The following is a 72,089-nucleotide window of genomic DNA, read 5'->3' on the forward strand; positions in this document are numbered from 1 at the left end:
TGCCCCACACATCCAAGCCATCCTGCCACTCTCCCCCCCGAACATTTCCTGATCCCTTTGTCCTTTTTTCCCTACAGCTAAAACTATCACTTAAGCCTTCATCTTAATTGTTTTGACTTGCTGCTCTCTGACCCCCTTGGTGCCGACTGTGCCGGGTTCAGTCACAGAGACCCCCTTGGGGCTGTCACCTGATGTTCTGAAATTACCTCTGAGCCTGTTTTCCCTGCCAGTTTGGGATTTCCAGAACCCTGTCTTTTTGAGCCAGACATGCTAGCCTGCTGCAACACAGACCCAGGGTCTGGTCTATGCCCCCAAAGCTGCAGATTTAACTGAATATGGCTCAGCAAGTTACCTGCCTCCAGCACCCAGCTCCCAATGGGACCCAAACCCCAAATAAATCCATTTTACTCTGTATAAAGCTTATGCAAGGTAAATTCATAAATTGTCTGCCCTCTATAACACTGATAGAGAGATATGCACAGCTATTTGCTCCCCCAGGTATTAATCACTTACTCTGGGTTCATTAATAAACAAAAGTGATTTTATTAAGTATAAAAATAGGATTTAAGTGGTTTCAAGTAATAACAGACAGAACAATGTAAGTCACCAAGCAAAATAAAGCAAAAGCACGCAATCAAAGTCTAATACATTAAGAAACTGATTACAGGTAATAGCTCATCCTCAGAGATGTTCCAATAAGCTTCTTTCACAGACTAGACTCCTTCCTAGTCTGGCCCCAATCCTGTCCCCTGGTACAGTCCTTGTTAGTTTCAGCAGACATCTCAGGTGGTAAGCAGGGGCTTTCTCATGACTGGCTCCCTTTGTCCTATTCCACCCCCTTTTTATAGCTTTGGCACAAGGTGGGAATGTTTTGTCTCTCTAGGTCTCCACCTCTCCTTCTAAATGGAAAAGTACAAGATTTAAGATGGATTTCAGTATCAGGTGACATGGTCACATGTCCCTGTGAGACCTCATTCTTCATGACCCACGGGCTGGCCCAAGCGTACACAGGAAGGTTTGCAGGTAAATAAACCATTTACAACCAACGGTCCTAGTCAATGGGAGCCACCAAGATTCTAAACCACCATTAATGGCCCACACTTTGCATAATTACAATAGGACCTCAGAGTTATACTTCATATTTCTAGCTTCAGATACAAGAATTATACATGTATACAAATAGGAGGAATATATTCAGTAGGTTATAACCTTTTTTATGATACCTTATGAGACCTTTTTGCATAAAGCATATTCCTGTTACATCATATTCACACTCACGAGCATATTTCCATAAAATATATTGAGTGCAACGTCACACCGACATTGGCCCATCCAGTCCCTACAGGCTGCTGCCCACCAGATCATGTTCCTTGCCCATATCACCTTCCTCTTTGAATTTCTCCATTGGTTCATCATCCTTTGTAGCATCAAGTTGAAGTTTTGGTTCCTTGCCTTCAATGCCCGGTATAAATCTGTCCCTCACTAATTAGCTGTCCTCTTTTTTGCATTTCCTCATGAGTCCTCTGCTGCTTTAGTGATACTAGCCTTTAGTATACTAGTATACTAGTATACTAGTCTTTATTTTCTCCTTTTCTAAGTTGTTTTCTGCCTACTTGTAGGCAGTCTTCTAGAAGTATAATACATTTCTTGAGCTGATCTGCTGCTGGATGACCAACTCCTGATGAATGGCCAAGAAACAGTTAACCAGATGATTTTGGCAAAATTGTGTGTACTTAGGGGGAATAGTAACTAAAATATATTTCACACATACAAAACCAAACCACCAGCAATAAAAATAATTGTGTTAGCAAAACATTGTATTATTAACATATGGCCAATAAAGATCTTGGCTGCTTCTGGTGTTGCACTCATTCCTTCTGCATTTAGAACCAGATCCACAAAGAGACTTATAATGCTAAGCACTGCAATGCCTAACACCTAACTCCTAGGTACCCTGCCACAAGGGGAATTGAGAGTCAAGTGCCCAGGCTTCCTATACAGGCACCTAAGAAAGGCATCCTCAGAAGCTGGCAAGCTGACAGGGGAGCTACCTGCACCAGGAGTGAAATGCAAAGGAAAGGGGTGAAGTTTAAGGACTTAGGTGCCTAACTCTCATTGATCTGGGGCTTAGGCATCCGACTGTTAGGCACCTTCTTCTGGCCCATCTCTGTTCAGGATTCTCATATGTGAAGCTTCTCCCGGAGTTCGGAGTGCAAGCCAGATCACCTGTTTTTTCACCCCACCCTAATTATACCAGGTTGGGCCACCTATCTGGGATATGGGAGACCTAAATTTAAATTGCTGCCTTGCCTGATTTGGAGTAGGGAGCTGAATGCTGATCTCTCCTGTGAGTGCCCTAACCACTGGACTGTTGGGTAACCTGGAGTAGGCATCTCTCAGTATCTCCTGTTGGAGCTGTTCCACTTTGTATAAATAATTGAATATTTATTTGAGCAGGGACTTGAACTTGACTCTCCTACTTCAGAGGTGAGTGCCCTAACCACTAGGATGCCAAGTCAACCTCTCTTTTTCTAGCTCCTACTCTAGTTAATATTTAATTATTTATACAACGTGGAACAGCTTCAACAGGAGAGATTGAGAGACACAGTTCAGAAAACTCTATAACCTGGTTGTTAGGGTACTTAAGTGGGTTCAAGTCCCTGCTCTGCATAGGACAGATGAGAAGTCTGAACTTGGGTCTCACACACCTCAGTTAACCCCAGATATGTATATGCACTCTTTGTCTTTCCTTTGTCCCAACCTGTAAGGCTTGGGCTAATAGGTATGCTCCGTGAACACATACCAGACTGTACCCTGCTGTGGGAGAGAAGCAGAGGAAAGCCTAGTTTAAGAATGCTGTCAGGGGTCAGCTCTGAGTAAGGTTCCAAATAGCTCCTTAGCTTTGTGGTGGCCTCAGGACTTCAGAGGCTTTGTGCATGTCTCTAGCAGAAACTTAGGAGCCTACACAGTTCATTGGCAGCTGAGCAGTGGTTTCAATGGTGTCTAAATGATGGATTTAGGCACCTAGAGAGGCAGTTAAAAGTCTAAGTGCCTTTTTGGAACTAGCCCATAGTCTGTTTGTCTTTTAGCTTGTGAGTTCTTTGAGGTAAGGACCTTGCCTTCTTTTATGCTTGGAAAATGGCTAAGCACATTGTGGGTGCTACTGGAAACACCTAGTAAATAACAAGTCAAAATGGCCTCTGCTTATGGTCCTGAGCTTGTGGAACAGGCTCAAACAAACAGAGAACATGAAGAAATACCACAAGACTTCAACCTTGTGGTTAGTCCCAGTCCACCTAGCTCAGTACATGAACATGCACCGTGGAAATCTGCATTCTATTTTTTTCAGCATACAGATGTGGGGAAAAAATATTGTGCATAATTTTGATAATATTTTTGTTAATGCAAACATTTTACAGGAAATGCTACATTTTCACAGAAGCTTCATAAACTCTAAAAAAGGGAAAATTTCATATATTTTTTTATTTAAATTGAATATTGTGCATAATGGATCTAGTTTTAAATTCCAGCCCAGAGTGATAATTTATAACCAACTTAAAATTTCTAAAACTAGGTTTGACAGAGCATTAACTACAGCAGGAACAAATATTATATACCGGTTAACCACTGATTATCTTTAGATGAAAAGAAAAGGCAGAGATTAATCAGCCATCACACAATGACAATTAAACAGAGCTAAACTTGGAAAGCTCTGTGGAAGGGAAACGTTGAAGGGTAAAAATAGAACAAAATTTTAAAGCTAATTTGTGGAAATTTTATTCATTTAGAGGGGAAAGACCATAAATAAATGTAGCAGGAATGAAAACAATGATAAAACAATCATTTGTTTGTGCTGATAATTTGTTTGCCTTTAGCTGTTTTTTTCCCTTCAGATTTATGGGCCTGCATCTTTGCACTTCAGCGACATGTAGATTCATTATGATCATTAGTTTCCCATGGAGGTGTTATATCAGGTACATTTTCATCAGTACTGCTGCTAGCATCATCAACTGTAATGTGAAGATTAAAATGAACAGGCGATTTTCCCCCTTATATAGCTAATTCGAGTCTTCATTTCGCTAAAGATTAAAAGCCAAATTCAGAGAGATGCTGAGCACCCACAACTCCCACTTAGTCTTTAGATTCTCAACACTTCTTAGGATTTGGCCCTATGGCACTAATGTCACTAAATTGCTATTTGATATTAACATACTATGTTAGTGATCTCCATTCATCAGCAAAGTTTACTTCAGTTTTTGTGAATTTACCTGTTATCCTTTCACTTCATTAAGGAGTTAGGCACTCCATTTTCTAGTATATTTCCTCTTTGTCTGCTATCTCTTCATTTTACATTTAAAGAAATAGTTACTGATTCACTATTATCATTGACATTTCTTCTGCTTTCATTTGTTTCTGTACCACTAACTGGTGTCTCAATTTCATTATTATCAAACAGCTCTTCAGTGATAGACTGCTGTTCCTCATCTTCATATTGATAATTTTATTTTCACATGCATCATCCTGATTTTCAACATCTCCAGTGAAGTCTTCAGAAGATGAGTCATTTGCAAGAGACTGATTTTCATTACTGGAGTCATCTTCAGAGTCAGAATGTGTTGGTCTATTTTCAGCGATATTGTTTGCTCCTGTGTGCCTTTCATTATCTCCAGGAAGGGATGTGCCTGATGTACTTGCTTGGTCATTATCCAAATAATTAAAATCAAATGTACTTATTTTGTAGATTAAACAAGAACATTTTTTATTATGATTGTTTGTCTTTGGCTTGAAAAACTTTTAGCATAAATGTTGAGTTTAATATTGCTGGCTATTTAAATTAAACAATTAGTGTCAGAAATATTTCCATTGGATATGTAAAACAGGGTGTTAATACCTTTGCTTAATGAAAATATATGTAGACATAGTATCATTTTGTAAAAGGTGCAACAAGATTACCTGAAAGTTCAGTTGATGGCAGCCTCCATTCAGAGACAGCAGTATGCACATAATACACAAGTTAATAATAGAGTCCAGAAACTTGATTCTAAGGAATTTCAGTGAGTTCATCCTCAAGGACCTCATCCTGTGTGCTTTACCTAGATCACATTGGGAATAGGAGGAAGGCATAGAGGAACAGGCACAGGTATCATAAGTTACAGATGGTAAAGGTTTATTAGGCTAGGCCAGGGTTTCTCAAACAGGGGTCGCCGCTTGTGTATGTAAAGCCCCTGGCGGGCCAGGCCGGTGCGTTTACCTGCCCCGTCCGCAGGTCCAGCCGATCGCGGCTCCCACTGGCCACAGATCGCTGCTCCTGGCCAATGGGAGCTGTTGGAAGTGGCGCAGGTCGAGGGACTTACTGGCCGCCACTTCCAGCAGCTCCCATTGGGCTGGAGCAGTGAACCGCAGCCAGTGGGAGCTGCAGTCAGCCGGACCTGTGGACGGAGCAGGTAAACAAACTGGCCTGGCCCGCCAGGAGCTTTCCCTACACAAGCAGCGACCCCTGTTTGAGAAACCCTGGGCTAGGCCATACTCTCGCTAAGTCAGAATTGTTCCTTGCACTTTGAGCCCAGCCTTGCTCCAACTTAATGCAAAGGAAGTTTTGTCATTCATGCATGGGAACAGGCTTGGGCATTAAGGATTAGATTACTTTATTTGCATAGGTCACTCCGAGCTTCTTCTTACAGCAAGATACCTTTTTCTTTGGCCTTTCTTTCAGTTCTCTTACTTTTAAGTATCTCTGTGACTTTAGATATTCATTGGACATGTATTGCCAAGTGTTTACCTTTTTTATGAGGATTTATTTTAAAAACTTTTCAAGTATTATAAATAAACAATTCATTAGCTATGATATTAGTTTCCTACAGGTGCATTTCATTCTGACTTAGAAATATTTTTGTTTATATATTTGAAATAGTGAACCTCTGTGAGATGCTAGAATGTGTAGTAAACTTACCAATGCTGTCTTATTGCAATGACAATTTTTATATATATATATATGCCAAATCCTACCATGTTAAGAGCCAAACTAGGGATATTTTATTAGAACATATATCACTTATTACAAGCAACTTTTCTTACCTTAATCAATCATCATTTCTAGCGTGCCTATCATTTTAGGATAGAGACACCAAATACCAGCAATTAATCAATTAAGAAGAATCATTTACTATGTGGTAGTGAATAAGGATAACTTTCATATTATCTGCAATTGCTTCTGTTGTATTTTTGCTACAGCAGCTTTTTTCTGAATGTTTCTGAAATTTGGGTAGGAGATTTAACCTATATTGTTGAATTCAAATCGATATTCCCTATGTCATACTGCGTTCCCATCAACGCCAACTTTCCTAAAATCACAATGTTTGCATTGTTTTTTCTAGTACACATTGTATCTTTCTGACTTCATTTAAAATCCTCTAATGCTCTTAGCACTAGATGTTCTTTAGCTGAAACCTTACTGTGTTCTTTTTCTTTGCATATGCGCAATGTGGCTCAGGTGGCATGTGACCAGGATTCTTCACCAAATTTGGTCCCTCAGTTGGATCATTAGCATCCCTGGCTCAGGCTGGGGGAAGTGTGACCTGAACGCTGATCCATGCCCCCTCCTTTACTGTGTTAATCATGCTTAACTCACTTCCTAGAATTTGATCCAGAATAACCTCATTTTGCATTAAGACTACCCCTCCCCCCCTTTGAAGAATCCTAGCATTAAGGAGGGAGGGATTTTTCATGTTAAAGAATGTTTTCTTGAAAAGGCCAGTCCTGTTTAATACATTTTATATAAATTAGGCAGTGGATTAGTCCCTTACAAAGTTTCAATTAATTAAGGGGGATTAATAGGTTGCTGAGTTTTCCTTGTTATAATTGCCATGTTGCTGTTATTTCTTAGGGATGTTTCATTTTGTCATTTTGAGTTGTCTTCAGCATGTTTATGAAATGCCCTTGCTGCAGTTTTATTAACCCTCTTGGAAATCTAAAAGAGCTCTGTAGTTTGAGGTAAAAAGGTTATCTTGAGGTTGTCTGATATTTTCTCCTGATAATGTTCCATTTAGAACTTTTAACAATGTAATCCATATTTGGATGCGTGTAGCTTTCTGTTAAATAGAATATCCTAACCCCAGTAGCATATTGTCCTTAACAGTGTAAGTGCAAAGAACAACTGGAACTTGTATCAAACATTGCTAATATTATCACACGTCTCTTATATGAAAGCTCACTACTAAATCATGCCTCAAGGCAGTGTGGTCTGCAGAGGCTTAGAAATCAGTAAATTTGGATCTGGTTATGATTCTCTCTGGCCTTTGTTTACACATATAACATTTCTGCCTCCGTTTCCCATCCATGATGCAGGGCTAACACCACTTCATAAGGTGAGTTGTTGTGAACTGACTGATTTGTTTCTTTTGAAGTCCTCTGAAGAGGTGCTAACTATTATTAATTTTATTGCTTGTTTCCTTTCATCTTGGGTATTATTTGTCTTTCTTTTCTCCTTAAAAGTACTGCATTCATTCAAGGAAAAGTACACATAGATAAAGGAGGTAAATGGTAACATTTTAGTCATATAGGATTGTCTGTTTTCTGTGAAAGAGAAGTCTATGTTCCTGAGAAGTGTTCATGGCTATGTTCATGGTTAGAGATGGCATGGCATAATAGTCAGGAAATGGAGCCAGGAAGCAGTTAATATGCCAGGAAGTTTCCAATTTGTGCACACAGTTACGATGATTATAGTTCAAATGACTATTTAGAAGCATAACTGGTCATTTCTATGCTCAAATACCAAGTTTTGGTACATAACTGTGACAACTGCTCACGTGTTTTTACATTCATGTGTATACAGGCCTGCTTTATTGAAAGTCATGCCATTAATTTTTTCCATCTCAATTTTCACATCTGCAAAGTGATTATAATATGTGTCTTCCTGAGATTTGTTGAAGATATAAAGCAGGGGTCGGCAACCTCTGGCATGCGGCTCGCCAGGGTAAGTACCCCGGCGGGCTGGGCCAGTTTGTTTACCTGCTGTTGTTGGCAGGTTCGGCGGACTGCGGCTCCCACTGGCTGTGGTTCAACATCCCAGGCCAATGAGGGTGGTGGGAAGGGTGCTTACCCTGGCGAGCCACATGCCAGAGGTTGCCGATCCCTGATGTAAAGACTGTGTGATGAAAATATTAACATACAGAACTCAAGCCTTAGAATAGAACTTAGCATTGAAGCTAAATGACAATTATCAACAGGACTTCTGCTTTCAATGTTTTTGGCAGTTGTCGCTGTCAAGTAATGTAGCTAATGCCCTATTCAAATATGAGAATACAATTAAGAAATAGGGCATGTTCACATCTTTGGGGATGGGTAATGGATACTGTCAAGAATACAGTAATGGATAAGGCCCAAGCTGGCAATGATTACAAGCTGTTTTCATATGACAGTTGACTGAGGTCCAGTATCAGCTAAAGGTCTCAGTCCAAATAAGCAGGTATTTACAACCCCAAACCACGGTGAGCATTGGTACTAATCCAAACCTAGTTTCAGCAATAGTGAATGAATGGGAAGACTGAACTCATCCTTAAGAGATCCTTCCAGAACAAGCCGAAGGCATTTTGACAGCGCAGTGTGAAGAAAGCTGTACTATCATGACCCATACTATGCCTGTTCTGCAAATATAGGACTTCATTCTGCAGTGCTTTCCATTTTACAACCTTCATGAGTGCTAAGGTGACTTAAAGAAAAAGAAAATAGATTTGCCAGAAGGAGTGGTGTGCTGGGAGAAGAAGAGGAAGTGTGCCAATGGAAATTACGGGGAGGGAGGGAGAACTTGTGGTTGAAGGAGGAACCCTGGATTCTGCCAGAGTTTTTCTGTGTGACCTTTAGGAAGCCACTTAATATTTTTGTTCCTCAGTTCCCTCATCTGTAAATTGGTGATAAGAATACCTACTACCTCTACCCCGATATAACGCTGTCCCCGGGAGCCTTATAGGTGAAACCGCGTTATATCGAACTTGCTTTGATCTGTTGGAGTGCGCAGCCCTGCCCCCCTGGAGCACTGCTTTACTGCGTTATATCCGAATTCATGTTATATCTGGTCGCGTTATATCGGGGTAGAGGTGTACATTGAGTAAGGGATGTCTACACTGCACAGAAAAATCTGTGGCGCTGAGTCTCAGCCCACGTCAACTGACTTGGGCTCATGGGGCTTGTGCTGCGGGGCTAAAAATAGCAGTGTCTTGGAACCTGGGCTCCAGTCTGAGCCTCCAACCATGTACACTGCTCTTTTTAGCCCTGAAGCTCAAACCCCTCAAGTCCCAGTCAATTGAACTGGCTCTGAGACTGACTGCTGTGGCTTTTTCTTTGCAGTGTAGACATATCCAAAGTATATAGGTTTTTGGCACCCCTGCTATGGAAGCCAAAACCCCTGCTGCACTCTGTCTTAGAGGGGTCCCTATGAGGAGAGCTCGTTGAACCAGCTGTTGGCCTGAAATTTGGCCATTGCCACCTGGAAATTAATTAATGACTGCTGGACACATTTAGGAGTTAAATGTAGAGGTATTGGCAGAGAGGAGAGAGAGTAAAGGCTTCCCTTGACCACAAACTAAGGGAACACTGAGAAAACTTAAACTGTCCTGTGGGGTTTTCACTCTTTGGTTTATATTTTTGCATTTTACTGCATGGTAAACTTCAGAGAGAGACTCTAGCTAGAGACTTTAGCCAATTAATGTCAGTTTGTATTAACCCACAAGAAACCCTACCTGGAGGGTGATTTTGTGTTCAGAACCAGAGCCTTTGGTGAATTTTCTTATTCTGTCATTCCATTCCTGGCCCTGCAACAGAAAGCTAAATTAATGGCTGGTACAGCATTGAGAATGCTTGGCTGGAGGATACAATAGAAGTGCATGGTATTCTGAGTTGATAACTTGGTGCCTCTACTAATTCATTACCAAGACATCAACTCAGAATACTATGCTAATCCATTACTCTGCTAATTCATACTTCATTTGGGAAAGGAGCTGCTTTTTGTGTGATTGGTAAAATGATTGATCTTGGCTGATGTTTAAAAACTTCATACGTTTTTTGAAAATGAAAAAATAAAATACTTTCTTGATGGTCTGAAGTAAAACATTGCCGCTACTTGCCACCATGTTGACTTTCAGTAACTGAAAATTAAAGGTTCACATAAATCACTTTTGCTTCCCATTGATTAAGAGACCTAGTTTCACCATAATTTAGAGTCAACTTTTTGTCCGTGAATAGTTTCATGATTTGCAAGTTATTTCTGGCAGCCATCGTTGTCATACCAGAGATATTTCTTCTTCTCCGCCTCACTGTTTTGGCCCTTATCCCTCATAATTAACTTCTGCATCAGATTTACAACTATTTAGGTCTATGTTTCTGGGGGATATCAACTCCTTATATTAATGGTACTTTGATTAACCATTTCCCTGGCATCCTGGACTTGCTTACACATTATTTTTTATACCAAGTTAAGTTGAAAATGCCTTTCTTGACTGACAAATTCATTCAAAGAGACAATATGGGTGAGATAATATCTTTTATTGGACCAACTTCTTGCCTCACCCACCTTAGTTCTCTGATATCCTGGGACCAATATGGCTACAATAACATGGCACACAAATTTATTCAAAAAGTGATATAAAAATGTAACTGATTTATATGGTTATATTGGTATATATAATATATAAAAGCACACACACACATCATGCTCTAGACATCAAATGCTGAGACGAATTTCAGTGCATGTTGAATGTTAATAAGATTGGATATATAATTAAAAGAACCTGACAATTAACAAAATCAATATTGAATCACTATTAATTATTAGACAAAAATGAAAAATGAACATAAGAAAAACTGAAATTTTAGCTAAAACATTTTGGAAGCCGCAGGCAATTTTAACCTTATATAAAAATATAAATGCATTTCTTAGCACAAAGGCATCACAGTGCTTTTATCACAAATAAAATTGTACCTGCTGATTCATAAGGGATATTTCAATTTTTTTTTGTGTCCAAAGATTTTACTTTTATTATGAACCTCAGATCTTCATTTTCATTGAGAAATTATGCTCTGACCAATTGTGAAATAAATCTGGAAATTCCACTATAGGTGGCGCTCTTGCACACAAGTTGTTTCAGAGAAATCTACCTCTGTAGAATAAGTTTTGCCACCAAGTTCAATGGCAGCTGCTTAACAATATCTGTTATATACTGTAATTCTACTTAACGATTCTGCTCGGATAAAGAGCTCTGATCCTGTTCCTCAGTGATTGATATGGTTGTTTAATCTAAATCACCACCATGTGGTATGTTATGACTTTTATTAGCAATCCTGCAAATTTAACAAGTAGGATGGCTCACCAAGATACAAAGTTAAATCAAGAGACTGATGTTTCAATCTGCTTTCCACCCCCAGAGATGGTATCATTTCTTTTTTGTAATCCAAGAATATAATGTTCAAAGTGTCAAAGACAAAGTGCGAATTAAAATTGAAACTCACTCTCTTGGGTAGGAGCAAAAGATACAAATTGGTATAGAAAGCCAATCCAAATGGAAGGAGTTACAATTAACAACCAGCACTAAAACTTGGTATCTACTGTATGTGAAAAATTGCAATGCAGTTTAACCATTGTTACTATCCATTATTAATCAAATGAGATGACAAACACATCTTTCCAGGAGAAAAATGACTGTGTAAGAGAAGGGATAATGTTCACTGTAATATACACAAAGAATCACATGACTGGAACATATAACATGGCTTTCAGTGGCTTGGTTTGGCACAAAGACTCCCTTTTATTTCACTTGATAGAGCTACTGCCTATGGTCACAAGGTGTCCAGTTCAAATCTCGACTTTGATAATGTTCAGGTTCTGCACATAGCAGGTCTAGCCACCTGAGGTAGGAGCACTAACAGGTTATAGTGCTATTTAGATTCTGGCCACCACAGCAATCACAAAAGGCAATTATATATTTCTAGAGCTCTGTAGGGTAAGTTAGACATAGCGGGGCAATTTATGTCTAGTGCAATCCATCTTTCACAATAAATATACAGAAAAGTCATTCTTCCGAAACACGATTTAAAAATAAAACTATTAAAACAAGATACTTTTTGCTTTTTTTTTACAGCCAGTTGAAATTCCATAAAACTTCAAAAGGGCTAATTTAAAAAAATAAATCAGTATACTGAAGTTATACAATTAACAGCTTTCAGTTTGACATGTTTCATACTCAAAGATGGTTCCTAGCATTTTTTTCAAGCTTTTATATAACAAGTTAAAAATAAACCCTCATGGTGATTTAGTAGCATGAACTAAGATTAAAACTTCAAACACAATTGTAAATGTGATGTAATTATGTACATGTGACTCTTTGGAAACATTTTATAATATCATAGTTAAATGTCAGTGCTGTGTGTTTACTTCTGACTGGCATAGCTGGCCCATATTCAACTGCACTGAAGGAACAATGCTTCATTGTATCACTTTAAAGACATTTTCTTCAGTGTTAAATATTTTAAAACAACAACAAACAGATCCTTTTCTGTATAGTGTGACAGCACTAATATGAAATGTACACTGCATCAAAACATTTTTCCCTTAATTTTTTTAGAAACAAAATCACAAACTAGCAGCTGAGATGGTATCAAGATGAAGGGTTTGTTTGTCTGAATGATTGACTTAATAAACTAATCTTGAATGAACATCACTAATGAAACTGACAGTGCTATTTAAAAAAAAAAAGAAAAAAAAAGACTTGTCTCTTGATTCTTGAGAATACAATATAAATGGTACAAACGTGTACTTCATTATCTACATTTTCTCTTGTCTTTATTGTTTTGATACTATTGCAGGATTACTGCTTTTAATTTGGTAACACGCTGAGTACAATTCACTATCCTTCTTGGCACAGTGGTCAAGAGTTAGCACAACATTTTCTGAAATTCAGTATTTAGGAGGAAAAGTTTATGTTCTTTGCTGCAGGTGGTGCTAAGGAAATCAGTCCTCTTTGTAACATCAAGATTCACTGTACAAATATTAAAATCCCTAGAGCAATGTCTTTTATTTTTCCCTTTTGGAAGAGTCTTCCATGCTTTTCTTGGCACCCTGAATAACTCATTGTCCCCATTAATTGTCTTTTCAAAGGCTCCTTCAATACAGTTTCTTGATTCAAGATAAATATGCTGCGTCTTCTCTGTGTCCAGCAGGCAATGAAATACAAATTTGGATTTTCACTTCGCAAACTACCGTATTTTACAGCTTTTAGGTTGTCAGATGACTCCTTAGCAGTGTCTTCTGAATATCTTTCTAATCTCACTGAATAGAATTATCCTGATTCTCATTTTACATACATACTGATTTTATACCAGTATAACTCCATTGACTTACTGCTGATTTACACCAGTGTAAGTGGGAAGAGAGCCATGTGTACTGATTCTTGTGCCCATACCATACTCAATTAGATTTGCCAACTTCTAGCATCTTTTACTCTGTATCATATTGTGAATAGTAAGTGAATAGTAAGCTGTCATGAGATAAAAGGGATAAAAGGGAAGGTCCTTTCATGGATTGAGAACTGGTTAAAAGACAGGGAACAAAGGGTAGGAATTAATGGTAAATGCTCAGAATGGAGAGGGGTAACTAGTGGTGTTCCCCAAGGGTCAGTCCTAGGACCAATCCTATTCAATTTATTCATAAATGATCTGGAGAAAGGAGTAAACAGTGAGGGGGCAAAGTTTGCAGATGATACTAAACTGCTCAAGATATTTAAGACCAAAGCAGACTGTGAAGAACTTCAAAAAGATCTCACAAAACTAAGTGATTGGGCAACAAAATGGCAAATGAAATTTAATGTGGATAAATGTAAAGTAATGCACATTGGAAAAAATAACCCCAACTATACATACAATATGATGGGGGCTAATTTAGCTACAACTAATCAGGAAAAAGATCTTGGAGTCATCGTGGACAGTTCTCTGAAGATGTCCATGCAGTGTGCAGAGGCGGTCAAAAAAGCAAACAGGATGTTAGGAATCATTAAAAAGGGGATAGAGAATAAGACTGAGAATATATTATTGCCCTTATATAAATCCATGGTACACCCACATCTCGAATACTGTGTACAGATGTGGTCTCCTCACCTCAAAAAAGATATACTGGCACTAGAAAAGGTTCAGAAAAGGGCAACTAAAATGATTAGGGGTTTGGAGAGGGTCCCATATGAGGAAAGATTACAGAGGCTAGGACTCTTCAGCTTGGAAAAGAGGAGACTAAGGGGGGATATGATAGAGGTATATAAAATCATGAGTGATTTGGGGAAAGTGGATAAGGAAAAGTTATTTACTTATTCCCATAATACAAGAACTAGGGGTCACCAAATGAAATGAATAGGCAGCAGGTTTAAAACAAATACAAGGAAGTTCTTCTTCACGCAGCGCACAGTTAACTTGTGAAACTCCTTACCTGAGGAGGTTGTGAAGGTTAGGACTATAACAGCGTTTAAAAGAGAACTGGATAAATTCATGGTGGTTAAGTCCATAAATGGCTATTAGCCAGGATGGGTAAGGAATGATGTCCCTAGCCTCTGTTTGTCAGAGGATGGAGATGGATGGCAAGATAGAGATCCCTTGATCATTGCCTGTTAGGTTCACTCCCCCTGGGGCACCTGGCATTGGCCACTGTCGGTAGACAGATATTGGGCTAGATGGACCTTTGTCTGACCCAGTACGGCCATTCTTATGTTCTTATCTCTTCAGTACTAACCTACCCTTGCAACCGAGCTGCCTTTCCTGTAGTCTTCCAGTCAGGTGTGCTTTTACTGCAGCACAAACTTTTCAAAATACAGTAAATAGCCTAATGCCTACAAAGTTCCTAGCATACTTTTTCATCACCTTTCTTGTGTAATAGAATTAGTACCACCTATTTCCAGTTTGGATGACACAGCAAAGTTCCTTTGCTATCTCAGGCTGCAAATTATTACAGTGAAAGAAAATGTGAATAATCATTTGACAGGAACAATGCATGAAAAACAGTGGATTAAAATATAGGTAAAATTATTTGTCAAGATCCTGATCCTTCAAGGCACTGAGCACCCTTGTTTCCCATTGACTTCAATGACACTCAGCACTGGAAGGATCAGATGCTGAACACGTAATATCTGTTGAAGTTAATGATAAAGAAGTCAGAGGGTTGAGAAATGGCTTCTTTCACTTTCACGTTGCTAGAAGACTTTCAGCCCTGCCTCTCAGAGAGAGATCTGGCCAACCTGGTATATTCATCACCTCTAGACTGGAGTACTGTATCCAGGCGTATCTGGTGTAAAGGTGGAAGTAAACCAGAGGTTGTATCTCCAGTGAGACAGGCCCTGATAAGCACACTAGACCTGTGCTTCAATCTGTCTGCTGATTCCCAGTCTTCTTTTATCAAGGGAGGAGGGATAGCTCAGTGGTTTGAGCATTGATCTGCTAAACCCAGTGTTGTGAGTTCAATCCTTGAGAGAGCCATTTAGGGATCTGAGGCAAAAATCTGTCTGGGGAATGGTCCTGCTTTGAGCAAGGGGTTGGACTAGATGACCTCCTGAGGTCCCTTCTAGCCCTGATGTTTTATGACCTTGGTCCTGATTTTCAAAGACATCGATAGGCTAGAAGCCAGCTACATCAGGGGCTGAAGCTTCATCCAAGGCCTTCAAGGACAGCTGCACTTCTCTGGGGCAATGCATCTCATAAAATCCATAGTGAAGTAGCAAATTGGTTTGAATACATCATACACTGCTTTGCATTCTTCCACTGGTTCCTGTGTTTCTATTACCGGAAGCACAAATATTCTCATATGGCTATCATCAGAAGAGGACCTTTGACATGATGGCAGGGAATGAGAGAAGCCCAAAGTGTATGTGCTGCTCCCCCTTCACTGAGACGATGAGTGGGGGAGATGGGGCCAGATGATTGGCTGACAGGTGCCCCTCCCTTCTGTTGTAATTATTGGGTATACACATTTATCCTAATTGTGTGCTCAGTTGTGAAAAGTGGGTGAAAGTTCATAAGATGTCACAATAATCTAATCTAAAAACAATAAGTGTTGATGGGAAAAGGTGTAAAAAGTAGACAGACTAAATTAGTCCAAAGAAAAAGACCTACTGATATAACTCATGAACTGTGTTAAGATCAGGCCTGATAAACAGGAAAAGAGTGGGACTGGATATTACTGGAACACAACTGGTGTGTCAGAAATGAGTCCTAATGAACAAAATAATGAAGGGATGGACTATTCCACCCATCACTTCCTTTTGGGGTCCTTAGAAGTTTTGGGGGAAAACTGCAAGAAGCTGTCTGACAACTACTGGCTGGGAGACAAAGGAATGAGCTTTACCATCATGGTTGTCACCCCCCAACGCATTTCTTAGGACCCTGAGATCCATCATGATACCTTTGGGTCTTCATTGTCCTGATCCTGAAATATGTCCTGTCCAGACCATCATCACCTCCATTTGCTCTGGCTGAAAGCTTAACACCATCTGGGATATGAGACTTTGGTTCTTGCTGTCATCCCCATCCCCATGTGTCCTTTTTCTTCCCTATCTATTTTCTTCTCTTTCCTATCCATCTCCTTTTGCCTTCTATCTAATAAGAGTATGGCTTAGCTGACCAAGACTGTATATTTTGTAACACGGCTGTAAGTGCTGTGACCAGAAGGAGGTAACTAAAAGAATTGCCCTAAACCAGTGGACCTCTTGAAAATTGTTGAGGGTGTCAGCAGACCACGTAATGATCTTTCCAAATGTTGTTTGTACCGTTAACTAGCTATAATAAAGCACTTTGGATAAAAGCGCTATATAAAAAACAAACAATAATAATTAACATTTTTTTGTTCTACAAATAAAAGCACACAACTCATATTTTAATATCAGTAGTCTTACCTTTCTAATGTGACAGATATGCCCTCTCTTCCCCACTGCGGCAGCCCCCGAGCTGGGGCTGGGAAGGAGGGAGGTCTCTCCCCTGCTACAGCAGCCACAGAGCTGAGGCTGGGAAGGAGGACTGTCTCTCCCCGGCAGCTGCAGCCCTGGGGCTGAGGAAAGACGCCTCTTTCTCTGGCTGCCACAGCCCTGCCCATCCCAATTTTCCCCACCCCCTCTTCTCACCCCACTGCCCACTCCCACCTACACTCTATTCTCCCCAAGGCCACCACCTCACCTTACATGTGCGTCTTCTCCAGGATCCGGGCACTTAATTAGTGGAGCCATGTCTGTGCAGCTCCACTACTTAAGTGGATGGCCCTTCATTCTCTTTTGTGAGGCTGCCCAGGAGTGCACCTTAGAGGGAACTATCTGCAGACCACCTGAATGGAACTTGCGGACCACTGGTGGTCCACAGACCACAGTGTGAGGACCTCTGCCCTAAACGGCCCAATACTGCTACAAGGTGCCTGGTCTTGGAGTGACTAATAAGACTGTGTGATGTGCCTGGGTTTCTTCAGCAGTGATGTTGTAAGTGAGAGTCAACACCAGAGACAGAAGCTGCATTTTCTATCTTTGCTGTTCTTTTCTCTCTCTTCTTGAGCGCGTTTTGTCTTCTAGGAACAGGATCAGACTTTAACAACAACAGCAGTAGTGACAGTTGCAGCCCATCTCAGCTAACTTTTTCTTATTTCCCCATAAAAGGACAGTTTATTATAGTCTTTAATATCTTCTGAAAGACTGTCAAATGGTTTTTTTTTCCTTCTCAAGACTCTCTCCAGGGAGGGAAAGGGAACAAGGGATATTGTTAGAATGAAAGCCTTACATGAGACTTTTACATTTCAAATACTTTCACTGTTTTGCCTTCCTATTTTGTATCTTTAATAGAAAGTTGAAAAGGATTTTTAATGGTGTTTGCCATGAAAGCATGCTGAGGGCTCTGTATCCAAAACACTAAAACTTGTTTAACACTATTTAGTGTTGGACAGGGTCACGTTAACACTTTTCACTCTTCGGGCCCATTTATTCCATCAAAATGAATATAACATAGACATATCCAAAGCCTTTTCTCTCCAGTTAGCTGCAATTAGCCAGGAAGCAGTTGCTATTTAGCTATGCCAGGAGCAAGAAATCACACAGGCAATGCTGGAAGAGGCTGCTAAAATGGAAAACCCATAATGAAAAAGCTCATTGGTTCTACTACATTATCCACTTCTTTGCATTCCTTCACTGGTTCCTCTATTTCCATTGCATCAAGCAAAAACTACTTATCTTCACTTTTAAAGCCTGTATTGGCCTATCCCCACCCTACCTATAATTTATCATTTACTATAGACAAATAACCCCCTGCTTCACCAACAATGCTACTTTGACTGGCCATTTATCAGTTTTTTGGACAAACACAGTCATGCTTTCCTTTAAATTTCATCATAAAACTCACCTACAATTATGATGCCCACAAAACTCTTGAAAATGACAGCCATTGAGCTGTGACCACCATGACTGTTGCTTACTACACTGTTTCCAACTGTCTCACTATTCCCTTGTGCCCCCCTGTCTGATTGTCATATATATTTGTTATTGCCACCTTTGTAGGAGATGGAGTAGCAGCTTAGCAATAGCTGCTCTCCCCCATATACCTATTATACAGACAGTAAGGACATGGGAATGAAGGAGGACTTTAGACCCCTTAGTCTCCTGCATATGTATGCTGCAAGAGTGGTGATTTGGTCCATGTGTCTTCCTCTATTGGTCTTTGTCATTCATTTGTAAACACAGTTTTAATCAGGTGCTTTCTAGAATCATTGTTCTAAAATAGATTTCTATCTAGAATAAATTTGGCTGGTAGAGGTGTAAGTGTACCCCTGGTGCCAGCAACTCTCCTTCCTTTCTTCACCTTAGCTTTAGTGCTCTTGCTCAGGGGTGCAAGGGACAACTGTGATTCTCATTGGGAGCTCAAGTTGCTGAATCAGAACCCCAGAAAGTGGGGTATGTCAGCAGGAAAGAAGCCTGGCAAAGGAGTGAATGAGTCAGCACATCTCTCCTTCCTGCTAGCACAACCCACATTTTTGGCACTGCCTTCTGCAGCTCATTGGTGGAGTGGAAGTTGTGGTTGCTTTGTGATATTACAATCTTTGCTTTAGTGGACTTTCTGCTTTAGGTGTCCTCTGAAGGTGGTGTGGAACCACTTGACTAGTGACTTAAGGGTATGTATTAATAAAGTCAAAGTTAAATTTGATCCTCTAATCTGAAATCCAAATACTTAGGACAAGGTCATTGCTCCTCAAAGGAAATAATGGTGAAGAATGGACACTTCTGGCATTGATCACCTCACCACATAGTTCCTACTGTTTTGCCTGCTAGAGGTTAGCTTTGACCAGTTAATGAAGATCTCTATACAATGGCTGGATTTACTAAATAATCATCCTGAATATTTCCCCAGCCAAGATTTGAACTGAGCTTCTGTTGTTGAATTGGCAGTAATTAGTCTAATCTATATAGGTGCTTAGCCCAGGCTCATCACCATAGTACCAGAGCATCTTCCAGTAGAGCATTAAGCAATGTAGCTAACTTCTGTCAAGTGTTTGTTCTGTCATCCTCACCCTGGGGGGTGGAGAGGGGATGGAGAGGGAGAAGTATGTTCAGTGGAGAGTTTAGTTTTGTATGGGGTGTGTGTGTGTGTGTGGGAGTGCACATGCACACATATAGCTATATGTTTACGTTAGAGAAGGCAAGATCAAAGAAATGTGCCTTACACTTGGAGAAGAAGATGGTGAGATTTGTGCTGGTCCTTAGTTTCCTGGGATAGTTTATTCCCTAGTCTTGGAGTGGCCCCCGAGAAAGTTCTGTATCCACACAGATGAGCTTATTGTAGAAAGCTTCATTATGTCAGAAGAGCCAAGTTGTTGAACCTGGACTTCACTGCAGAGCTTTAGATGGTCTTGTAGATAACCTGGGCCCAATCCATTGAGCACCTAGAACATAGGGACCAAGATCTTGAACTTGATTTGATAGTTTATGGGAAACTGATGCCAAGAGCAAAGGACAGTGTAATGTATTTCCTTTGGCCTGTCTTGCCGAGGAGATGTACTATGGTGTTCTGTACCAGTTGAAGTTTTCTAGATGTTGAAGGCTTCATTCTCAGGTATTATATTGCATTACTGTAGTCCAACTGAGAGCTGACAAAGGGGTGAATAGCCACGGACAGGTCATCATCAACAGAATGGGCTGGCATCTCCTGGCCCAGTGGTTCTCAACCAGGGGTATGCGTTCCCCTGGGGGTACGCAAAGGCCTTCCAGGGGGTACATCAACTCATCTAGATATTTGCCTAGTTTTACAATAGGCTACATAAAAAGCACTAGCAAAGTCAGTACAAACTAAAATTTCGTACAGACAATGACTTGTTTACACTGCTCTATATACTATATGCTGAGACGTAAGTACAATATTTATATTCCAACTGATTTATTTTATAATTATATGGTAAAAATGAAAAAGTTGGCAATTTTTCAGCAATAGTGTGCTGTGACACTTTTGTATTTTTATGTTTGACTTTGTAAACAATTAGTTTTTGAGTGAGATGAAACTTGGGGTACTCAAGAAAAATGAGACTCCTGAAAGGGGTACAGTAGTCTGGAAAGGTTGAGAGCCACTGTCCTAGCCAACCACAGATGATAGAAAGCATGTCTCAAGTGAGCTGAAAGGAAGCTTCCCTTAGGTTGCATGAGGAACCATGCATGTCTTAGCTGGAAGTCAATTTTTGCATTCTTATGTCCACCCACTTCAGTTATCTGCAGCATTGCCACCTCTGAGCACTAAAATATACATCATTAGACAAGACCTAAAACATCATGATATTGATTTCAAAATCATGAGAGTTTATAAAAAATACATTTTGTGTTCTTTTTATTTTTCTTCTGGTATCTGAGCCTTTGTGGCACACTTGCTTCGTGTTTTCTAGTTTTCCCCTGCATCTGTGAGGGCTAGACCTTTATTTTTAAATTAAAACCGAGATTCTCACATAATTATATATCTAGGAGCTGGGGCTTTAAGAAAAACCACCAAGAATTGTGAGACTCATGATAAAATTGAGAGAGTTGGAAACACTGCATCAGCAACAAATGTGAAGCACACTGACACCATTAAAGGAGCCTCAAAGACCAGTCTTCACTGCTTCACTGTGATGCAATTGGTTAGCCTTTGAGTGGCCAGCCCTGTGAAAGAGATATGACAGTCTGTGTCCCTGTATTCAACACTTGCACACTATTGTAATATTCTTTGTGCAAAGTATGCCTTGTGAGGTAGCATTTGAAAAGGCATAATTTGCTGGTCAATATTGTCCTGATAAAAGGTGGGCCAACATTGTATGTAAAGTTATGAGATTCCACTGCATGCTGTTCTTAACACATGTTCCGAACCACAGCCCTGCCCAAACAGAAGATGGCAAACTGGTCTGTCTCAAACAAAGGAATGTGTGCTCTGCTTAATTTGCATTGAAGCAGTAAACAGAGTCATCAAGCACATAGGGAGTGCCAACAGGTGGGAAAACCAGCAGGAGATATCTTCCCCTCTAGACTTTTTGCCTCCTGAATCTTAGCTGGAAATATTTTCTGGGGGTGGTGGGAAGGGGGATTAACACTATAAAAGTGAAGGACAAACACCCGAAGCCACACACTCCTTCCCCTCTCTCACTTTCTGTCCATCAATTGATTGCACCAGAAGGAACATCGGAAACAGCCGTTACACAGAAGAAGGGGTCCTGGCCTAGAAGTTTGGCCAGCAAGACTAGTGAGTGCATGTGGTGAGAGAAACTTAGTTCTGAATTTAGCATTGTTTGTTAAGTTAGGCATTAGTTGCATTTTATCTTTATTTCTCTTGTAACCATATCTGACTTTTATGCCTCATTCCTTGTATTCGCTTAAAATCTCTCTCTTTGTAGTTAATAAACTTGCTTTATTGTTTTATCTAAACCTGTGTGTTTGAATTGACTTGTTTGGGAAACTCCACTTGGGAGAACAGGATTTGTGCATATCATTTTCTATTAATAAAACGACAGACTTTATATGAGGAGAGGGCTGGGCAGTACAAGATATTTATTTCTGGAGAAAGTCTGGGATTGGGACTGTGCTGGGGTCACCCAGCATTGTAATTCAGCCTAGGGAAAGCCTGATCATGACTGGCAGTTTGCAAGTGCACACAGACATAGCTGGGAGTGATTTACATGCTATAGGCTGTTTGTGAGCAGTCCAGGAGTGGAGGCAAAAACAGGAAAGCAGTGTAAAGGACACCCCAGGTGAGAGGGCAGGGGTGACACAGTTACTCACTAATCTAGATTGTATCCTGGGTATGTCACAAGAGGGTGCGCAAAGTAAAAGGTAGGAAATGGTGGCTGATTTGAAGAATAAGAAAAAAACAGGTCTATAACTGCTCTTTCACAAGTTTTATCACTATATAAACAAAGGTTGAAGAGGCTGACGATTACGCTACAGCATCTCTAAAGTATTCTCAGACTTCTTTAACAAAGTTTGAAGCAAAGAGGCACTGAATTATCTGAAAACTTATTGTCATGACAAAGATCATAAAAAATGGAAAATGAGACAATTAAAGACCCCATAACAAATTTTATAACAAGTATAGAAAATAACACAAAGCTAATCCATAGTATTATCTTTTCAAGGTTCTTCTCAGATGTTGTAAATAGGGTTTATAGTACTAGTTTTTTTTGCTACTCTGCCATCAATCACCCTGAGGCATTACTAAACTGTTTCTTATCTGCTGACAGGTAAAACAAAACTTTAGTGCTAATATTGCTGAAATTTTATTGGTGAACATCAAGAACTCTGTAGTTATCAACGTAATCAAAGAAGAAAAAAAGCAAACTTAACAAAATATTATGCTAAGACTCTCAAATTGGTTGCCATTCACTTCCTTTGGTAGTAAAATATTTTTTTATCTATATGGGTGGGGAGTTGCTGGAAGGAGAAAGTAACTTGAGCTTTTGAGTTGCCAGTAGCATTTTATAGTGAATTGCACAGCTTCACTTTAGTTATATTTGGGTATTAATTTCAAGTTATGTCCAGAGTGGCTAGAACATATAGGCAGAAGTGTTCTTTTTTTGGTGTGTGTATGTGTGTGTGTGTGTCTATAATTCTAAATAAATAAATACTTTTTACTTCTGTCTTTTGGGCTTCCCAGTGTGTTCCATTTCTGGGCGGAATCCTGACTCCGCTGAAGACAATGTCAGAACTCCCACTGGTTTCAGTGGAGACAGGATTTCACTCTGTGTCTTATAGACTGTAAACTCTTTTGGAGAGAGACAATATATTTTATCTTCAATAGAGTGAATTCTATCATTACTCTTGACAAATTATTATTAAAAACTGAAATTCGATTATTATATTAATTTCAAAAAAACAAATGGCTGCAAAAAGATTGTTTGAACTGCCCATGTATTTTAACATTGCCAAGAAATAAAACTGAGCTCACATATGCACAGTACAGAAAACGTCAACTTCTTTAAAATAGCTATCGACTCAACACGAGCGTTACATTTATGACTGGAAGTGGGGGACAAAGCACTATTTATAGTTAGCTAGTGATGTAGAACCCTTTGTAATAGTGCTGCCCAATTTTACATAATGCTATTGCACACAAGATGCTGCCTCTCACCATAGACTGTATCTGCAAGCATAAATTTTAAACATATTGAAATTTGATTTTGCTTCATATTTTTCTATAGATAAAGAAGCCTGAAAATCAATCATATATTTGAGATTTAGTTGCGTCAAATAGAGGTCGACTATATAAGAGCTGGCTTGGTATTAAAGATAATCTACGACGTCAAGGCAAATGTTTTAAGCAAGCAGTTTTTAAAATACTGATTTTAATAGGATACATGACCCTGATGCATTTTATTTAGTCTTGCACATCTTGCTAGCATTAGATTTTCCATACTAGACCTGTAGAGAATTTAGTGTCATTGGCTGTCTGCAGCAGTAGATGTACATATTAAGTTTCTTCATATAGCAATTTCTCAGCATACAGTAGTTCCTTCTAAATCTAAATTGTTCTGCTATAGTAACCAGAGAATATGCAGTCTGCTAATATGTTGAACAGAAAATTAAAATTATTTTGCTGCCTCTTTATGGAGACCCAGCTTGTAGAATGTTTTAGAAGTTTGTTCCTCATTGATTAATGAGATGCATGTATGGCATGGTCTGGTCTCTGTTGTTTTTCTTTCATTTATTTTTCCTTAGGAATGTTGGTGCTCCTGAAAGTCTGAACATTCACTAATTTCATTGACAATATTAAATTAGGAGATGGTGAAAAAACTAGTATACACACAGAAATAGTGCAAAGGAACTTACAAAGTTTAATAACATGGGCAGGAAATAAAGTAAGAATCAACCTGAAAAAATATCTTCAATAGACCTACTTGGGAGAGGGAAATAATCCAAAACTCATTGTGAAGAAGACATCTAGGGTGAAATCCTAATCCGGTTGAAGTCAATCAGAGCTTTGCCATTGACTTCAATAGAACCAGAATTTCACTCCTGGAAAGTAATGCTCAAAGAGACCTGGTGACATGAGACAACAAACTAGACATAGCATTTACAGTTTGACATGGTAGAGGGAAAACACAAGTGTAATATGGAGCTACATATGCAGAAACATGATAACCACTCTGTAAATGGCTCTAGTAACAGGGACCACACCTAAAATATTTTGTTCAGTTCTGGACAGCACATGACAACATCAGCTACTGCTTAAATGCTGTTGATCTTGAACTATGTTGTTTGTCTATAGTATAAAAGGGTAAATTAAATACTTAAGGACCAATTCCATGATCACTTACATGTACAACTCCCACAATGGAAATTGTACCCCAGAGAGAGGGCAGAATTCATCCCTTTGATCTTAAAAAAGAAAAGACTGTTGGGGCAGTTTGTGTCATAATGAGTCACCCAATTGAGCAGCATAATTAATAAAACAGGCACTTACACATCAATTCAAAGAATCTCTTTGATACTGGAGCTCTACATGACAGGTGTGCAGAACAACTACAGAGCATTGTTTATATAGATAAAGTAATTTTGAAAACTGAAAATAAAACGTGGTGCTTGGCACATCGGATATGTTGAAATAACTATTAGATTCATAAGTGGTTCAAACTTAAAATGTATTTTGTTAAGTCCATGAATAGATTTAAGTATGTCTTGAGCTCTTCTTGAAAAACTTAGAATTATATCAACTGTGTCTAGGCAGAATTGGATTAGATACTCAGAGCTTAACCTCTGGAATGATGAGGTCCCCCACCTGCAGAAATGAAAATGAATATAGTCCAGGCAGATCCAGTGTTGTACCTCACCCCATCATTTGCTATTGGATAAGTCTACTCCTCAACTATCCAGTCTCTCGCTGTGATTAATTTTCTTAAAATGGCTTTATCCTCATATCCAAGTTTACTATTTTACATAGAGACACTGCTGTTCCTCCTAGTATGATCTAAATACAGCACCACTTGGGTTTTTAAAAAGTATTTTCTAAAATAGTGAAATTGGTGAGCATACACATGTTGACTAGATCATTAGAACTATGGGTGTAGTGCAAATATCTCTGTATGTCTCTGTCTCTTAGACCCTGTTTAAAAAAGTCCCCAAGACCTTTACTCATTCCTTCACCTTTACATCATGGATTAACATTTGGTCTGTAATTCACTTTCAACAGCTCGTTAACATTTCATCGCCTTTTGAGTAACTCATTGTTACCAATCAATTGTACATAGCCTCCCTTTTCTCACCATGTCACTGCACTCCGTCCTCCTGATTGTCACCTCCTTTCCCTAGTATTGTCAACTCTCATGATTTTTATCACAAGTCTTGTGCTATTTGGTGATTTTTCTTACACGCCCAGTTCCCGGAGTAGTGTGATTATGACAGAATTTCAGTTTTCATTTAAAAAAAAAATAAAAAGCTACGTTTCTAGTCCTCATGAATGCAGAGAGAAACTTGAAAACATGAACCATAAAGGTGCAAAAACCTGAAGGCAAACAAAAAGAACCCAAAATGTATTATGTTAAAAATCACATAATTTTTAAGACAACCTCTTTATTTCTTGGGGGCCTGATGCATGACTGTTGAATGCATGGGGCTGGCGACATACCAGCATTTGTCCTTGTTTATTCCTACACCACCATTCCTAGTCACCATCAAGCCCCCTCTCCTTCCTTTCAAAGTCTTGTACATTTAACTCCTGTCACGTATTTTCTGTATCATTTTTGCCCTTCAGGGCCTATCTGAATGATATGAGACTAGAGTGTTCATCTTCCTCATAAACCTCATAGTTGCTGCGAGGGAGGGGAATCTCGCCATTTTACTGCTGTAGCCTCTTGGCTTTTGGAGGAAGAAGACATCTCTGCAACATTTCCCCTCCCCCAGCCTTTGTTTTTTGGGTTGTTTGTTGTCCTCTTTTGTGTGCTTCACTGTCCTTCATAGCTTTCCCAAGCATTAGCAGCAGCACCATGATAGTGGTAGTATTCTTGAGAGTTTCACTGTTGTCTGCAGGTTTGAAATAAGAGAACTGAAACTCAGTCTTAATTTCAGTTTATACTGCCCATATCCCCCATGCACCATTCTATGCAAAGTTACACGCAGCTGCAGAAACAGTGGGGCTCTTTCAAAAGACTAGTCTAGAAACTCAGGAAGAAAGGGACTGCCTCAATTTACATTTGCTAGGTTTTATTCACAACTATAAGGGTAGGATCTTACTATTATTTTTACACTGAAAGCTGAAATTCTATAGTAATGGGTAACTTAGATCCTAGATTATCTAGGAAAGTCTTCCTAGTGCGCACTAGCAAGTGGATTTTACAAGCCCTGTGTGTAAACTTTGTCCTTTCTTTTCCTTAGTTGGATGCAACAGCCCGTAGTACCATTTAGTTAGCCTTAACAGTTCAATGCAGCAGTCATGTCTTGTGGATGTAAAAAGCTTCAGACTTGAGTATTTCTAGAAGGGAAAAAAGTTACACTATAATTTACCAAAAAAATGCAGAAGGTTAGGATTTCTGATTATTTTTCCTTCCCCTTGGATACTATGGTCAGGAGCTGCATGTGGCACGGTCAACATGAAATAGCATTTGAAGTAAAACGATGGAAGCAGTGGATTGGAGACCTCAAAAGGGCCTAATTAGGAACTGGAAACTTTTACCCTGGGAGTCCTGAGAAATTGGGTGCAAACACTTTGAGTTTCTTCCTTAATTCAAATCTCCCCACTGTACTGAGTTGGGGCCTGATCTTACTTCCACCAAAGTCGTCAGAAAGACTCTCATTGAGTTCAGTGTGAGATGCATTGAGCCCTGAGTGCAGCCCAGGGTTATTCAGCATAGAATAGCCTACTGGTGTAAGTCTGAGTCTGTTTTAATTATAAGAGCCGTCGTCCCTTTTTTCCACTCCCCTGCCCACCAAGACCCACTCAAGCCATGCAATGAAAAGCATGTAAAATACTTTTTACAAGAATAGAGCCCATGTGGGCAAATAATATACCCCCATCCTTCTAATATCATGTTAGAAAAATTATTCAGAATAAACTGATTTTATAGAGAGTCTGACTGTAAAGCAAGATTAATACAAAAAGGCAAGAAGTCTGCAATAAAACCTACTAACTTAAATCATCCATATTTGTGTACAAGTATTCATATGTAGCAACAGTCCCAAGGCTGAGATTAAAGCTGTTTGGTAGGTTACTTCAAGGCCTTTTTATTGCTAAATCTTATTATGTCTCTAAAATGTAGAAATTAATCACCTGTCATCAAAGCTGCAGTGGATTATTGACTTCTAAATGTCTCTACAAATTGATTCATGACAGAATGAAACAGGAGACTGAACTAGCACTGAATTTTTTTTTTGCATGTGATAAAACAGGGTCTAATTAAAAAATGTTTCGACAAATGCTGGTGATTACCACAAAATATTTTGCTATCAAAATAGGGTACTGCTGGAATAGTCTTGTTCAGATACATAGCTGTGCAGCACAGATCTCTAAGGTAACATTAGTTTGTGAATCTGAGTGGCTAGACTGATAATTTATTGAATTCTGACATTAGATAGCTGATAACACGCTCTTCTGCACTAACTGAAAATTGGATGATGGTGAAAACCTACTGCTATTTGCACCTACTCCCAGGTTTATCGACTCAAGAACTGTTTGGGCCATGACATTTGCACCCTAAAATTTTAATATTTCAGTGCATATTCAGTATCCATTGATGTTCTTTAACATTTATGAAAAGGATATCTCTTTTTTTGAAGAAAGAGATGTACTGTGATTTTCATTAAAATCTGAGCTCTAATTTCTTAGCTACTGTATGCTGATGAAGTAGTTGAGGACTTGAGAGAGACAGAAGTTGATAGTGTTTTCTTTCTCCAAAATGTAAAGCATTTAATATATTTTCTACATAAATCAATATAGATAACTTGGGGATTCTTCATAAATAATTAGAGTTGAACTCCTAAATTATCAGTAGATTATGTTTGACATATGTCATTGGAAAGGTAATTTTCTAGACATTTGCAATAAGTTCTGGGATTTGACCTATGACTTTGGCATCACAAGGTATTAATTATCTGTGTTCAGGTAATACTGAGGCAAAGTAACATGCTTTTTTTTTACTTTGTTAAAAGTCTTTTTTCATTTTATAAAAGACTAGATAAAATGTCATTTACATTGAGTTTATTGAAAAGATAGCTCCACTAGTGACATTTTCTTCAGTGACAGTAGCAACCAGAAGATTGTTTGATTGTATTTTCTTGTAGAATTGTAATTATTATGATTTTAACCATTATGACCATTTCAATTGCTTCAAAATAATGCAAGGATATCACCAATGAAAACTTAGAGCAAGTCAGTCAAATGTTGAATTCTGAATCCAAATAGATCTTGCATTATGAACAGATAGTTCTGCTCAGTGAATTTTGAGACTGTGTAGCAATGTACTCTGACTCATTTAAGTGAGTATTTGTATTCTTAGGTGCTTTTTTTATATTTTATGATTCACTAAGGTGGCAACTCCTAGATAGTATTGCTAGATTTTAGAGGAGGAGGAAGTCTTGGCCCTACTGAAATCAATTCACTATGCCATTTATTTCACTATGACTGGGATTTCACCCTGCATCTTTGGCAGTTAATTTTTACAATTACTGCTTCCAAGTACCTACCATTGACATAGTATTTCTGAAATATTGCAGTAATATTGATGAGGCAAAAGAAAAATATGTCAGTATTTTAATGGTGACCACTCTACATAGCTACCAGCCAACCTGTCTGAGGCAGAACTTGAGGACTTTCTTTTCCAAAAGCACAGTCCTCTACCACCTAAAATAAAATATGTTCTAATGTTGTCTGAAAAACTTTGTAATAAGGATTCCAATTTCTCGTGCACTTTGGGGACAAAAATCTTCTGAAGCCAAACAGGGAGAGTCTTTGTTCTTTTTGGTGTTCTACTCCACCTGTTCTCAAAAATGTATTAGAAATATACCTAAAATGTGATTAATCATCAAAGGAGAGATAACTTTTTCTTTTACCTGTACTTTTACCTGAAATGTGGCTGAAGAAATCTGTCAGTGTAAAAACAAACGCAAAAATTAGGTAGTTAACAAATGGCATATAATTACAGCTTTAAAACTGAGGAAACTTGAATGACGTGCAAGCTCCAGTTATTTACAAATAATTAAATAAAAAATCACTAAGCCTTTCTTTTGTTTCTGTCTAACAAAAGGCTCCATCCTTAAAAGAAGTTAGCTTTGTTATATGACTGAGCAGTGGCTCATAAAGTTCATACACACCAAAGTACTATATTACCTAGAACTGTTGTTAGGTTGGATTCTGTATTAAGTAAGAATCTACATTAGTAACTTAGTGTAAGATCATCCCCTATGAGTGCTGTCTGCCAGGCATGTGAAACAATCTCCCTTTATGTTTTCCTTTTGGATCATTCCCTTGTGGAATATTGGCTTTGATTCCTGACACTGTACAAAATGACTAGGTTGTTTGATTTTAAAAAAATATATGTACGATTTGTATGGATCTTGAAGAGATTCACAGAGACACAGGACAGTGTATTTGGAGGCCCTATGCTTCTGCACTCATTCCCAATTCCTGTAGGTTTCTCTGTAGGAGCTATGCTGCCAAGAAGACCCTTGTTGCTCTTGCTACCCTTTCACCCCAAACTGAACAGAATGGAGAGGATACATTGACTTAGCAGGCAATCTTCACAGGTTTGGAAGGACGACAATACAGATGACAGTCTCCTCAGACCTGCTTTCTCCAACTCAACTCTGATGAAACACCTAGGCATGGTCTTTATGGGGTTTGGGGAAAGGAAGCAATGTGGGCAAGGAGAAGAGTAGAGTAGAGGTGGCACTCGCCATGCCATGTCTGCTTTTCATCACATAGGGTGTGTGTATGGGTGGGGGAGCAGACAGGTCCCTCTGAAACTCAGTCACATATCTTGGAATACAGTTATGATGGAATATAGCTTGTGCTAAGACTGATATTAAGGCAAGCTTTGAAAGTCATATGTGAAAAAGAGAACAGTAAAATCTGCTTTTTCTGTATTTCTGTAACACAGTGATTACTATTTGTGCATGTGGTGGGAGACAGGACTGACTAAATTAGCTGAAAAGATCGTTTTAGACTAATTGGTGCTAATTTAATAAACCTGATGTAAATATTATTTAAATGTAGACTGGTCATAACCAGATTGTCTTAAATTAATTGGCTACCATTTAGTGTCTGGACTCCTGTGGTATATAACCAAGGGCCCGATTTTCAGCTATGGCTGAAGAGTGCATAGTGTAAATTGGTGGTGGGGGGTGCTCTTGGTGCCAGTGAGCTGAAAAAAACCAGCCAGGGATCACAGCAGAATGGGGAGCATCCAAAACTTTCCTCCAGTCCTATACTAGCATCAGGGAGAGAGGTTGGCATGGGAACCTTTGTGTCTCAAAAGAATCCAATATCCATTTTGATCCAGATATTCCAGGTCTACAACCAGGATCTGCTGGCAGTGCAGACAAAGATGTAGTTCAGGAGTGGCTCCATTGAATGTGATAGAATTATACTGGTGTAAAACATGTATAAGTGAGGTCATAATTAGTTCCATTGAATTAACTAATGACTACTCTAATACTCTCATGACACCTAGCATTTAGGTGCAAGTTTCACTAGATAGTTCAATGGTTGGGATACGTTTAACTGTTTATAGCAGTTCAGTAGGTCAAAGGGAGTTTTTCCTGAATAAGGAGCACATATCTGAGCCCCTTGAGCCAAATTCTGCCCTGTTGCACCAGTGATTATCTGTTGCTACTCCATTGATTTGCAAATGAATTTCTTATCAAGACAGTGGCATTTTCCAAATTAATACCAGAATCATTGAGAGTAGAATATGGATCTCTCTAAAATCACTTTACATCCTCTCATATTTTCTCCTCTATCTCCCTTATCCATTCACGTTTACTCTTGTTACATGCATATAGTAGGCACATTTGGCCATCCCCTTACCCATATGCAGAGCTGAATTTTTTGATGGTGGCATATGGATACCTAACAGGTTGAACTGACACTTGTACAAATGAGAATCTGCCTTTGGGTCTCTTTCGTATTGTAGCTTCTGTGAATTTGGCTGTGGTATTTGCTGTCCTAAATTATTTTACTCATCTTTGATCCAGAGCATTTTCTATCTTTATGAGTGGTTTTAGAACACAGCAACTTGAAAACAAAACCCTGTACAAAAAAACTCTCATGCCTCAAAATCCCCATTGTACCCTTCTCCCTCTCTCATCACAGTGATGTCTTTTATGCTGCCCTTTAGGCATGAAATTACCTTCCTCTTCTCATGTGCCAAACTCTCTCTCTAATTCAGCTCCCTCCCTAAAACATTTTTTGCAAAGCTTTTCATTGTTCATCTCTGCTTCAAGTTTAAATAATTATCCAGATGAAATATATTTTCTGTGTCTATATTAGATTGTGAGATCCCTGGTGCAGGGACAGTGGGCAAGTTCTCTGAGCTTCCTCCAGCAGCCATAGACCCAACTTAAAAGGCCAAATAAGACGGGTTTGCATTGCTGGACCAACACAAACAAACTGAAATATACAGGTGAATCTGGCCCAATATCTTCATATATATTGCTATAGCATCAAGCACACTTTTGGCACTTCATAGATGACTAAGTAATGGGTGCCTTGGAAATACCCAAGACAAGTTTAATGCAAGAATTAAAATATGGAGAAAGCAGGAAGGTGAACTGTTGCTGAAACTCTTAAATCTCAAACTGACCTTCTTTTGCCCACAGGAGTTACCATCTGTAACTCCTGGCTGCTCCACAGTTAGCTTTAATTTATATGACTAGTGACATGAAAGATGTAAAATCTGTAAAAATATAGTGTTTGGCTGCTTAAATTAAGTTTATGAGTTTTTCTTAAGCCTGCCAAACAACTTAAATATTTCATGGCTTTCACAGGCTACAGTTCTAATATTTATAACTCTTGTGTGCAGATTTCAAAAATTATAATTACAGCTCCCAGGATCCCAGATATAGCAGATGTTCAATATTTTGTACAATGCTGGCAGAAATGCTTTTCATGCCTTTTTTGATCTCAGTACCCCATGTATTGTATCTGTTACAACAAGCTGTTGATAAGAGACTTTATTGTTGTTTTACTGTAAAAGACTCTGTAGGGCAGATTTAGGATTTTGTGTAAAGGGAGGACAAATGGGGACTCAACCCTACTGAATAACAAATAGTATCATGGAGTGGATACTTTAAAAAGATACTTTATTCAATAGGATATGAAAAGTCCATCATTTAATCTGATCCAGACAGTGATCCACATGGGATCACTGGACCCACAGCGACCCTTTCATTTTAGGGATTCCTTGTTTCCCTGTGTGGTGGATCATTTAATATCCCGTTTACTCTTATTGTTTGCCTGTATCATGCCTTTGCTAAATCTATGAGTAGCTTTATCTGAGTGAGATGCCAATACCGATTTTTTAAAATCAGATTGCTGCAAGAGAGAGAAAATCATGGAGTTGACTCTTTCTACCATGCAGTGGTTTTCTAATGGTCCACTTGTATTGAGGAGAGGAGAAACGGGCTTGTCCTGATTTTTTCTATGTCTGTCTTTTATAAAATTCCTTATACTGGGCTGCTTACTTATGGCCAGATTCTGTCCTCCTTTAGGATTGTGAAAATCAGGGTAACATCACTGTCTTCAGTGTGGTTATGCTGGATTTACACTGGTGTGACTCTGATCAGAATCTGGTACCTAGACGCTGATTTTAATTCAATCCACGGAGACTCAAAAACCAGATATCAAATTAGTAGATTAATACAATAGCCTATAATATTGCTGAGAATGCAAATAAATGAAAGCATTACAGTCATTACATCAAGTAATTTTAATTATGCAATCATTCATTTAGGTTTCAATTAGAAATGTATGGAAGACATTAAAATTCATACTGTTTTAGGGATATTACCTTATAAAAATTCAAATTGGATACCTACTATTTGATTTCCAGTATTACCTTAAAAGATATCCATGGGAATATAAACATTAGATTGAAACATAATGAAACTTGAAACAACAACTTTTAATGATATATGGATGTCTTCTATTATTCATGTCCATAGTACAGCTGCAGGAAAACAAATATACTGTGCTTTTAAAGACTTCTCTAGTTTGAAGTATTTTTTGTGCAATATTTAAATAAGAAAGAAATATAGGCATTTTCTATTTGAAAATAGGGGAGCTAGAAAAATGGCATTTGTACTGTAGCTGGAATCTGAATATAAGATGGATCCAACATGTTAAACCCTTGAAGCTTAACAAGATCATCTCGAGGAGAGAATGAAGAATATATAAAATGATGCTTTCAAACTGGCAATTTCCACTCTGATAAAACTACCATGAAGGACAATCAACAATAGAGAATTTCACACCAAGAGAATAAATATAGAGGGTAGTGGGGTTTTTTTTCTTTATTTTTAAATGAGAAATGTTGCTATTAAGGTAGTATTGATAGTATTAAAATTATATGAGCTAGAAGATGCTTGTTGGTACTGGTTTGTATACAATGTGATGTGGTTGTGTTCAGAATACTGAAGTAGCTGTGGAAGTGAGTTTTTAACTGCATTTTCTAGCTTGTCTTGCACTGGGTTATCATGTGAAGTGAAAAAAAGTTTAAATCTTAACAGTTTACTTGTCAATGTCAACATTGTATTATGGAATAGCACGAGGCATCTAATTTGCTAAAGTCGCATATGTACTAATATTGCAGTTTTTACATTCAGTGCAGTCTTTCTAGAAAGGAAACAAAAGTACAACTCCTTTTCTGAGCTGTGAGCATTGGGTCCTCTTCCTCAGGCTGGCTTAGGAAAGGATTTTTAAAATGGGGTCTTTTCAGAAGATAGGTTAGTGAGTCAGATTATCCACCATTGATGCAGGATGCAGGGGATTTACTCCAAAGCCTGTAAAATTTATAGTATAGGCATGAATGGTGGGTTGAAATGCTAATGATTGAAGCATTGTGGGGTGTGGGATGAGTAGAGATCATTGTATCGTGGCTTTGCAACTTTCTGTGACTTGCTTCAGTTCTGAAGATTTTATGTTACCTTGCTTGGCTTGTGCATCTGGTCAAACTTTACGAAGTAGGCCTGTTGCAGAGACAAGTTTCATATTTTTTTGCAGAGCATACATGCCTGTCAGAGTCCATTATTTTCTCATAAACTAAGTGATTATTCATTGGTATTATTAGCACCCTATACATTAGGTCCCATTACTTTCCCTGTTTTGGACACATCTTTAAACTTTGCAGCTATTGGAATCCGAGAATATATCAACTCCAAGGTGTAATTTTCAGTTGGTCATCACTTCAGTCTTTTAGTTTTATGGCTGAAATTTAGTAGGTTTATTCTTAGCTCAGGAGCAAATTTGTTTGGGATGGCTAAGCCAAAATGATTCAGCAATCTTCATGAACAAAGAGAGTGGAGAAAATACTTTCCCATGATAAAATTTCAATGTCCCTATCCTGTCAGTGGTTAAAGAAACTTGAAGTTTGGCAGGGAGATAGTCCCAAGGTCACAGATCTAACTTTTGATGGCCTACTGATGGCTATAAGGATTTTTGAAAATGTACTTTGTGCTTGCATACTGAATTTTGCGATGGGGCCTCTTACCATCTGCTAATGTTCTATTGGTACTTCAAATGTATGTGTTACTTAGGTCATGATATGCCTTTCTCTGATTAGTGAAAATGTACAGGGTAGGCAGCAAGATTCTGAATGATTTCTACCTCATTCCATTCGACATAGAAGGGGTGCCTGAAATGAGGCAAGAGCTCTGCTGCTTTCAACCAAATGGTTGAAAATGAGAATAATACTTTGCAGCCTCAGAGGTGTTGTAAGGATAAATTCATTAATGCTTGTGAGGTACTCAGTACATTGCTGAGTGTCATAGAAATGCCTATAAAGAAAAAAAATCCTGATTCAGTGCAGAGTTTGTTACAGTAAATGAGGAATGAGACCACATACTGAATAATGAGGGTAATGAACAGCTGCTTTGCTCACAGAGCACTGTCCATCTTACACACTAAATGTGGCAGAATCCTGTGGAAAAATATTATGTGATTATGTAATTAAAGTCTGTATCATAATAAATACACACAAAGGGGCAGTTACATTTGTTCAGGCGACCATCCATTTCCTGACTTCTGAGCGGGTCCTCTGAAACTTTAACGGCTGTGGATGTACTGAACAGTTACTCTCTAAACATTGGTTCAAAACTCAGCAGATCTGGCTTAGCCAGGTAAGCCCCTTTTTGCTGAAAGGACAGTCACCCCCCTGCAGGGTAACTTTAATTCTTGTATATTTTTCTCCTGTCCCTGGCTCTGAATTTCTCATTATTTTGCCGTTCTTTCTTAATTATGTGATTGATTCTTCTTGATATGTCAGGGGGAAATGAAATGACATGGAAATTGTCTTTCATGTTTATTTTCTTCATGTTTATTTTTAAGCAATGTGCTGAGTAATAGGATGGAGCGGGAAGGGATTATGGGACCTTCCTTTGTTTTGGGGGTCACAGTTATAAACTAAAGTTCAAGCTGAATAAAGCTCTCATAGTGTTCAAATGGCCATGTTCCCTGTTTGGGTAGACTAGCTGTGTCCCTCCTACCGGTACGACTGAATTACAGTGAGAGATGAAGGATTAGAGAGAACAAGGAACATGGCTGAATCCCTTAAGTGTTCATTTCCAGGCATTTTCTTCTAACATTTGAACTCCGCCGCCCCACCCCCCCAAGCATGTAGGACTCTTGTAATATTGTTGTTGACTGTTACCTGGACTCTGCTAAAATACATTTTAATGGTTAAAAATATTTTGTTTGGGAATATATCATTCCTGTGCTTCTGAAAGAGATGGCTTTAAATAGCGATGGGTGAATTTGATTGTTTGGAGAAGCAAGATTAACATCTCTTGCAGGGAAAACAAAAAGAATTTTGTGTATGATGAATTCAGGAGAGAAATAATGTAGAATCTCATGAATGTAGGGAATTCAAATACAGCTACATCCCAGGGACCAAAATAGAGGCCAACAGAGCTTTTTTGGGCTGCACAATGTGATCCTGAGAGGTAAGGACCTAGGGACATTTGAAATATGTAGTGTTTCCTGGTTACTCAAAACATCTCTGAGGAGGAAATTAAGAAAAACACAAGAAGAATAGAAGTCCCCCAGACTACAGCCCACACCACAGGTGGTAGGCAGAAAGAAGCAGCTCAAGTGCTAGAAGGCAGTAAGAGGGCATATTATTCTATTTTTTATTAGGAAGATGGGCTGGATGAGTAGGAGGAGCCTCACAGCAACTGGCTGATGAACAGCAGAAGGAAGGGAACTGACTGGTGATGGAAAACGATGGACTTAAAAAGATGGTAAGGATGGTTTGGGAAGGATGAAAGTGACCAATCAGTGTTTCTAAACCTCAGGAGGGGAATGATTGTGAGGAAAGCCATAGGGTGGGTGAAGAGAGATGAAGGGGGATTGATCAACGTTGAAAGAACCTGACTGGTGGGGACAGGGGAGCAGTGAACAAAGCGGTACCGCTGCTGGATCTTCTTATACTTCCTTAATTGGAATTTTATTACCCTATTGCTCCTGAGTTGTTTGTCTTTCAGGGTACATTGCAAGACCTATCTATCTGTTCAGCTTATTTCCTGAGGGAGGGTGGGGATTTCAGTTTCTGTTGTGGTCTGAAGAGTTTTCTTTTTGGGGTCCTTTTGAGTGAAAACATGTCAGTTATTTTTAAATTATTATTTTAATTATTTTATAATTGGTGTACATTGGTGCATTTTTATAACTGGTATACAGGTGCATTTTCTAAAATTAGGAATAAAGTATAAAATCCATAATTTTTCTGGTTGCTTGTTCACTGAAAATCATATCCCATTCTTATTACATTTGCTGTGGAAACTAGCTGATTTTGTGAAGGCAAAAAAAAAAAATTTAAAAAAATAGGACTAGCTCCTTAGGGCCATTTGATGGCTGGTGCAGCTTTGTGGCTCTCCGATTCTGAGTTCATTGGATAGTAGTTTGCTCCTGAGCTGCTTTGTGTTGCACCAACTACAATGGGTTCCAAGTGACTGTTACAATAGTTGGGGCTGTTGGCTCTCTCAGCAAACTCCCTTTTCCTTGACCGTGCCACCTACAGCAGAGGTGATGAGGGCAGATGGCTCCTTGACACTTGGCTCCTGTATAGTGGGAATCTTCTGTTGGCCTTTTGGGACCCCAGTAAGAATACAGTAGAATCTCAGAGTTATGAACACCAGAGTTACGAACTGACCAGTCAACCACATACCTCATTTGGAACAGGAGTACACAATCAGTCAGTAGCACAGACCCCCCCCCCAAAAAAACCCCCAAACCCCCCAAAACAAAGGCAAATACAGAATTAAAATACAAAATAAAGGGAAAGTTTTAAAAAAATGATTTCACAAGGTAAGGAAACTGTTTCTGTGTTTGTTTCATTAAAATTAAGATGGTTAAAAGCAGAATTTTTCTTCTACATAGTAAAATTTCAATGCTGTATGAAGTAAATGTTCAGTTGTGAACTTTTGAAAGAACAACCATAAAGTTTTGTTCACAGTTACGATCAGTTCAGAGTTACGGACAACCTCCTTTCCAAAGGTGTTCATAACTCTGAGATTCTACTGTAGTTTGCAAACAACAAATTAAACAGATAGATTACAGAGGACTTTCTTACTATAGCCGTGCACTCTTTAAGCTGTTTTATGTCCAAGGTAATATAAAGCTCTGTGGGGCTTGAATTTTGTGGGGGAGGGGGGCTTTAATACCTATATCTGTCCTTGTTTATATAAACCAATGTATTTTGAAAGTTCTTGCTGACACACAAAACCAATACCTAGCATGGATGAAATCTGATTTGAACTACACACTTTGGTAGTACTAGTGATGATATCAGTAGAACCACAAGAAATTTTTTTCTAAATGGCTGTATAAATCTCGTAAATGGGAAAACAGTTGCTCTGATTTGTTCAGTATGTAATGGTAGATATTGTTTGAATGAAGAGATTGCTTTGAGGCTGGATAGATATTGGATCATTGACATTTAACCTAGTGACTCTTGACCTAATAGGGAGTCATTGATGAAAATGCATTTGGTAATTTGGTCTTATCTTCCTTCTGACGGAAACGTATATCACCCCAAAACAATTACATATATATATAGTGTGAGCACGCACAATTGACATAAAGTTAAACACAAAGATGACTCCAACAGCATCCTAAATTGGAAAGAAGTCTACAATAATAATAAAACTTTATCACTGAGAGTCATTGGCAAAAATAGCTCTGTACAGAATTTGGGGAAAATATGAAGGACTAGAGAGCTCAGGGGATTTGTAATGGACTGCAAAACCTCTCATCCATAATTCATTGAGTCAATCCAGCCCAGGTCAGTTGCAGACAGAAGTCACCATCTGATGTCTAACTGTGGTAGTCAAGGTAAAATGAGCTAATATTCTCCAGTCAGTTCCTAATGGGCAGGTTTTCATTCATAACAGCAAACATCACTAGAGAGACAAATCCTGCTTGCCTTGTTCAGCTGAGTATGTGAGTAATCCCATGTAAATCAAGGAATTTTGCAAGTAAGGCAAATAGGAACTGGTCCAAAATTAACAGTTTTGTCAGCAGTCTCAGCAAAAGAACCCAGGGATTGAATGGAAATAGTGAAAAACTACCCTTTCACTCCCAAAAATTAGTCAGCCAGGTCAAGTCTGAGGCACATGGGCAGAGCACTGGGATTGGAAGGTTGCACTCCCTTGTAATCATGGTGTGCCTGTTTTGTGGGACTGCAGTATCTCAGGCTGTATGTCCATCACTAAACTTAAAAGGAAAACAAAAAACAGAGAGAGAGAGAGAGGAATGGAAATCTGTTTCAAGCATAATTTTGAAACAGATTTAAAATTTCTTTAATTTTTTCATCATGCTTTATATCACCTTTAAATATTGGTACATTATGTTCTCCTGCAAAAGTAAAATGGATTCTGTCAGGTTTTTCTTTAATAGTTTAAAGAGTTGTCTTACGATTTTCTAAGATGCTTCACTATTAACAATTCATTTCCTGTCAGTTTTGTCCTCTATTATGTACTCTCCCTTCCCTGAACGATGGTAGTTTCCAAGACCTCTGAAGTTTTTAAAAATAAAAATTTTTCTTTCTTTCTTTCTTTCTTTCTTTCTTTCTTTCTTTCTTTCTTTCCAGCTGATAGGACAAATATCTTGATTAATTTATGGTTTTGTTTGGTTGGATGGGTCTTGTGACTCAAAGAATAAATTGAGGGAAAGCTAAATAAAAGAAGTGAGTATTGATTAGCAATAATTTTCTGACTCTTGATTTTTGTGTGTGTTGCGAGTAGAGCAATACAAACCCAAGCAAACTTTGTATTGGGGAAGATCCTATAAAGATAATGATCCCCGCTATGAAAATATTTGTTAGTTTTCAAGTATGTATTTGTGAATTTAAAAAAGAAACTAGCACTTACCAGTACACCAAACACTTCTCACCAGATTCTATCAATTTTAATATATATATATATAGTACCTGTCAGCCAAACTTTGTGCCTGGACTACAGGATAAAGTAAGTTTCCAAACAAAGTGGGCCCTAATCACATAGTCTGAGGCAGAGGAAATACCATCCATGTTTAAATGGATGGGGAAAGGAAAAAGATTTTCAAAGCTATTGTAAAGTAACTATTATAGTTTATAAAAAAACATTTCTACTAAACTTGATATCTATACCCCTTTTTTTTCAGTATGTTTGTCCCTTCAAGTGGTGGAACATAACTGAAGAGATGTATGTATGTGTTCATCACGGTATGTGAAGAACTCTTTTTTAATCATACTTTGTTCAGTGGCTTGGGGAAAATTTCCATAATCTTTGTTGCTAAATTGATATTTGATAAATTGATAATCACTGTTATGTTGATTAAAACTTGATTAAAATACTTTCCAAAGCAGGGAAAAAACCCTGCTATATTTTAATGACATATTGCCTATACGCTTTAAGATCAGGGCTTTTGTTACATGGGGACCAGTTTGACTTTATGAAAAACATGTAATTATAGCTATTGTATACTCTAGTTGTTATATTCAGCTAATTTCATTCCAGGCATGGAATTCACAAACACTTGTGAAGATCCCCAATGTGTTCAAGTGCACAATGCTGTACTTTTTGTAAAGAATTCCCTTGCATCTGACTGATCTGAATCCCAGAATTATGATCCAAGAAAATGTTACAAATTTATCAATAACTGGCTATCCTTCTTACTTATGTTAGCAATTTATTTAAGTATTCACATTTATGTTATTACAGTCAATCAGATTTTTGTGGTAAATCTAGATTGCTCACTCTCTGGACTAATAGGGAGCAATGAGGGCTGAAGACACTGCAGAGGCAAATGATCATAAGAACATAAGAACAGCCGTACTGGGTCAGACCAAAGGTTCATCTAGTCCAGTATCTGTCTACCGACAGTGGCCAATGCCAGGTGCCCCAGAGGGAGTGAACCTAACAGGTAATGATCAAGTGATCGCTCTCCTGCCATCCATCTCCATCCTCTGACAAACAGAGTCTAGGGACACCATTCCTTACCCATTGTGGCTAATAGCCACGAATGGACTTAACCTCCATGAATTTATCCAGTTCTCTTTTAAACGCTGTTATAGTCAACCCTAAGGTTTGTCTACACTAGGATGTAAAAAGGTGTTGTTAGAATGTGTGGCTAATGTGTCCTAAGAGTCTAGCATAGGCAAGGTAATGTAGACTTTAACACATATTAGCTGGTCAAGATAAAGCCTTGAGGGGAGCCTATGCATCCATTCAACCTGCTTCACATATGTTAAGGTATACGCTGTCTTGTTTGCACTAGCCTTAGAACATGTTAGCGAATATGTTCTAACCACACACCTTTATCAGAGGGGTAGCCGTGTTAGTCTGGATCTGTAAAAGCAGCAAAGAATCCTGTGGCACCTTATAGACTAACAGACGTTTTGCAGCATGAGCTTTTGTGGGTGAATACCCACTTCTTCGGATAAAAGAATACCCACTTCTTGCATCCGAAGAAGTGGGTATTCACCCACGAAAGCTCATGCTGCAAAACATCTGTTAGTCTATAAGGTGCCACAGGATTCTTTGCTGTTTTCACACACCTTTAAATACTCATCAACACATTGCCTTCGGGGCTGGGTCTGCCTCCTATTGCTCTTGCATCCTGAGTCTAGAAAGTATTGCCTCTGAACAAGCCCCATCCAGTCCTCTTTAGCTGGCAAGTTGGTGGTAGAAACAGTGCTTTTGCAGGAGATGAGAAGTGAAGAAAAATGTGAGTATCCTTTGGGCTTTAATAGGAACTTGGAGGAAGTCTGTGGGGGCAGAGAGGATGAAACTCAGTTAACTAAATTGAAAATAAGTTAGCGAACTAGACATCAATGTTCCACTTGACCTAAACAATCAACGACAATGAGAATTGTTACATTGTAGAATATGCCCTTATGCACATTTTTTGTATCAGAGATACTATATCAGTCACATTGCAAAAGACCTAGATCAACTTAAAAAAATAAAACCCAATAGAATGATTACAGCCACTGCCTAGAATGACAAGTATTATCAACAAAAATTAATCAGGCGCATCTTTTAGTGAACTCAATTAATAATGTGCAACAACAGGGTCTCTTTTCTTAAGATGAAAATTAATTAGTGGAGGGAAGGTCACTTGGAGATGCTGACATCACTCATCAGAATGCTCTGGCAGCTCTAATTATTTGTCTTCCAGGCTTGGGTGATCAGAAATTATTGCAATACCTGAGCAACATTTTGAAAAAGCTTTGTGCATGGCTCTTTTAATTAAACGTGGTATTTGATTAATGCAGTGGAAGCATTTAGATCAGCCTCTTATCATTGAGTGACTTAGAAGTTTTAGAGAATTGTACTGTGCAAGACAGGGTCACTACGATTTTTAATGCGGACTCTTAAAAAGGAGTTTTAAGAAGCTAATAAATTGTTTATGTCCTCTCTTTCCTTTTCTCTATCATTGTCAAGCATGAATTTATATAGTTTCAGATGGGTTTATGTAATATTGTACTATTGCAGATATGAGCTATACATGGTAATCAATAATGAGTAGAAGCTTATGGAAGGTGATACTGTGATGTTTTTGTATTAATAATTTACCATTATTCCCCCAAGACACAGGCAAAATAAAAACAATTTAATATGTTTACGGAGTTAAAGAAAACTATCCATGTTTACTTTCTATTTTCCATATACCTTTTATTTGTGTGTGTATATATGTTAATGTAATGTGCATATAAATATACAACAATGATTTCTAGTTAGAGATAGGTGAATATTTATAGCAATTTAGGGGTAGATTTCAAAGTCTTTGAGGGCAGGGATTGCTTCTTTTCTCGTGTTTGTACAGCACCCCAAAAATTGGGTCCATCTTGGGCACTATATTAATATAAATAACTATAAACAAACAATTAAAAGTTACAAAGGGCAGTTAGGTACCCAGTTTCCAGTGGCTTTCAATGGAAGTTGGATCTCTAACTGCCCTTTGTGCCTTTGAAAATCTACCCCTTAGTCTAGAAATTTAGCTTTTTCCCCCCTCTACATGAATTGTCTGTGACCAGCATGTGATTTTTCTCAGATCTACTTGCTGCTTGAAAACAGTCATTGAATATGTTTAATGGATAATTCTTAAACTCTGTGTAGTTTGTTGCAAGTATTTGGCATTTGCATTGTTTATTTTACTATTACGTATTCTTTATAATACATTAATTTTGGTTGGGCACAGAAGCAATATGCTTAACTTTAATCATGAATTGAAGTCACAGTTTTCTGGGAGACAGGAAGTCAAACCAATTTCATGTTTTCACTGTGTTGTTAAATTTAAGCAACCACTTAAGTGGGCACAATTCCATGGAAGCTAATGGAATTATTCTTGGATTTGGCCCATTATGTGTATTGTTCCTATGAATGACTTCCTCCTAACATGGTTTTATGATGACAGTTCAAAATCAAAAAACTTATTCACTCTAGAAAACTAGAGTCATCAATTTTTACTTTTGATGTATTTGGTTATTTACAGCTTCATTGGCCAGCTAGGAAATATACAGCACTGAGATCATACTATTGCCGTCAATAAAATTATACCCTTTTATGGTGGGGCTGAATTTGGCAATAACAGCTTAAAATGAACATAGTCAAGAAACATCAATAAATTGTAATTCCTTGTAAAGGTGACTGGACTCTCCTATGCTTAAGGTTCTGAGTAAGCTATGAAGATTGTTTGTGTCAAGTGTGGTTTGTTAATGCCACCAGGACTTAAGAGAATTGGAAATGACTTTCTGGGCAGAAGGAACTGTGATCTGGGACAGAAATATCCCTTTAGGGAAAATCCCAGGAGCAGCCAAGCATGGGAGAAAAAAATTAAATGGAGGTTTACCTTGTGGTGTTTTATGTCAACTACCAGTAGAGCCAAACTGCAGGATGAAGGGTAATTCTGAGCTGTATACTGACTGTATATTCTCATCATACTACTCTACATACTGAACCTAACAACAGTTATGCTATTCTTTTTATACAGCAAGTACAGTACTTCAATACAACTTTTTACAAAAGGATATTTTAAATGAAGCTTTTTTTAGTGTTTGAAATATAGTATCTATCTTTGAAATAGCATGCAGCTTTCGTTTTGGCATTTACTGTCCACAAAGGGGTAAAAGTTAGTTCTGGTGCTGAATAACTGTATGAAGTTTATGGTGACTATGAGTTAACAGTAATTGATTGGCTGGAAGGGCTCATTTAAATACTCTTAAAGCAAGACAAGTTTTGGAAATTCCTTATTAAATAAAATATAGTGAAACACAAACAATGCCTTTTCCTTATCACAGGGGAAGGTAGTTAAAATGTTAATGTGGTAGGCAAACCAACCACTTTCAAGGTAATCCTTTGGGGTCCAAACAGTAGACAGAGAATATAAACTAATTTCTGATAACTTTTTAATTTTGACCCCTTTTGAAGTAAAAGATTGGTTTTAGACATGTGTGAAACGTGCTTTCAGAACACATAACACAGCTTAGATGACATGTGCTCCTTCAATCAATGGATCCCGTATCTCCACTGGCCTCTGCAGCTTTTCTGGCAGAAACGCTAGACATACGCACTAGGCTTGATTTACACCTCATACCAGTTTTACATCAGTGTAATTCTGATTTCAGTGCATGAGAGCCAAATCAAACTTCATATAAATACATTTTTGTTGTACTATGTTGTATCTGTAGCGGGTACTGCCAACTACGTGGTAAAGGATTCTGGGCCTGAGGTCGCTCGATCTCCCCAAAGAAAATGAAAACTCATGTAATGACTCTGAAATATGGCCATCTGGAAAACCTTTCTCTACCTTATAGTGTGCTGGTCATGGAAGCCTCCCTGAGCCCTGCATAGCTAATCACACATGTCCTCACAAAACCTAGGGCCGAACAATTCAAACTGAGGAACTTACTCAATCAGTTTATGTATGTTCTACGTTTGTAATCACCTTTAACCTTTTTTCAATTATTTTCTCTATTTTTTTTCATTTTTGTTATGAATTATGTACAAAGACTAAAGCTATTTCTTTAGGTTTTAAATGCTGCTGACAATTCTCGGGGAACTTTAGCAGCTTCAGTTTAATTATTCCAGATTTACAGCAATGTACCTGAGAATAGAATTTGATCCTTAAAAATTGTGAGCAAAGTATACGCATTTGAAAATGCAAAATCAAATTTAAAGCAAAAGTGAATAAGGCTAAAGGCATTAATTGTACAGTTGGATTCACTGGAAAATAAGTAAGTAATTAAATGGAAGTATTCTTGAACTCACTAGCAAATTTTTCACACTTCCTTTTCCTTGAATGAACAAATTATGAAAACTAAAATTGTTGACTTTTTATATGAATAAATAATGTATGAAGTAACATTGTTTCAGCGTAATGCATTATACCTTGAATGTATGCAAATTCAGACAAATGCCAATGTACCTCTTGTGAACCCCCTTGAAAATAAGCATCTGAGAATCAGGATATTTCTTAAGACCATTTTTACTGGTTATTTAAATAAAGTTCCTTTTTACCAGATGCCTACTGTAATTTGTTAATGTTAATTAACAATATTTGAAGCAAATCATGATAAATAGATACTCCCCTAAACATTATGCATCTAGTTGTCTGAGTAATCTGATGAGTAACGGATCAAATTAGCACAAGCTTTCCCAGTGTTGGGACATAGGTCTTTATTAGAAAGAGTATACATCATTCCTGCTTGTTATTTTGATCAAAACTGAATCAGAAAATTACCCATAAGAAAATATTTCCTTTGGAATTCCAGCTAGTCTCTGTCTCTTTGAAACATAAAGCTTTAATTTTTTCTTCTCAAATACCAGTTAAAAAAGATAATTTTACATTAAAAAAACACAAGGGTATTTTGTTGTATTTAAGTTCTTTGTTGAGGTGCCCTCAGCTTTCACAGTAACATTAAAACCTGAAGTTGCTGTCCGTGTATGAACACTTGAATTCTGTTTGGAATATAATTATGTCACGCTGCTAAACCTTATGTGTTTTAATGTTGACTACCGTGCCAAATTTTATACAGTGCTGAAACAAAGGAAACTACACATGTACATTAAAAGTGAATCAGTACTGCACCCAATATCAGAAAAAACTCCCACAGCCCTTTGTCTCCCTATAAGGGGCTCAGCTGTGCTGCTTCTAACCCTAACTACATCACTTCAAATTACCAGTAAATTAACAGAGTAACACTTTCAACCTCAGAGCAGATTTGATCCAAACAGTCTTTAAATGCCATTTCTGTTCCTATTAACCTAAAGATCGGCATAGCAGATATTTTCGTGAGGCTGCCCAGCAATACAGGGCATTAATGGCTAAGTTGTGACAGCACTTTTCATGATGATTTATGATTCAGTGTTTAACTTGATTACTCCACTGCTGACTCTGAATACTATTTCAATTAGTGCACAGAAGGTCACAGCACAAATATTCCTCTATAATCTATTCCTATTAACACTAATACACAGAGTAACCAAATCTTTTCACCCTTGTTGATTCAAATCATCCATAGCACTAACTGCAGGCTTGTTTACCAGTTTACTGCTCTGGACATATCCGAAATGTTAATTTTCAGTCCTTTGAGTATCATTAATAGCTGTACCATGGCATGGTGAATAAAGCATCCCTATGCTTGAGTGTGCACATTAATGATTATCAAAGGCTCAGCATTATTAAATGGCAGGTACACTTTCAAAAGGAACTCCACTTTACATCATTATTTCATGGCTAATTATTAGGGGGAAAATAACAAGAGAAAATATTTAAGAGATGTAAATTAATACACTTAAGGAAAACACTGTATGAAACCAAAACACTAGAACACGGGGAGGCAACCTATGGCACGGGTGCTGAAGGCGGCACGCGAGCTGATTTTCAGTGGCACTCACACAGCCCGGGTCCTGGCCACCAGTCCAGGAGGCTCTGCATTTTTAATTTATTTTTAAATGAAGCTTCTTAAACATTTTAAAAACCTTATTCACTTTGCATACAACAATAGTTGAGTTATATATTATAGACTTATAGAAAGAGGCCTTTAAAAATGTTAAAATGTATGACTGGCATGCAAAACCTTAAATTAGAGTGAATAAATGAAGACTTGGCACACCACTTCTGAAAGGTTGCCGACCCCTGCACTAGAATAAAATGTTTCCTTAAGAATAGGCTTTTGGAATCAAATTCTGCATCATTTATGCCTAGCATAATCCTGTCCTTTGGACTGAACTGTCCTTTGTTATTCTTATATATGAAGGAGTTCACTCACGGTTAGATCATCACTTTGTGGCTAGATGTGGCGTAGCCTTTCTCTCCTGTCTGGCAGTCGCTCTGGTGCTGTGGAGGTCTCTGTTCCTGTAACTTGGCTCTCTGGCCAGGTCATGATTTAGCCCATCCCTTCCACTCTAACAGAAAGTCCAACAAAATAAGAGTTCATTGTCCTTATATTTGGTCTCTGGCTCCAGCTCATTGAACCCCTTTTTTGGCCTCATGCCACCATACCAATGGATAGTACGGGAACTCTACCCACTCACTACAGAAGGTTCCAACATATAAGAACATAAGAATGGCCATACTGGATCAGACCAAAGCTGTCTTCCGACAGTGGCCAATGCCAGTTGCCACAGAGGGAATGAACAGAACAGGTAATCATCAAGTGATCCATTCCCTGTCGCCTATTCCCAGCTTCTGACAAACAGAGGCTAGGGAAACATCTCTGCCCATCCTTGATAATAGCCATTGGTGGACCTATCCTCCATGAATTTATCTAGTTCTTTTTTGAAGTATCATAACCATCAACCAAGTTCTCTTCAGTCCAACTTCTTGCTGTTGCTTCCCTGGGCTCCATCCTATTGTGGCCTTCTCCCCCTCAACCCTTGTTTCAGGCAGGACACTCAGGGCTCTTTGCTGGAATCCCCTAACAAATTTCAAAGCTAAACCTATACACATAAACCCTACCACTCTCCACCCACCCAGAGAGTTGGGGCCCATCTGGTGCCCCCAGAAGGGGGATGGGATGCTGGGGTTATGTGCCCAGGTTTTGGAGCATGTGATGAGAGGGGAGCCCCCTGCCACTACAGCTGCTCTAACAGTTCCCAGCACAATATGCCGCTGCTGCTTTGTCAGTGGCATGGATCCAGCTCTTTAGAATGCTCACGTGCTTAGTTTTGGCAGGCTGCCAACAGGTTCCTGGGAAACAGAAGCAAGAGAAGGGAAATGGGAATTTGTAAGAATTTATAACTCAGCCAAACCTAAATGAAATTTCACTGGACAAGTGGAAGGCCCAGGAATTTTTCCCTTCCAAATTTCAAAGGCTTTCTGCAGACAATGGAGCCTTTCAAAAGTAGGAAAGTGTTAAGCAACCTAAATTTAGGGATACTCCATAATGTGATGGTTTAAGTTTCCTTGCACCCCAGGCAACATGTGACTGCCAGTTTTCACCCTTCCTAGCCCCTATTTTCTGAGGTCAATTGCCAAGTTCTGTGATATAACCTGAGACCTCTGCAGTACATCTATTGCACCTAATATTTCTTTGTCCACACATCTGCATTTTGCACATCACACAGGTAGTGCAGCTAAACAGCAGAAACCAGCAGTGCTCTGCATAATGACTACTTTTGGGGTCCTTTCCACCATGGGCCTTATATCCTAAAAGTAGAAAGAACTGCCATTACTTTTTCCTAATACAAAGTAGAGACATCCCACTCCTTCACACAAACCCCGGTAGCACCCATGTATGGATGTGAGTTATATCATTCTATAGCTAACGCCCATACAATTGGAATTCAGATGCACAATATGGCAGTCTTACATTTTTGGTAGTACCTGATGAGGATCGCCACATTCTATGGGTGGAAAATGGGCAGGATCATGGAGGTAGAGCTAGCGTTGATAATGGAGCCTTTATGGTACATTCCCTGAGTTTCTAGCATGTTTACCACAAATACAAAATTATATTAATGTTAGTTTAAAGGACAATATATTCTCAGCCTTGTTTCTTAAGAAAGTTTTTCTTTGGGAATGTAAATAGACTTTATACTAAGTGGTTTGATGCCACTAAAACTTTGATACTGAACTTGTTGGTTTCTTCCATTCTAATGATATCATTGATTCTGTAATAATTAACATTACTATATAGACGAATAAAGTAATAATGATTTAAGATTGAATTGAATTACTTCATTATTGTCTGTACTGTTCTGTAGGTAAATTCCCAAATTTTTCAAACATTGCTTACATAGCTAGTTCAGATGAGTCTGTTGTTAATTTTAGCATAGATATTACTCTTTGCAGGACATACGACAAACTAGAGATAGCTAGGTGTATAATTTGTTGCTGTATCATAGTTACAGAAGTTCTCTGGCTTTCAAGCTGTTGTTTATATAATAAAAGCAAATTCTTCAGACTGAAAAAAACGAGGCCGTAATTTGTTGTTCACATTTATTTGTATATTTGTTTGTTTGAGAAAATTTATTACTTGTGACAGACAGAAGAGAGCTAGAAGTGGAAGTCTGTCTCAAGTTTTCTTCCACACTGCTTCACAAATGTGCTTCTACACTATTTTGAACTGATCCTCCCTTTAGTTCAGGGGTCGGCAACCTCTGGCATGCGGCTTGCCAGGGTAAGCACCCTGGTGGGCCGGGCCAGTTTGTTTACCTGCTGCGTCAGCAGGTTCAGCCGACTGCGGCTCCCACTGGCCACGGTTCACCATCCCAGGCCAATGGGGGCTGCAGGAAGCGGCGCGGGTGAGGGAATGTGCTGGCCACGGCTTCCCGCCACCCGCTTTGGCCTGGGACAGTGAACCACGGCCAGTGGGAGCCGCGATCGGCCAAACCTGCCGACACGGCGGGTAAACAAACTGGACTGGCCTGCCAGGGTGCTTACCCTGGTGAGCCGCATGCCAGAGGTTGCCGACCTCTGCTTTAGTTGAAAGGATAGTAGATTTACTATGCTGAGGTTTCCAACAAAGATTCTAAGTAGGGAACCACTGTGATAATTTTTTTTCTTATATGGACAGTAGAGACTGGACTGAGATCCATGAGTTCAGTCAGAGATCTAAGAGCTAACGAATACCTGAAATATCTACAAGACATTGGACAACACTCAGATATCCACTCCAAACACATAACCAGACTCATCTTTTTCGTCCTCCCCATAACAATTTTATATTCAACAACAAACGCTTTCTCCAAACCATGGGAAGAGACCAACATGCCAGCCTCTTTATGGGCTGCATCAAGGAAGAATTTCTGAACAAATTCACTACAAAACCAATTATATACCTGAAATACATCAAGGATATATTCATCCTATGGACCGACTACCTAAATTCTCTTATGGATTTCCAAAACAACTTCAACAACCACCACCCATCAACTTTTACTAGAATATTCTCACACCAGCATCAACTCCCTGGACACCATGATCAGCTTCAACAACAGAACCCTTCAGACAACTGTATATAAGAAACCCACGATCACCAAACTTACCTTCATAGATCCAGTAACCAGCCCAAACATACCAAGAAATCTGTTATCTATAGCCAGGCACTCACCACACAATATACTCTGAGGAGAAAATCCGGGATATGCACCTTAACACACTTAAAACTGCCTTCACCAAACAAAGGCCTGGTCTACACTAAAGGCGGGGGTCGAACTAGGGTATGCAAGTTCAGCTACGCGAATAGCGTAGCTGAACTCGAAGTACCCTAGTTCGACTGACTTACTCGTCCAGACGCGGCGGGGTCGAACTCCGCGGCTCCAAGGTCAACTCCGCCACCGCCGTTCGTGGTGGTGGAGTTCCGGAGTCGACCGCAGCGCTTCCGGAGTTCGAACTATCGCGTCTAGATCAGACGCGATAGTTCGAACTCCAAGAAGTCGAACTCACCGCGTCGACCCGTGCGGTGAGTATGGACCTGCCCAAAGACACTCCAACAGAGAAGTAGATTGCATCATGGAATAGGTAATCCAAATACCTCAAGAGAACCTGCTTCAATACGGTGGGGGAGGGAAGGAAAAACCTCTGACCACACAGCCCTATTTGTCACCTTCCACTACACTGGAACCCATAATATATCAATAAATAATTACAATTCATACTGGAATTGGACAACATCCTGAAATAAGTCTTTCCCCAAACCCTTCTTCTGGCCTTCAAACAATACCCCAACCTCACCAAGCTCATCATCAGAGGCAAGATCCCCACAGACCAGGACACACCAACACAAAGCGGCACAAAACAGATGCAAGACCTGTAGACATATCTCCATTGCTACAATGATTAGTACCCCCCACAAAACACCTTTCAAGATCGAGGGGTCCTACCTATCCACATCATCACATGTGGTGTACTTCATCCAAAAGTTTGTGTTCTTTTCTGTGCTTTCCATTTATGCATTAAGTGTACAATGGCTATATATATCTATGATTCAAATATTGGGCTATTTCATTTTGTTTTTAGTGCATAATATATAAATAATGCTGTTTGAGATGTTGTCACTAGCAAGTGCAGTTAAGTGTGCATTAACCTATTTGCATATATTACAGAATCTCTGCTTGGTAATGCCATTGCCTTTGTGTCACTTGTACAACATATTGAGTTATATAAAAGCATAGGAAATTACATACAAAAAAACGATGTTAAAAGATTGTTTAGGTTCTTTAATTACATGATCACATACGAGAAAACAGTAGTATGTGATTATATAGAGACTATCATAATGTATATCCACAAGGGGGGCAAGTTATGGTTGCATGAGCATTCTGCCATTTCCTAAGTTCTGAGTGCTTGACTTTGCAACCTAAATGTTCCTTTAACCAAGTTTTTGTATGTTGTTGTTTCTCATTGTGCGAGAAATGCCTCGAATAACTTCTTTCTTATGATATTTAACATTTCCATCAACAATCTTTGCTGGAACCAAGAAGTACAGAGGCATGACTATTAATTATGAAAAAACTTCAACTTTCTCAGATCTCAAAAGTTCAGTTTGATTTGAGTTTTATGAGAAGAGTTGTATAATTTTTTACTTTATCCCGATAGGTTTGCTCATTCCTAAAAAATAAACAAACAACAACAAAAAACCCATTAGAACTTAAAGACCTTCTTTGCTGACAATTTGATAATATCCTGGGGATATGCAGAGTCTGAGTTAAAAGAAAAGATCCTCTATCAGCTGCTTTTTATTTGTATATTGTTTGTCATAGGATCCGTTTATTAGCCTAGAGATAATGTGACAGTTGACTCTAGCTGTAACACAGCGCTCATTAGTAAGCTTGACAGGGAGGTGCCAGCAGCTACTTGAGATTGTGTTTTATCAATCTTCCTGGCTCATTTGAGAGGCTCACTGTGCTGTGCTCTACACCCAGTGCTTGCTGGGATAGGGTGAATAGCCACACATGCTTTTAAGAATGGAGACTTCCAGAAGTTCTACATGACCAAATAATCTGCTCTTTGTCAAGAATATAAGCATGGCCCCAGAAATTCTGCAACATATAATTGACAATTTCTAAGACAAGGGTAGGAAACATGTGCAATGTTTAACGTAAATTCTGTAGCATTTCTGTACCCCTTGAAGTATGTATTTGCAGAATTCAATCATGCATAATATGGCAGGGATGTGGTGCAAATATTAATATCACTCTTTAAACTGTATCATCAGCCACAAGAAAGGGCAGTACTATATGTTTTAGAGAATTGGTTTTTGCTTTGTTTCATGACTTTTCTCTCCCACACTCCACCCTGTGTGTATGGAGGTGTGTGCAGGGCTGGCTCTAGGGTTTTTGCCACCCCAAGCAAAAAAATTTTGGCTGCCCCCCCGTCTCAGCCCTGGGCTCTCCCCCCCCCACACACACCCTGTCGCCCCAGCACTGGGCTTCCCCCTTCCCCCTCACCAGTGCCCTCCCTCCACCCCCCTGCTGCCCCAGCCCTGGGTTCCCCTCTTCCCCCCCACCAGTGCCCTCCCCACACACCTCCTGCCGCCCCAGCCCTGGGCTCTCCCCCTACCCACCACCTGCACCCTGCTTCCACCGCAGCCCTGGGTCACTGGTAACTCGCTCCCCGGGCAGGTCATTCAGCAGGAATTTTAGATGTGCACAGAACACAGACAGGATTGGGTCCCATATGGTTACAGAGCTGCAGTAAAATGGAACAATTTTCAGCTTGTGTGATTGGAGGATATCTGGATGCATATTATAAGACTGTCCTACATAAATGAGGAAAAGTTGCCTTTTTTATTCTTTTGTTCCACTCTTTCTTTCTATGGGGAATTTGCCAATGCAATATCACTGTCTTCCTTTTAAACAAACAAACAAAAGAAAGGCAATGGCTGTTGAAAATAGCAATTCCAGTCCTAATAACCACTGAGAAGCATTTCTTGCTCAATTTTATCCTACTTTTTCTACAGCAAGTTACAGTGGATCACTATATTTGATTTGGGAGAAATGAAGTAACAGCTGCCCAAATTGAGCTTGAGCATTCCTGAATTTTGAGGTGTTCAAATCTGGAAGGCAGGTGATGGGTGGCGGGGGGGCTGTGGGCTCCGTGGGGGAGCATGGCAGCATGTATGCAGCAGCGTGTCTGGCGCTGCACGGAGCCAGACACGCTGGTCTGAGTAGCACGGTAAGGGGGCTGGGGGGTTGGAGAAAGGGTAAGGGGTTCGGGGGGGCAGTCAAGGGACAGGGAGCAGGAGGGGTTGGATGGGGTGGAGGTTTGAGGGGGCGGTCAGAGGCAGGGAGAAGGGGGGTTAGATGGGACAGGGGTTCTGGGGGGCAGTCAGGGGACAGGCAGCAGTTGGATAGGCATGGGAGTCCCAGGGGTTTGTCAGGGGACAGGTAGGGGGTGAGATCCTAGGGGAGAAGTTGGGGGGGTCTCAGGAGGGGGCAGTTGGGGACAAGGAGAAGGGAGACTTAGATAGGGGATGGGGTCCCAAGGAGCAGTTAGGGGCAGGGGTCCCGGGAGGGGGCAATCAGGCGACAAGGACCAGCGGCGCTTAGATAGGGGATGGGGTCCCAAGGGGCAGTTAGGGGCAGGGGTCCCGGGAGGGGGCAATCAGGGGACAAGGACCAGCAGCGCTTAGATAGGGGGTGGGGTCTTGGGGGAAAGTTGGGGGCAGGGGTCCCGGGAGGGGGTGATCAGGGGACAGGGAGCGGGGTGGGGGGCTGGATGGGTTGGGGTTTCTGTGGGGGGCAGTCGGAGGGAGTGGATGGTGGCAGGGTGGGGCTTCCCTCCCTCTGGAGTGTCCTGTTTTTTGAATGTTAAAATAGGGTCTCCCTACCCTTCACAGCACTCACAGCACGGCTGCCGCATGAGGTCCCCCTCCTTCCTTTCCAGTTGGTAGTGGCCAAGGGAATGCTGGGAAATGTAGTTCTTTCCCTGCTCCAGGGCTGGCTCTATAGGCAGGGAGCTAACCAAGGAACTACAGCTCCCAGAGCCCCCTGTTGGTTCTCAGCTTCCCTGCCGCCCCTGCAAATGGGCTGCCCCAAGCAGGTGCTTGCTTTGCTGGTGCCTAGAGCCGCCCCTGGGTGTGTGTTGGGTTTTTTATTTTTATTTATTCAATTGTTTGTTTTGTAGCTTAGGATTACATGCTGCGATTTAATACTTTCCTTTTAATTTTAGGGTTTTATTGATTTGCAGCCCCCTGACCACTCCAGCCTACCCTAAATATTCTTCTTGAGATCCCACACCTTCCTATCTATGTTGCAGTTTTGAATAGCCACAACACCAAATGGGGATACAAAGAGTCAGATCAAAATGGAGTTGACCTTTTGGACTGGGCCTTGCTCATGACCTTCACCTCATTGATGACCAAAACAACATGGTACCTTTAATTCTGTCAAATGCAAATAAGATTACTTCCCTGATCTTATGTAGAACACCAGAACAGGCAATTATCCACTTCAAGATATAAGCAGTATATTGAAAAAACATCCCACATAGTCAACATTATCCAGTCCTCACCAAAGCTGGACTAAGCATAGAATCATAGAAGCATAGAAGATTAAGGTTGGAAGAGACCTAGTCCAACCCCCTGCTCTAGTCCATCTAGTCCAACCCCCTGCTTAAAGCATGAACATGAATACAACCCTTCACTGGAACTATCAGAAAGCAAACTGGCTCAGTTTTACACAATTCACCAACTGCTACATCACTTGTATCCTGCACAATATCTCTATCAAAGGAAAGCAATTTACAAAGATGCCACCAAGTTGATTCTATGAGATTTGTAATGATAAGATTTACATTCCCTGCCTGGATGAGGAGCGTGCAGAAGTCCTCAAATAATATGAAGAAAGTGGTGATTCAGAATTGTCACATATCTCCTAGACAGCTTGAATGCTTTTAGAAGAGCAAGATGGGAGCTCCTGACCTTGATCCTTGGTTTACCGTCTTCAGCTCAAGACCATTGCTGACCCTGGCCTGACCCTGATTCTCGCCTGGTGCTTTCAGTTTCAGACTCTGACTTTGCAGTTTTGAGCTGGCTGGGGCCAGATTGATCTTTGACCTTTGGCCCTGATACTGAGCAGCTCATTTTGTGCCCACAGGCTGCCCGACCCATGAGTTCTTTTACCTATCTCAGGGGATACCTATCTTAGGGGAGACCAACCAACATAAACACAATTATTAACCATGGATATTTTATTATTAAAGAAAGAAAAAGAAGCATTAAACAAAACACCACAAATGGCAGAGGGCAAGTGATAAACTGGTTGTTTCCATTATAATCTGTTTTGTATGCCTTTCAACAAAAAAACTTCAAAAACAGACTCCAAAGAGAGACTGCTGAACTTGAATTAGATACAATTAACTTAGGTTTGAACAGAGACTGGGAATGGTTGGGCCATTACACTAATTGAATCTATTTCCCCATGTTAAGTATCCTCACACTTTCTATGGGTCATATCGATTATCACTTCAAAAGTTTTTTTTCTCCTGCTGCTGATAGCTCATCTCAATTGATTGGCCTCTTACAGTTGGCATGGCTACTTCCACCTTTTCATGTTCTCTGTATGTATAAATATCTTCTTGCTGTATGTTCCATTCTATGCATCTGATGAAGTGAACTGTAGCCCATGAAAGCTTATGCTCAAATAAATTTGTTAGTCTCTAAGGTGCCACAAGTACTCCTGTTCTTTTTGAGTATCTATTAGACCCTCAACACTGTTTATGTACAGTAAAATAATTTAAGGGCAAATGAAGCCTGTCTAGTTATTAATAATAGCCTAAACAGTTTATAATTGGGCAAGGTAAGCAATCTCAACTAAATCCTATGAATATATGTAAATTAGTTACTTAAAAGAAGCCATTTAAGGAGCTGTCTTAAAACAGTCCAATTACAAATGTTAAGAATCTGAAATCCAATTAAATCCCATTATTTCTCTGTTTACCAATGCTTAGCTCCTGTCTCCTCTCCAGGAATACATGGTGTAACCATCTGGTGATTAACAGGGGAAACAGTTAGTAATTTACGTAAATTATGTTAAGTAATAACAGTTTCAGATTCCAGTAAAATCATTACAAGAGTTTAAATCTAATCCCTTAGCACTGTTTTACTTCTCTAGGGTGACAAGATGTTCCAATTTTTTAGGAAACAGTCCTGATTTTTGGGTCTTTTTCTTATATAGACTCCTATTACCCCCCACCCCCCCCACACACCATCCCGATTTTTCACATTTGCTGTCTGATCACCCTATACTTCTCTCACTGTTCCACATTGAAGTTTTGGGGAAGTTTTCCTTGAGCTGGTTTCTTCTTGAGTCTTCTCTGTTTTTCTTATCAATCTGGTTAGTTTCCTGGTAGAAATGGACAGAATGAGTTGTGGAGTGCTGGCAGTCCATCCAGATTAGCAAGGTGTGAGTGGGAGTGGATGGGTGCTCACGTCAGTCTTCTTTAACCTTTCTATTTTCATGACAATTATAGGAAAACACACCTGTTTCTGGCTTTTTTAGATTCAAGGTAGTTGCTGTCACTCTGTCATTTGCTCCATGCCTTCATGGGTAGTCTTTAGAAGCTTCTTCATCTTATGAATATGTAGTTTCATAATGAATATGCAATATTTCTTAAGTTGTTGACTCTATATGACAGTTTTCAGAATGATTATCTTTTTTGCCTTACTGAGTTGGGTGAGGGTTTGCTTGTGCCCTACTAATACTTAATTCCTCATTAATATAAATATTCTTTACTTAAATGGCTTCTTACATTAGTAATTAGTTTAGCAAGTACATTAGGTTCCATGGTAGTACATAAGCATTTTACCATTGATATAGAAATGATATTAGGAGCTATATTAGGAGCATTGCATTTAACTAACATACTTGGAAGTCTGCATTTCACAAAGGTGTTTGTCATTTCAACATTTAAGAAATAAACAAAAGTTTAAAACATTTCCCATTACACAGGTTTTTCCTTGAATTCCAAAAGTACAAGCAGAGGTTTTCCTTTGAAAAGAAAAGGGGTTGGTATGGCTACTTAACAACCTAGATTTATGGCTCTGATAACACACCCTACATTCCTTTGTACAATTAGGCCTCTACCTAAAACATGAATGTTTTACATGGTTTGTCTTCTTGATATTTGCTTGTTATTGTGAGATAGGAGCAGAAACCTTCTGGTTTTACTTTGATTAGCTTTAAAATTTTCTAACGTAACTAGCTAAACATAGATATTGTCAAACATCCTGGCTATAACATAGTTGTAGGTATTGTGACATTACATTCTATAGTCTTATGAAAATATGCTTATGATATGAATGTGACATAACTGAGATATACTTTATGCAAGATGGCTCATTTGAGATATCATTGGAAGGGTTATGATTTACAGAATGTGGTTATCCAATTTGTATGCCTGTATCATTTCTGTATCTGAAGTTAGGAATATTGACTATGTATCTGTATTTCAACTATGCTACTTTGGGTAACGCCCACTGCTAACACTTCATGTACAACAATGGAAAAGACAGACAGGACGGATGGCCCATCAGCGAGGACAATGATCTCTGACAAGCTTGGCCTTCCTGTGGACCCTCCATAATGCCACAGACGTATGGACGCTGTGATACTACAGAGTCAAGCGGTCTTGTCACCTGATACTAAAATATTACCTGGGACTTCTGGTAACTTTCCACTGTAAGGGAAGGGGTGGGGTTTAAGTCTGGGAAACAAAGGATTCCTGGCTTATGTAAATCCTATTTAAGGATGCAGAGGAAGGCAAACAGGGCTCCTCCTCTCCATGGCCTGTCTGCCCAAGAAGAAAGACTGCAAAAGGGAAGGCATGGGGGGGAGTCAAGACTGAGACAGGGGTACAGTCTGCAAAGGAATATAACTGCAACTCTGAACCACAGAAACTTTGCAAACTGCCTGCAACAATATCTAGGGTGAGAAATACTATTTTGAACCAATTTCTTTAGTGAAGCTAGCTTAGTTTGTGTGTTTGATTTCATTTGCTTAGTAATCTGTTTCGTTCTATTTGTTACCCCTTTTACCACTTAAAATCTGCCTTTGATAGTTAATAACATTTGTTTTGTTTATTATTAAACCCAGTTTCTGTAATTTCTAACTGGGACTGGGGGTAAGAAGGGTGCACACCTCTCTCCATATTGAAGGAGGGGGTGAATTTCATAATATATTTTTGAGTCTGCACTCCAAAGGAGGTGGACATCTGAGTGCTGGAGCAAGTCCCTTAAGCTGAGTCTTCCCAGAGCTGATCTGCAGCTTGGTGTGGCAATGCCTGTGTGTGTGTGTGTTAGAGGAGGTTTTAAGAGCCTGGCTCAGCAAGACATATTAAAAGGGGCCCATGCTGGCAGAACAGGTAGACTCAGTGGTATCTCAGCACATCAGGTGGCTTCCCAAGGGGTCCAATCCATCACAGGCATATCTTAATATTCAGCAAATGTGCAAAGAAATTTGCAACAACCTAAAACATTTTTGCATCAATATTGAAGTCGCTCCCCTACAATGCTGAAGGTCTTTTAATACCTAATTACAACAGGTCCACAATAAGAAAGCCGTTAAACATATATTCTATTGTGCGTAGGTATTAGGAGACATATGGTGCTTTTCAAACAGAAGTATGAATTTCCTTGCATTTCTGGTTTTCTGTCAGAAATGTCCTACATTTAATGTAGGAAATGTTTGCTGCTATATTGGTTCACTAAGAAAACTAATAACACTAGAAAATGGATCTTTTTGTTAAGGAAGGGCAAGCTGGATCAGACAAAATCAAATCTCTTTGAACCTTCACTAAACACTTGCACTGAACCTACAACAGATTTCTTTTGAAGTTCCAAAAAGTGTGGTTATTTTTGTGCGTTTTTTTTTTGGTATATTTTGTTTGTACACACTTTTAACTACTTATTTCTAGACAGAGTTAGGGGTTGTTTTCACTACCAGGGAGATCAACGCTGCTGCAATTGATGCAGCAGGTGTCGATTTAGCGGGTCTAGTGAAGACCCGCTAAATCGATGATAGAGCGCTCTCCGGTTGACTCTGGTACTCCAGCTCCCTGAGAAGAGTTAGAAGATCCATCGATGCTGCACGGTGAACACACCGGGTTAAGTCGATCTATGCTATGTTGACTCCAGCTATGTTATTCATGTAGCTGGAGTAGCGTAACTTAGGTCGACTTACCCTGGTAGTGAAGACAAGCCCTTAGAAACAGAAAGTACCAGTAATACTTCAAGACAGCATTATCTTGTGAAACTTCCAGCCTATTTTTGCAGACCCAGGAAATTCCAATAGGTTAGCCAAGCATTAAGATTTTTGGGGGCTTATCCAATCTGAACTCAAACAACAAACTTTTGGAGGTTTTTTTCTATCATTATTCATTTAGGTCCTGATCCGTCTCTGATTTAAATCAATGGCAAAACTCCCATTGACTTCAAGTAGCCAGATTCAGGTCCTTCTTTGCTAAGTGCTGACACTTTGCTCAATGCTGAGCAATACTTGAAAGCAGATACAGCTCCTGCCCCAAGGAGCTTACAGTCTAAATTATACTTTAATCAACATTTGGTCAAATCTTGAAGTCTTTGTTCAGACAAAAATACCACGGGCTTCACTGAGAGTTTTGAATAAATGAAAGAATCCAGGTATGGCCTAGTAAATTAAGTCTAAAAGCTACCATAGTAGCGCATTTTTGACATGCTGTGAGAGTTCGGGATGCCAGAAAACTTTCTCCAACTGGTCCGGGAACTGTATGAAGGCTGCACCACCACCATCCACTCCATGGAAGGAGAGACACCTGAAATTTCTATCCGTTGCAACCTGAAGCCCGATCATTTTCAACTTAGCCGTGGAGCTGCTCATTCGAGCGATTTCCAGCCGTCTAGGCAGTTTCAATCTATATGACAACAGAGTGAATATCCTGGTCTACGCAGATGATCTGGTCCTGATTGCAGACAACCCCGAGAGTCTCCAACAAATGCTCGATATCACAAGCCAAGTTGCCAACTGGATGGGACTCCGCTTCAATGCCAGGAAGTGTGCATCCCTGCATATCAATGGTCATTTCAAATCCAGGGTGAACCCATGATCTTCCTCAAGGATGGGCAGGCATATCAACATCTTGGCACGCCAACGAGTTTTTCGCATCCAGAAGACACCTGAGGATACCATTACGGAGATCCTATGAGAGGTGGCCAGAATCAACTTCTCTCTACTGGCACCATGGAAGAAGATTAATGCATAGAACACCTTCCTGATCCCCCGTATCTCATTCGCCTGAGGGGATCTGCCACGGTGAAGGTACCTATGAACAAGGCAGACAACACCATCTGGCAGCTGGTGAAGAAGTGGATGTTTTTTCCTTAGAGAGCCAGCAATGAACTGCTGTACATCTTGCACAGGCAGGGAGGTGCCAAAGTCCTTCAAATGGGTGATCTGTCTGATGTTGTTGTGGTCATTCATGCCTTATGCCTTCTGACCTGCCTGGATGTCACGGTGAGGAACATTGTGGAGAGTGCTCTGCAGGATGCCATCAAGAAGCGAATCGTGCTGGAAGGTGAATTTGGAAGAGGCAAGGGAGATTTTGCTTCACTCTGGACTCGTGCCCGTAATGCTGTGCGGCGACTGGAGAAATGTATCGGCTGCCACTGGATGTGGTGGGAGGAATGCCAGGAGCTGGGAGTCCTGGTGTGTCATAAACAGATAGTTAAGGGTTAAGGTCTGTTTTACCTGTAAAGGGTTAACATGTAGTACCTGGTGACCACCTGACCAGAGGACCAATCAGAGATAAGATTTTTTCAAATCTCTGTGGAGGGAAGCCTTTGTCTGTGTGAGAACTGTTCTTGAATCTAACAGAGGACAGTCATGTCTCCAAGTTCTCCTGGAGTAGTTTCTACTAATTAATAGTGAGTATTAATTAGAAAGGCAAATTAGTCTTATGATTTGATTTCTATATTTGCAATTGTGTGTTTGCTAAAGGAAATGCTTTATTCCTGTTTGCTGATATTACTTTTACTGAGAAAAGGGGGAGAGGGGATTCTCTCCAGAGATTGATAAGGTTATACCCTATGAGTGTCCAGCTGGGGCTCATAGAGATTCTGTACTTTCTTTTTGTTCTCTTAATAAATTCTTTTCTTTTCTTTGGACTTGGTTAATTCCTTCCCTTTGGGAAATTCAGGGGAAGAGGAGGGGGAAGTGGGCTGCTTCCCTGTGTGTGTGAGATTCAAGAAGTTGAATCAGGGGGGAGGGGGAAGGTTCCTCCTCTGTGAATTGATCTGTGTTCCCAAGGGGGGAAACAGGGGTGTCCCGGCCCACGGAATTGACCGGGTGGTGGCAGCCGAAGGGAAGACCTACCCTAAAATTTTAGGGTGGGGGAATACATGCGGGTCCTCACTTTGAAACCACCCAGTTTCAAGTGAGGGTAGACTCTGACATGGTGCCACAGGTGAAGAATACCGACCACACTATCATCACTCCGAGAGCTAGAACCATGTGGGAGAGGACCCTGAAGGATGCCATCTACTGCCAATATGTGGAAAACCTGAAACTGAAGCTGGACCAGGGCAAAGCATTCGAGGTGACATGCAAGTGGGATGCCAGCAACCACTTCCTCCCTGGGGTCAGCTTCACCCAATTTGCCAACTGGAGGTTCATCTACAGGGCCTGGCTCAACTGCGCCCACTGAATGGAGCCATCTGCCACGGGAATCGGGACAAATGATGCAGGAAGTGCAGCTACGCCAAGGAGACACTACCCCACATCCTGTGTAGCTGCAAGCCCCATTCGAGAGCTTGGCAGCAGTGACACAACACCATCTAAAATCACCTGGCCAGAGCCATCCCACCACCTGTGGGGAAGGTTGCTGTAAACTCTGTCATCCCTGGAACCGACAGTCAACTGCAACTAGACATCGTCATCTCCAATGAGGACCGGAAGAAGGTCATCATGGTGGACGTCACAGTGCCATTTGAGAACAGGACCCTGGCCTTCCATGATGCCCGAGTTCGAAAGATAGAGAAATTTGCTCCTCTGGCCGAAACCTTGAGAGCTAATGGTTACTGGGTCCAGACACATGCACTGATAATCAGAACCTTAGGTGCATGGGACCCCAGTAGCGAGCAAGTGCTGAGACAATGCGGAATCGGTCAACGCTATGCTCAGCTGATGTGGCAACTCATGGTGTCGGATGCCATCAGGTGGTCGAGGGACAGCTACATAGAACATATCGCCGGACATTGGCAATACCAGGAGGGGGGGATTGTATTTTCTAAATGGACAACCTACCTAGTTCTCAATTACTGAGGGACAATCTCCACTCATTGATATATTTTGCTTTCCACAACCAAATCTCTGTATAACTTTTCATGAGTGATGTACTCGAGTATTCGGATTCTAATATTTAAACTGTATTGTTGAATCTATTCACCTGAATTTGCGTTATTGCTGATTATGTACTCTATGTATCATATGACTTTAAAAACAAACTTTGTATTTGTGGATAATCTGAGCACTATACCCAGATGTACAGACACTCTTTCCCCAAACTGTGTATTATATAATTTTTTTAACATTAGCTATTTGTGAAGGTATCATACTAGTTATCTTTTTTTCTACCTTTTCATACAACTGTTGATGTGGGAATTCCCTTGTTTTTATTTATTTATGGGTCTGTATGTTCCCATTTCCTGGCCAAATACTATCCACGTTTTGGGCTGCATTGTTTCTTACAGATTCTGTCCCTGGTGAAGGAGAGGTTGTGACTGCCTTCCATGGCAGATTATCCCAGCACCAGGTTTTATACTGGTAGAATCTGATGCAAATGCAAGCTGAATCTATTCATGTCTCCTTGAAGTTCAACGCAATGAAGTAAATAATCTGCTATTAAAATGAACTCAGACTTCTGTTAACCCTAATGTCCGATTAGGTTTCTGCTTTCTAAGTGTTTTTTCCCCTTGGTGCCCTGATACAGACCCTTACAAAATACTGAACAACAATATGAACTTTATGAAATGTCAGTAATTGCTGTGCATGCACATAAACTTGTTATTTTAAACAAAAAGCCTCCTAACATTTTTTTTTCTCAAATAGGCAAAGTGATTAGTTCACATTAGGGTCCAGTGGCCTGCAAAATTAAAACTATTGGGGCAGAAAAAATCCCTGATCAGATATTTTAAAATCTGAATGATAAGATCAACAATAGACTACAAACACAATTTCAGAGGTTTGGAACAAAACATTTTGTGTCTCAGATTTCTGAACCTTAAATAATACTCTAAGGCTCAGTATTAAAGTAAATAAGTAGCAACATTATTGAAAACAACTTATTTAAGTATATAAACACGTCCTTGAAACTTACAAAAACTCCCAAAGTCCCATTTTCAGACTTGCATAAAAGTTGGGTTCTCTTTACACCTAAAGCTTCCTTATCATCATCATTGTTTTGACATAGCATATCTTGTGTACACAGGCCACCCCCAGTCTCATAAATCTGTGTAATGTTCTTTCTTATTAAGCTCACAGATGGTGATGATACATACAGGAAAAAAGCAAGCAAAAGTAGCCATGTTTGCCTTCACAGGACTGAACACATAATAAAATGCAAATGTTTGCCTAATGGGAAAGAACAAAATCTGTAAGTACAGGCAATTTTATATTCAAGCTTATAACAAATTTTAATAAAACCTTTAAAAAATGAATGTCCTTCTAACAACATCTTTAATTACTTTGCTTTATTCATGTCCTCCTGAGACTGCAATCTCTATTCAACTATTTTGTAATTTGGTCAGTTTCTCAAGTAGCATCCTGGTTGTCATTGTCCTACTTGTTAATTCAGGCTTTCTCCAGGTATTAGTCATCCTGATGTACTTTGCTATCCATGTATTACCTTGCAGCTCTTGTCAGATATGTCTCTATTCATTACTTGGCTTTCATGGGCTTTGTTGCTACCAACCAATAAAATCAAGACCATTTAAAAAGAGGTAGCATAGGAAGTAGAGTGTGATCTGCTGTTATCAGCTGGATGGAGTACTACTATGAGAAATGTAAAAGGCCACAGTGATGGGAATTCTTCCCAAGAGAAAATTCTTTGTTTTTATGGTATTGATTTTTATTACTCATCAATTAAACTTTGAATAAAAATGTTCAGGTCATGCCATTGTATATAACAATCTTGCATAAGACTAGCAAACAGAGATTAATTGGAGATGACACCAGATGGATATACAGATAGCATAAGTTCTCAGATAACTAGAATGTAGCACATTACATTATGTAATAGTTTAAAAAACTGTACAGGCTTAAGAATTGTTAAAATTAAAGGAAAGGAATTCATTCTCAATACAGCAAATGAGAAGCCTGTGCTAAAATGTTAGTAAAGTACAACTTTATCTAGTTATAGTATGGGTAAGCTACTGAAAGCAAATGCTCCAATTTTCTCTATTATTTTTGTCCTTCGCTGTTTGGAAATTCAGTTGGCAAAACAGAGCTGTCTGAAATCAGAGAGTACACAGGCTTCCAAGTATTCAAATACTATTCATCCTCCCATTCAACTGTACCAACGGGATGTAACGGTGTTTTCACTTGTTGCTATTTTCAGGTGCAAATCATTGTATGAACAAAATTCTATCTTCATATTTAGTGGCTCGGTTGATTTCATAAGTGTCTGTCCTGTTTATCAGAGTGGCAGCAACAAAAGCTACAGTTGTGTGCTATTAGAAAGACCCTTTCAGGTAATTCAGATCTTCCAGATCAGTGTTCACAGCAAGTAGTAGTATGATTTTTAACAATTCTTCAGCAAAAGCTAGCTGATTGACAAAATAGTACAGTGGCTTTACTCATGTTTTCTGAACAGACTAAGGCTATATCTATACTAGCACTTTTGTCAGTAAAACTTTTATCAGTCAGGGGTGCGAGAAAACACACCCTGAGGGGGATGGGTTAAGGTGGGAAAAGAAAAGGGGAATGGGATGTGTGTGGAAGGAGGGAAATCATAGAATCATAGAACTGGAAGGGACCTTGAGAGATCATCTAGTCCAGTCCCCACTCTCAAGGCAGGATTAAGTATTATCTAGACCAGGGGTCGGCAACCGGTGGCTCGCGGCTCGCCAGGGTAAGCACCCTGGCGGGCCGGCCTGGTTTGTTTATCTGCCGCGTCGGCAAGTTCGGCCGATCGCGGCTCCCACTGGCCGCGGTTCGCGGTCCCAGGCCAATGCGGGAGGCAGGAAGCGGCGCGAGCCGAGGGATGTTCTGGCTTCCTGCCTCCCGCATTGGCCTGGGACCGCGAACCACGGCCAGTGGGAGCCGCGATCGGCCGAACTTGCCGACGCGGCAGATAAACAAACCGGGCCGGCCCGCCAGGGTGCTTACCCTGGCGAGCCGCGAGCCACCGGTTGCCGACCCCTGATCTAGACCATCCCTGACAGGTGTTTGTCCAACCTGCTCTTAAAAATCCCCAATGATGGAGATTCCACCACCTCCCTAGGCATTTTATTCCACTGCTTAACCAGTTAGGAAATTTTTCCTAATGTCCAACCTAAACCTCCCTTGCTGCAATTTAAGCCCATTGCTTCTTGTTCTATCCTCAGAGGTTAAGAAGAACAATTTTTCTCCCTCCTCCTTGTACTAACCTTTTATGTACTTGAAAACTGTCCCCTCTAAGTTCATGTCCCCCCTCAGTTTTCTCTTCTCTAGAGTAAACAAACCCAATTTTTTCAATCTCCCCTCATACGTCATGTTTTCTAGACCTTTAATCATTTTTGTTGCTCTTCTCTGGACTTTCTCCAATGTGTCCACATCCTTCCTGAAATGTGGCTCCCAGAACTGAACACAAAACTTCAGTTGAGGCCTGATCAGCGTGGAGTACAACGGAAGAATTACTTCTCGTGTCTTGCTTACAGTACTCCTGCTAATACATCCCAGAATGATGTTTGCTTTTGTTACACTGTTGACTCATATTTAGCTTGTGATCCACTATGACCCTCCGATCCCTTTCCACAGTACTCCTTCCTAGGCAGTCATTTCCCATTTTGTATGTGTGCAACTGATTGTTCCCTCCTAAGTAGAGTACTTTGCATTTGTCCTTAATGAATTTCATCCTATTTACTTCAGACCATTTCTCCTGTTTGTCCAGATCATTTTGAATGTTAATCCTATCCTCCAAAGCACTTGCAATCTCTCCCAGCTTGGTATCTTCTGCAAACTTTTAAAAGTGTAATGTGTATGTCATATTCTAAATCATTGATGAAAATATTGAACAGAAACGGACCCAGAACTGATCCTTGCAGGACCCCACTCATTATGCCATTCCAGCATGACTGTGAATCACTGATAACTACTCTCTGGGAACGATTTTCCAATCAGTTATGCACCCACTTTGTAGTAGCTCCATCTAGGTCAGGGATTTCAAACTCAATTTACCTTAGGGCCAGTGCCAGTCCGCAAATCCTCCCAGCAGGCCAATAATGTCATTGAAGATGGTGTTCAGAAAAGAAAACATTTATATTGTATTTTTTATTTCAAATTTCCTAGAAATGATAAAACTGTCATAGAACTTCATACAATTCTTTGCCTGCCAGAAAGTTTTTAGTGTTTGCCAGACACCTGGCAACACTTCAGTTCTGCCAGTTTGTTGATATTTGGCCTCAGTGACTGAGCAGTTGAAACCTTCAGGATTGCAGCAAGGTGAGCATCAGATAGTTGTGTTCAGTATTTTGATTTGTTTATATTCATTGTGGAAAAAAGTGATGCTGCCTCCATGGCTGACTCTGTCTGGCAACTAATGATGCTGCCTCCATAGCTGACTCTGCCCAGCGACTAGTGTTGGTATCTCTGTCCCTCTCCCCCAGCCTATGGGAGCTGTGGGGGGCGGCGCCTGTAGCAGACATCGGACAGCGTGTCTGCATGCATCTCTCCTCCACAGGCCACAGTGGGGAGGTTCTTGGGCCACAGATGGCCTGCAGGCCGGGACCCCTGATCTAGGTTGTATTTCCCTAGTTTGTTTATGAGAAGGTCATGCGAGACAGTATTAAAAGCCTTACTAAAATCAAGATATACCACATCTACTGCTTCCCCCCATCCATAAGGCTTGTTACCCTCTCAAAGAAAGATATTAGGTTGGTTTGACACAATTTGTTCTTGACAAATCCATGCTGACTGTTATTTATCACCTTATTATATTCTAGGTGTTTGGAAATTGATTGCTTACTTATTTGCTCTATTAACTTTCCGAGTGCAGAAGTTAAGCTGACTGGTCTATAATTCCCCTGGTTGTCCTTATTTCTCTTTTTATAGATTGGCACTATATTTGCCCTTTTCCAGTCTTCTGGAATGTCTCCTGTCTTCCATTACTTTTCAAAGATAATTGCTAGTGGTTCAGATATCTCCTCAGTCAGCTCCTCGAGTATTCTAGGATGCATTTAATCAGGCCCTGGTGATTTGAAGACATCTAACTTGTCTAAGTAATTTTTGACTTGTTCTTTCCCTATTTTAGACTCTGATCCTACCTCATTTTCACTGGCATTCACTATTTTAGATGTCCCATTGCCACCAACCTTCTTGGTGAAAACCGAAACAAAGAAGTCATAAGCACCTCTGCCATTTCCAAATTTTCTGTTATTGTCTTTCTCCCCTCATTGAGTAATGGGCCTACTGTGTCCTTGGTCTTCCTCTTGCTTCTAGTGTATTTGTAGAATGTTTTCTTGTTTCCTTTTATGTCCCTAGCTAGTTTGATCTCATTTTATGCCTTGGCTTTTCTAATTTTGTCCCTACGTACTTGCGTTATTTGTTTATATTCATCCTTTGTAGTTTGACCGAGTTTCCACTTTTTGTAAAACTCTTAAGCCAGAGTGGTCTTTTGCCATACTTCTTATCTTTCCTACACAGTTGGATAGTTTGCTCTTCTGCCCTTAATATGTCTCTTTGAAAAACTGCCAACTGTCTTCCATTGTTTTTCCCTTTAGACTTGCTGTCCATGCAATTTTACCTACCAACTCCCTGAGAGTTTGCTAACGTCTGCCTTCTTGAAATCCACTGTCTTTATTGTCCTGTTCTCCCTTCTACCATTCCTTAGAATCGTGAACTCTACCATTTCATGATCACTTTCACCCAAGTTGCCTTCCACTTTCAAATTCTCAACCAGTTCTTCCATATTTGTCAAAATCAAATCTAGAACAGCCTCCCCTCTAGCAGCTTTCTCCACCTTCTGAAATAAAAAATTGTCTCCAATACATTTCTAGAACTTATTGAATAATCTGTGCCCTGCTATTTTATTTTCCCATGGGTGAGGGAGAGGGGAAGGAAGATGGGATGGGGAAGAGGCAGTGACGAAGGGGGTTGGGACAGGGCAGGGGGAAGAGAACAAGGGGGATGGGGTGGGGACAAGAAGGGGAAAAGGATGTGGCTGGGGGGGAAAAGGGTGGAGGACAGTGGGGAGAGGAAGGGGGATGGGATGGGTAGAGGCACTGTGCATCTGAATTGCCTGAGTGGCCACAGCTCCCATGCTCAGGTCACCGCAGCAGCAGCTTCCCTTCTCCATTAAGCTGTCCCCCACAGCACTGGCACCCCAGGTACTGATCCAGGCAGTGGGAGAGAGCCAGTGAACCAAGGGAACTGGTTTCAGCATGCATAGGCTGCCCCCCAAATATAGCAGTCAAACTACACTTATGGAGGGGATACACTTGCTCCCAGGGGCCCCACCATGGCTCTCGCTGCCCTTTCGGCAGCATTTAAATCCATAGCTCACCCGAGCCCTATCTCAGCAGACTCTGGCACCCTCAGTGCCTAGGCTGCCTGGCAGCTCGCTCTGCTCCCGGGCTCCTGCTTTCTTCTCTCTGCTCCAGGAGATGCTGGGGCTGCAGCTCAGCAGCTGGGACAGGACTTTGCAACTTTTGGCTGCAGATTGCAGCAGCTGAGTGCAGGGGCCGGAGTGTAGTGAGCTGACCCCAGAGGCTCTGGCAGCCTCTGCTCCACCTCATCCCGTGCCCATCTCACACAGTCCACTGCTGCACAGAGCTCGGTATCCCCCAGGACAGAGCCTGGGAACCCCCAACGCCAGGTGGATACCTTCTCTACAGCTTGAGATCTCCTTGCCCCAAAGGATACATGCTCTACAGATTGGGATCTCCTGGACATATCCAGTTCCCAATCCAGGAAGCCCCGCCCCCAATCCTCTGGGACACACCCAGCACCCCCCACCTGCCTGGGTCTTCTCCCTTCCTGGCACACCTCCTTGTTGCGGGTTTTAACTGACTACAAGAAGCCAAGCATGTCTGCAGCCTCCCCATGTACATCCTCTTCCAGAGCCCAGGGCATGACATCCTTCTCCCTCCACCCTCCGGTGAAACAGACACCTTCCCCCAAGATCTTGGAGGTGAGGATCCCCCTTGGCTGGGGCTGGCATGCTGCCCTGACAAAGCTGGGAAGGTGACTCCTGGGTCTGTTACTCCGCTCTGCACAAACCAGTACTCCAAGTAACAGGATGAAATTAAGAGGGGGAAACTCAATGCTATCAAGAAAAACCTTCCTGGAAGTGCAATTTCTGTCTTAGGCTGTGGAACAGTCTCCCAAGGGAAGGGCTAGAAACCCCAAGGCTTGGGATTTTTAAAAGGAGACTGGAGAAAACATGCTGTAAGAAGCAGCCCTGCATTGGCAATGAAAAAGACTGAGACAGGATGATCACAGACGGCTTTTTCTCCTCTAACTTCTATAATTCCAGCCCACTATTCTGGAAGTACAAATTCTGGTACTAGAGGCTGGGTGCCTGGATTCCATTGCACTAGGATTGTGAATTATTGTCCTGACCTGCAACTCCTACTGGGCCAATAGCGTACATCCTGCAGTTAGTACAGCTCTTTGCAGGTGCCCCTGTGTTTAGCTGAATCCTTACACTCAGGGTTAGAGTGCATTCCCCACTATATTGTCAATATGCATTCTGACACTGCTATCCTGCTGTGTGGATCCCAGTGTGCTTGTACTGTGAATTTTTGACACTCATACCCTGCTATATGTAGCTTATTGTGCTGGTAGTGCTAGTGCTCTGGTGTAATGATGATATTATGCTAGAAATCTGAATCCTGAAAATAGTGCCCTGGTGTGATGGTCACTCTGGGCTGTTAATGTGAACCCTCCATTTTTGTATACAGTTCTTATAGCCCCGTTGGTCCCTGGATATTAGAGAGACAAGGTGGGTGAGATAATATCTTTTATTGGAGCAACTTCTGTTGGTGAGAGAGACAAGCTTTTGAGCTTACGCAAAGCTCTTCTTCAGGTCTGTAAGCTTGAAAGCTTGCCTCTTTCACCAACAGAAGCTGATCCAATAAAAGATATTACATCACCCATCTTGTCTCTGTAATGTGAATCCTGTCATTATGACCATGTTGGGTGCATCCTAATATCATGAATATCATGAATCTTGGGCACCAGAGGAGGAGTGTAAATCTTAATGCTGTTTAACTCTTACTCCACTCTGAGCCTGGGAGTTTTAATTTTGGCATGTATATCCAAATCCATGAAGACAGTGGAGTTTGGAAATAATATGAACACAGGGTGGGACCTGCGGTCAGGGAGCGCTGTGGTCAAGATGTAAGGAGCTGGGTGGGCCTGGCATGCAAGGCCATGGAAGGGAGTTCAAGGCAATGAGTGGGAGGCAGCGGGGCCCAGGGGTGAGGGAGAGGATTTCTCTGCCACTTTGGCCTTGGTCCCCCCCACTTCTTCAAAGGTTCCAGCACCCTTGGGCTCCCCACAGTGATCCTGGCTCCCTCCGTGACTGCTGTGGCTCTTACCAGGGGGCAGTGTCTCAGGAGCCAGGAGGACCAGGAGATGGAGCCCCAGGGTGAGAAGGGTGTGGGGAACCGAGAAGTTCTTTGTGCCCAGGGCATCAATAAATGTTGATCCACCTCTGGTAATGCTATCCTAATGAGACTGAGAGAAAAAATAGCTGTAAGGGAGGTACTCATCTCATTCATCTCAATCGAATGTTAACTGTGAAATCTATTACCAGTGGAATTTTAGCAGAAATGCTCTGTTACTTCAGGAGTGTGCATATATGAGGAAGGACATGAGAGAATGCTGCCAAGAGAAAAGTCTGAAAAGTTCTTTGTTACTCAAAGGCTGAAGGAACCCACATGTGGAATCTTTAAAAATCCCTTCCCTCCTTTTATTAATTCAGATGTAAATGCAGAAGTAAGTAATATTTTGAAGCTAGATAAAGGATTGTGAGAGACCCTCTAGCCAGGGCTTGAACGTGTCAGTACATTTCCATTTTTACATTAACACTAAATCTGATACATGTGGAAGTATGCAAGTGTGGATTCCTCCTACCAGGTTTCAATCCATTATTATTATCTTATTATTCATTGTTTATGTGGTACTGAAAATGTGCTAGACACTCCACATACTGGGCCAGCTCCAGGGGTTTTGACACCCCAAGCAGCCAAAAAAAAAAAAGAAAAGAAAGCCGCGATCTGCGGCAATTCAGCGGGAGGT

At 40.2% G+C, this 72,089-nt stretch overlaps 1 long non-coding RNA gene across 3 annotated transcripts; it reads right to left on the reverse strand.

Annotated features, from left to right (window-relative positions):
- Positions 1–26,804: 26,804 nt before the first annotated feature.
- LOC123369861 lies at positions 26,805–54,507 on the reverse strand. Of its 3 annotated transcripts, XR_006579182.1 has the most exons (5): positions 54,449–54,500; positions 48,986–49,099; positions 47,444–47,579; positions 29,532–29,564; positions 26,805–26,958 (listed from the first exon to the last, which is right to left on the reverse strand). It is a non-coding gene; the product is annotated as an uncharacterized LOC123369861 (long non-coding RNA). The 3 variants fall into 3 exon arrangements; XR_006579174.1 differs by lacking the exons at positions 26,805–26,958; positions 29,532–29,564 and adding an exon at positions 41,729–41,935; XR_006579187.1 differs by lacking the exons at positions 26,805–26,958; positions 29,532–29,564; positions 48,986–49,099 and adding an exon at positions 41,729–41,935 and having other exon boundaries at positions 54,449–54,507.
- Between the last annotated feature and the right edge of the window lie 17,582 nt (positions 54,508–72,089).

The sequence above is a fragment of the Mauremys mutica genome, chromosome 1 (genome assembly GCF_020497125.1).
Source record: "Mauremys mutica isolate MM-2020 ecotype Southern chromosome 1, ASM2049712v1, whole genome shotgun sequence".
Taxonomy (NCBI): domain Eukaryota; kingdom Metazoa; phylum Chordata; order Testudines; family Geoemydidae; genus Mauremys; species Mauremys mutica.